This window comes from Panthera pardus, unplaced genomic scaffold (assembly GCF_024362965.1).
Source record: "Panthera pardus isolate Hobbes unplaced genomic scaffold, ASM2436296v1 HiC_scaffold_11, whole genome shotgun sequence".
Classification (NCBI taxonomy): domain Eukaryota; kingdom Metazoa; phylum Chordata; class Mammalia; order Carnivora; family Felidae; genus Panthera; species Panthera pardus.
Window position 1 is genome coordinate 6338339 of NW_026526666.1, and position 72089 is coordinate 6410427.

At 39.2% G+C, this 72089-nt stretch overlaps 1 protein-coding gene across 1 annotated transcript; it reads left to right on the forward strand.

Annotated features, from left to right (window-relative positions):
- The first annotated feature begins 336 nt into the window (after positions 1-336).
- On the forward strand, positions 337-58610 carry GDAP2 (ganglioside induced differentiation associated protein 2). The gene is made up of 13 exons (XM_019458003.2): positions 337-574; positions 1861-2000; positions 10319-10472; positions 10872-10960; positions 16584-16660; positions 18034-18193; positions 20252-20408; positions 30017-30093; positions 30819-30895; positions 34054-34193; positions 34876-34930; positions 45956-46099; positions 49987-58610. The coding sequence occupies exons 1-13, from the start codon at positions 399-401 to the stop codon at positions 50032-50034; spliced, it is 1494 nt and encodes a 497-aa protein (XP_019313548.1). The 5' UTR covers positions 337-398; the 3' UTR covers positions 50035-58610.
- Positions 58611-72089: the final 13479 nt, after the last annotated feature.

Here is a 72089-nt window from a genome sequence, read left to right on the forward strand (position 1 = left end):
AGCACCTAGTACCACCCCCGACCCCCATAGCAGACACTCAGTGAATGCTGAATGAATTGTCCTGTGTTTCTAGAAAGTAGAACTGGTGGATCATGTGATTATTTTAATGACTATAATTCTTTGAAAAGAATTTGTGCTTCAATAATCCCCCTTTCTTCTTTAGAGAAACTATAGCAATTCTTTGTTGTATATTGATTTTTATGGAGTGTTTAAGTGACTAATCACACAATGTACTATTAGAGCATTTCACAGTAGAGATTTGTTTTTTGATCTAATGGAAGTAAAGTAGTATCTGTACTTGTATTAAAATGGTTCTTTCTTTTCTTTTAAGCTGAAGTCTCCAGTGAATATTGAATTGCTGAGAAATTTGGGGAAAGAGCAGCTGAAGTTCCCATTCCATGGATCCCTTGGGTGCCCCTTCCCAGTTTGTGGATGTGGATACGCTACCCAGCTGGGGCGACTCATGTGAAGATGAATTAAATACTTCCGATACTGCAGCTGAAACATTGCAAGAAAATACTGTTAGATCACCTTTTCTTTACAACAAGGATATCAGCGGGAAAGTGATTCTTTGGTAATTCTTTGACTAAATCATATCAAAATATGATAATACTCTCATAATTTTTTTCTAAATTATTTTTTTCTCATTGTTTCTTCTAAACTCCTTTATTCTCATAACTTCTTCTAAACTTTTTTGTGAGCCCTAGCTCTGTTAACGTATCATTTTGCACATACTTACACAGTTTTATTGAGGTATAATTGACATACAATAAGCTGCGTATTCTTAAAGTGTACAGTTTGTACACTTTGACATGTGTATATCTGTGAGCCTGCTCTCCCGTTCCTATCACCACAGCCAACTTAATACATTTATCACCCCCAAAAGTGTATTTTGTGTCCTTGCATAATCCCTCCTTCATGCCCCTCCCTGACTCCACATCCCATTAATCTTTCTGTCACTATAGATCAATTTGCATTTTCCAAAGTTTTATGTAAATGGAATCACGTACTCTTTTTTTCATCCGGCCACCTTCGTTCAGCGTGATCATTTGAAAGTTCATCTATGTTGCGTCTGTTAGTAGTAGTGCCTTTCTTTTGTAAAAAAAAAAAAAAGCTTTATTGAGATATAATTCATATCTCATACAGTTTATCAGTTTAAATTGTAGAAGTCAGTGGTGCTTAGTGTATTCACAAAGTTGTGTAACCATCACCACAGTCAATTTAGAACATTTTCATCACCCCAAAGTCCTCTACCCGTTAGCAGTCATTCCCTGTCTCCCCATCTCTCAGCTGCAGCCAACCACTAATCTACTTTCTCTGTGTATAGATTTGTATACTGGGGACATCTCATGTAAATGGAGTCAGTTGTGACTTGGTATGTTTTAAAGATTCATCCATGTGGTAGTGCGAATCAGTACTTCATTCCTTTCTGTGGCCAGATAATATTCCACTGTATGGATATACCTATGTCATTTGTCGGTGTTATCAGTTCATTAGTTGTTAGACATTTGGGTTCTTTCTACTTTTTGCCTATTAGGAATAATGCTGCTGTGGTAAACTCTCGAAACCAACCACTTTCAGCTCTATAAGCACTCTGTTGCAATGAAAGCAATACGGAAGAAGGAAAGAAAGAACACGATTCTGTGGGTAGCGGCTTTGCAGCATTTGCATTGAAGATCTAAGATGCCAGATTAGTCTTCCTGAGTCCGGAACTCCTTTTCTACTGTTACTTAAGCTTGTGAGCTAGCAAAACCAGTGTTGTAAGGGGAGTGAGGATAGAACGTTTTGAAATAATTAGCAGTTAGCTTTTTTATCTCCCTCCTCTTCCCCACGTTTGTTCTTTGTTCATCGCTTCCTCAGGAAAGGAGACGTGGCATTACTGAACTGTACGGCCATTGTGAATACCAGCAATGAAAGTCTTACAGATAAGAACCCTGTGTCAGAGAGTATCTTCATGCTCGCAGGACCCGATTTGAAGGAGGACCTCCAGAAACTTAAGGGTGAGTGAGTTTTCCTAGGTGTGTTATTGTTAGGACACATTTTTGATATTTAAAGAAGCATGTTTTGCATTTAGTGAGAATACTAAGTAGATGCAGCTGTTTTGTTTTTGTTTAAACTACATAAAAACAGCTTTTGAAAGCCCCACATTGTGTTAGAAACTGAACACTGAGACTTTACTCTCAGTAAAACTCCTCTGTCATGTTCTTGAATTTAAAAATGCTAGTTACTATAGCCAGTTAAGTCTTTGGTAGTATTTTCTTGGCTGTACGTTTTCTTGCACAAATAAGCCTTGTAAAACAACTATCCTTTCTCTAAACTGAAAAATTCTATCATTATTTGATATTGATAGAGAATTTTTCATATACCTCAAGGAGAGTAAATGTTGCACTTTGGAAATGAAGTTGACTTAGTGATAAAACCAAAATGCATTGTAAGGACAAATATATTCTCGATTACCTTTGCACTTGCTTTTTTTTTTTTTATTTTTTTTAACCAGAACCTTCTTAGAATATTTCATTGGAAATGGAGACAGGGAAGAGTTCCATTAGTTCAGAATCTTGTTTACCTTATTTGCATTCATTTTCTTCAATTACCAACCTGGCAAGCCAAGTTACTATTATTTGAGCCCAAATAGAATATTGTGAAATTCAGTCAGCCCATTTTATAAAAGGTATTTAGGAAATACAGCAATGGTTCTTAAAATGTAAATAACAGATATCACCTGTATAAAATCTTGAGTTTTTTTTGATCTCTACCATTTATCAGTGAAAACGGTTTCTAACCTAATAAGAATATTAGAATTTGAAGAGGAATGCTTAATAATGCTGATTCCATGAAAGAGAGGATAGAGAAAGAAGAATTACATTATCTGATCAAGAAACTGAACTATATGATAGCTGAAGGAGGAAAAAAGCCCTCAGTTAAACTGAAAACATGATACCGGGAAGAACATGTAGAAATTAGAAAATGCAGTAGAGATAATACGAGTTCTTTGATAAAGGTAATAGAGAAGCTGGTCTGGAAAAATTCCTTACGGCCTGTGTGTGTGTGTGTGTGTGTGTTCTCACACCTTAGAGCTAGACGGAAGGGTAAGAGAAAGAAGGTAATCAAATTTAATGTAAGCATACAAATGAAACCTCAGTATTTGACAGCATGTGTCTGAGAGTCTCTAAGCAGGAGTTCATGTTGTAACTCTGCCCTTCACTAACTAGTGTAGTGTAAAACCGGTCACTTCACCGCTGAGCCTGAGTTTCCTACTCTATAAAGTGGCATGGTGATGATAGTCTCTACCTCAGTTCCTGACACATCACAAGAGCTCAGCGAGTATTTGGGGATAGAAACAGTATCATGAAAAGTAAATGAAAGTTCAAAGTACATTCTAGTGTTTAGTGTTACTGCTGCTGTTAGTTACAGGCCCCAATTGTTTGATGCGTCTCTGCAAACCTGAGGAAAGATTATTAATGATGCACTGCAGGCTGGATACTTAATCCTCTCCCCTTTTTACATTTTCAGTAACAGCTTCATAAATGATTGCAAAGCATGACTCCCCAAATTTGTAGATGATAGAAAGTTGAGAGAAGTTAATAGGAGGTGTTGGATGACCAAAGAGTTTTAAATATTCTGAGCCGACTGGAACCATGAGCCAAAAAATGAAAACACTGACAAGGGTGAATATAAACGTCTTGCAGTAAGTTTAAAACCTGAATTCTCCAAATTCAGGATGGGGAAGCCCAGTTTGACAACCCTTATTATATAAGAAAGTGTTTGCTATCAGTAAAATGGCATCGTCGTTCTCTCCCATTTTTCACTCAGAAAACTTTAGGGTTAACGCTTTCTCCTCATTATCCCCCACATAAAGGCTGTCATCAAGCCATAAATATATCTTGAGTCTCTTTATCACCACTGCCTCCAGCCTAGCCTGTCTTACCATCATTCCCTGACTGGAGCTTCCCTTTCAACTGGTCTCCCTACATTCATTCATTCTTTACCTAAATCTATTTGCCACATACAGTAAGCATTTGCTTTTTAAATTGTAAATCGCTTCTTACTGCTTCCCTGCTTTGAACCGTGTAGTGGCCTCCCGTGACATTTAAAACACAAACTCCTTGAGCTGGTGTCCAAGGACTTACAAGATCTCAGGCACTTGCCTCCGGGCTCCTTCCATGTCCCTTTCTCCCTCCCTTATCGTACTTGAACCAAACTGATCGTTTAGCTCTTGTTCAATTTTGCATGTACTTTGCTCTTTCAGTTCTTAATTCTTCTTAAGTCTTTGCTTATTGTCTTCCTCGCATTTACTTCAGAATTTGCCAATCTCCCCATGATATGTGCTCCCAGCCTGTGGTGCTTTTCTTTTGTGCTCTTATGACACTAGTAATTTCATAAATTGTTTATATGATGATGGGGTTCACATTAAACTTTGACCTCCATGAGGACAGGAACTGTATGTCTCCTTGGTCCCTGTGTCCCTGTACCCAGAGGAGTGGAGGCACCCTTTAAGTAGCAGATGAATGACTACAAACTCCCTGGGATGTTAAGTAACTAGACTCAGCAGTGATGATGTCTTATTTTTATTGAAAACACTAACAGTATCAGATTATGTCACCAGTAGCATCATAGAGGAGGGTAACTTGTTAACAGCTTAAAATAGACTGTTATATCTATAAGATGTTTTACGTAAGCCTCGTGATATTCATGAAGAAAAGAAACCTCTAATAGATACACAGAAGATAAAGAGAAAGGAATTAAAGCATACCAGTAAGAAAAATAAATCACAAAGCAAGACAGCAAGAGAGGAAAAAGAGGAACTTAAAAAAACCTCAGGAAACAATTAACAAAATGGCAATAGTAATTCCTTACCTAGCCGCAATTACTTTAAGCATAAAAGGACTAAGTTCTCCAATCAAAGGACACAGAGTGGTTGGTGGATAAAAAAACAAGACCCAGCAGTATAGTGTCTACAAGAGATTCACTTTAGCTTTAATGATACGTGTAGGCTGAAAGTGCAGGGATGGTAAAAGATACTCTGTGCAAATGGAAACCAAAAGAGAACAAGAGTGGCTGTACTTCTGCCAGATAAAATAGACTTCCAGTCAGAATTGGTCACAAGAGACCGAGAAGGTCACTGTATGATGAAAAAGGGGTCAGTTCATCAAAGGGATGTAGCAGTTGTAAATACGTATGCACCCAACGTAGAAGCTCTTAAATATTTAAGGCAAATATTAAAAGACCTAAATGGTTGGGGTGCCTGGGTGGCTCAGTCGGTTAAGCGTCCGACTTCGGCTCGGGTCATGATCTCACAGTCCGTGAGTTCAAGCCCCACATCGGGCTCTGTGCTGACAGCTCAGAGCCTGGAGCCTGCTTCGGATTCTGTGTCTCCCTCTCTCTCTGCCCCTCCCCCGTTCATGCTCTGTCTCTCTCTGTCTCAAAAATAAATACTAAAAAAAAAAAAAAAAAAAAATTTAAAAAAGAAAGATCTAAATGGAGAAATAGCCATACAGTAGCAGGGACCACAGTATACCACTTTCAACACTGGATGGATCATCCAGACAAAATTAGTAAGGAAACAGCGGGCCTGAATTACACTATGGGGTCAAATGAATGTAATAGGCATACCCAGAATAGTCCATCTAACAGCACCAGAGTGCAAATTTTTCTCAGGCACACACAGAACATTCTCCAGTGTAGAGCTTATGCGTCTCCATGTGCAAAAGAGAAGGAAAATACTTTCTCCTGCAATCAGGACCACTGTGTAGTTTTGCTACTTAAATGTTCTGTCACTTGGTACTTAATGTGCACATTTGCTAGGATGGGAGTACACGCACTGAGTTTTTTGATTGCTCTGTTCTCTTATGAATAGGAGTCTTTGCTATAAGGATTAAAACAACTTTTGTGTTTCTTACTGTGGATGTTAGCATTTGGAGAGAAGTAAGTGAAGTTGAAAAGTCCTAACTAATCTTTACTGCTCCGATATTCAAGTTATCGTACCAGCAGCGCTCCTTAGCGGAGGGGTAAAAGGCATGCTGGACAGAGTTTCAGCTAGAGTGAACTTGAACTTACTCAAGAAATTTGCATTTGTTCTGCAGGAATTAAAAATACTTTCAGGGTTGTGTTTTAACTGTTCATAATGATGTCAGGATTTAGGCTTTGGGTTAGAAGAAATCTGGGCTAGAAAGAACAAGTGGAAGGTTGGGAACGGTGTGCTTATTATTAGCATGAGTCTAGTCTCCAGAGTTCTGCATTTTGGTTAACAATTATTAAGGAAAAGGTGGGATTCCCAAAACCAGAGTATCCTGAACACTTAAAATTCTTTTCTGTGTCTGTAGTCTGTCTTCAGAGATCTTCAGGACTGATTCTGCCAACTGCCCCAATACATATTTCCTTACTTGCTTTTTTTTTTTTTAATATATATTACACCTTTCAAATAATTGCTTTCTAGTTACAGAAGCAGTAAATGTAAATTGTAGGAAGTATATGCACACAAGCTATGAAATAAATGAAAACTTAACATTTTCACCACACAGAGATCACCAGTACTCGTACTGTAGCGCATATTCTTCCGGATCTTTATGTGTATGTGGGCATACACATACATTCTTAAATATTTTGTTACCAAAATAATTATATGTATACAGTGCATATCTTAAGATAATTATACACATACTGTTCTGCAGTCTGCTTTCTTCAGCAAATGAATTCTACCTTTTGGCTGTTCATCTAATACCCAAACCATAGTTTTAACTTTCCAGTTGACCCAGAAATGCCCTTTGCAGCTAGTTTGTCCAAAGCAATATCCAATCTAGGGTCACACATTACATCTAATTGTTGTATCTTTAAAGATTTTGTTTTCATCCAACTCCATTCCCTTTTTATGACACTTGTTGAGTAAAGTAGGCCAACATGTCTTCCAAGATGTCTCACCTTCTGGGTTTATCTGCTTACCCTGAGGTACCGTTTGGTCTGTCGCTTTATCCCTTGTATTTCCTATAACCTGGAAGTTGTATCTAATTGAATCAGATTTGGCTAAAGGATTTCATAGGTGATGTTGTATTGTGTACTTAGTATATCATATTGGGAGACGTATAAAATCTGATTGACCTGTTAGTGGACCATTACTGACACTAAGATGGCTCTCTGGCTTAGAGTGATGACAGCTTGATTCTTCCGTTTGTACAGTTGTTTTACCCTCTGTAGTCAATATGGGGTTATTTAAGTTCTATGAATACCCAGGACCCTGTCATACGTTCACATAATGGTTTTAGCAACATTTATAGTCCTTATCTGAGTCAGTAATTTCATTAAGATTGTGAAGTTGTAGGGGCGCCTGGGTGGCCCAGTCGGTTGAGTGTCTGATTTCAGCTCAGGATGTGATCTTGCAGTTTGTGGGTTCAAGCCCCACATGGGGCTCGCTGCTGTCAGCCTGTCAACATAGAGCCCACTTCAGATCCTCTGTCCCTTTCTGTCCCCCTCTGCCTGCCCCTCCCCTGCTTGCACTCTCTCAAAAATTAATTAATTAGTTAATTTTAACAAAAGATTGTGAAGTTGTATTTTTCTAAAACCTATCATCATATCCTTGGTTACTAGCTCACATTCCTCTAAAGTAGAGCCTTTCCCCAATAACTGTCATGTGGTTACTCTGAATTAGTTTCTATTAGAGGGCAGCATAAATGCTTAATTCTTTTAATTACCATTTTTCAAACTAAGAATTGGTTATTAAACCAATTTGAGCTGCCTCAAATGGTGCCAAATGATGTTTTTTTCCCTTTCTCTTTTTTGAGTATCAGTTCGTGCTTACGGCTTTTCATTGATCAATGTATATGTGGTTTTAAAAGTCAAAGAATCTTACATCGAAATATATAAAGGAAAGCAACAGTTCTTTGCCTTTCCTTTCCCTTTCTTCAGGGGCATATACTTTCAAACCTTTAAATTCCTTATTTTACTGCTATTTCCAAATAATATGCTACAACTACTGTATTGATTTTTTTCATTCTCTCTTGACTTCCTATTGTGGAAATTAAAGATTAAACTCTTATCCACTCCCTGCTTTTAACTATACAAAAAAAAAATTCACATTTTCTTCCCCCTTCACCCACTTCCCCAATTGGTCTGTCAAATTTTTATTAAATCGACATTCAGCCTTAACATTGTGACTGTATAAATATTGCTTGCTGCTTATTACAAAACGGATTTGAATTCTTTTTGTATAGCTATTTTCCTCTGAGTTATTGATTTGATTATTTAATATTCTAACTATCACTGATTTAATCTCAAACTTTTAAATACGACTATAAACCTCTCAGTAAAGTCAAAAACTCTTGGTTATCTTTCAACTCCATTTTCTTCTTGACAAGGTGCCTCCTGAAATCCACCGTCCTCTTTCCTCTCTAGGTTGTTCTCTATGCCTGCTGTATAGTTATTATCCTAGGAAATCCTTTTTTCTATTCAGTGAATCCTCCCATTTTCTGGATCTCTCATGCCCTTCTCTTCTTTGATGTATTCCTTCATTTTTGTGGATAAATCTACCAGAGATTTCTGAGAAGGATGGGTGGGGGCAAAATTACTGAGACCTTCCACCTTCATACTTAATTGGAAGTTTGGCTGACAATGAAATTTTAAGCTAGTAATCCTCTTCCAGGTTTTGAAGGCATTGGTCCATTGTTTTCTGTTTTTATTATTGCTCTTGAAAACTCAGATGCTATTCTTGTTCTTGATTCTTTGTGTGATAGTGTTTTCTTCTCTGGAAACTATGATCTCATCTCTCTGGTATTCTCAGTTTCACAGTTTCTCCACCTTGATGTGGTTTGGGTATTCTGTGAGCTAGAAACTCTTATCTTTCGGTTCTGGAAAATTTGTTTTATTTCTTTCATAATTTCCTTCCCTCTGTATTCTCTGTTCTCTCTTTGAAGAAATTCTATTGGATTTTGTACCTCCTTGTTTAATCCTCCCAATTTTTCATGTCTTATTTTCTAGCTTTTTATTTTCCGGAAGCTTTCCTTAACTTTGGCTTTAATGTATCTGTTGTCATTCCCGATAACATGTTTTTCATTTGGCTGTAACAGTTATAGAAGTGCTTTGTTTCTTCCTCTTCTCTGAATATTTTTTTTTTATAACATCTTATAACATTCTGGTTTTGTTTCTGAGGTACCGTATCTTCTCTTACCTATCTGACAGTGGTTGCATTCTCTCTTGTTTGAGCATCGTTTTGACCCCCTTTGGTCAGAGGCTTGGCTCACTTCCTAGTGATCCTTGAGTGTCAGCTGTATTTATGATGGAGGAAGTGAGAAGGTGAAGGGAAGCTCTGTGTGCACGGGCAAGAGTTACTGCTTGGCGGGTCTAGCCGCAGGTGATGAGCAGGAGCCCTGTTGTTTGGTTGGGGAACTTCCCTTAGTTGTCACAGTCTGCGAGTCCTTTGGTTTGGGCCTCTTAGTTTCCTGGAAGGGGTGTAAGCGTGGGCATCTGTGTTTTGGACACCAGTTAGGAGCAGAGGGCTAAAGCTCTCAGTGTAGAGTGTAACACCTTAGCTACATCCCCTCTTCTCAGCTGCGCCTGGGGTTCTGCAGTCCAGACACTTCCCAGCGCAGCATCTCCAGAGAGTAAATGTTCCTGCTGCTGTGATGGTCAAGAAATCATCCCCTTGCTGTGCTGGCTGGGAAGGGGTTGTTGCAGATTTGACTCTTCTTATGCAAACTTAACTCCGCCTCCTCTTTTTAGTCCCACTTCACATCATAGCCTTTAGAAGTACATAGGCCTCCAAGTCTTGAGCCTTCCTAGTGTTCCGTAGTAACAAGAATGGTAGGTAACGCGTGTGTGTACTTTGCATGTATTAACTAATTTCATCCTGTGAAGTGAGTACCAGTAGTATTCCCACTAAACGGGAAATTGAGGCCTGGAGAGGCCAGGCAGCTGCCCAGGTAGCACAGAAGGAAAATGGTAAACCCGAGATTTGAAACCAGGCAGTCTGTCTTGAATCCAACACCGCCTTTCCATACGACCAGCTTGCTTCCAATCGGCGACCTCTTTTCTGCGAGCAGTTAGGTTTCTCTGCTTGCTGAATCAGTTATTTCCAGGCCTTCTGCCTTCCAGAATTTTGATGATGCTTATCTGCTTGATGTTCTCTCCCATTCTCTCTGTCTCTGTTTTTATACCTATTGTATTGCTTCACTGTCATTTTGACAACAGAGATCAGTGTTTGTGTTCAATCCATATTTTTAATTGAAATTTCTCAATGAAGTTCTTATTACTTCTCTGTTTTATGCCTTATTTTGTTGACTTTTTTTCTCCCCAACACCTCCATGACTTAAGCATGCTCCATTGTTCCCAGGTTGCCGGACAGGTGAAGCAAAATTGACGAAAGGATTTAATCTAGCTGCCCGGTTCATCATTCACACAGTGGGACCTAAGTACAAGAGCCGCTATCGCACCGCTGCTGAGAGCTCCCTGTACAGCTGCTACAGAAACGTGCTTCAGCTGGCAAAGTATGGCTTATTCACCTCCTGGATGCACCATGCCATACACTGTCAAAGGCCCCGGTTTCCAAATGAAACCTGGCTGTGGAAATCAAATTTTGAGGGATTTAAATCACGTAAGAGGATTCTGAAGACAAAATTAATTATCTTCGCAAATTTAGCAGGATAAGAGAAATGGATTTGGGTGACTTAAGAATTTAACCTGTTCCCATTTTACTCAATCTTTGCTTGAACTATATTCCCCCCTAGTGGTACAATTATAATATTAATATAAATATTAAATAGCGTAACTGGGTTGTTACACTAGATTTGTTGAGGAGGTAGGGAAGGAGAAGTTGAGCTGCATTTTTAAATTAATTACATATGTATGTGTTATGAATATTGGTGCTTTGTGTTTTCTGTCCGCAGAGAGCAGTCAATGTCATCTGTGGGATTCTGTGTCATCAATTCTGCAAAACGAGGTTATCCTTTAGAGGATGCAACACACATAGCGCTTCGTAAGTAACATTGGCGACGCTGTGCCTACATCGAGGACTTCATAAATAGGATTGGGTTGCAGCACATAAATTGAGCCTTACAGATTTTTCTGTTATCACTAGTTAAATAGTTACAGCCAAAGAAGATTTGTTGGTTAGCTAATCATGGCATCCTGGAGGGAACTTTGTATTGCTAAGTTGCTGAGCTCAATTTACTTTTCCAGGCTGACATTTTTCTCCGCTTGAATAAAGGCTTGCAGGCTTGCTTACGAAATTTGCAAATGATACCAAGCTGAGAAGTATGGTCAGCGGTCAGCGCATTGGGTTTTTGCATCATGATTCAGAATAATTGTAACATTGCAACAATGATGTCAAAACAGATTTCATGATACAGTGTTTATGTAGCACTTTGCAGTTGAAATAGCAGCTTTCACATGTGTCATTTGAGTATAAATCCTTGCATTGAGGTTTAAAAAAGACCAAGCTTGATCATTATGAGACAGAATGTCATATATGTGATATAAAAACAAGGTGTTCGGCTTGAGAGATTCCATGATCTCACTGTATTATATGCAGGTTCAGACCACATCTAGACGTTTGTATGTAGTTCTGGGTGTCCTATCTTATGAGACACTGACAAACTGGAGAGCCAACAGTTTGAAACAGGAGAAACAGGTGTTTCTCCTAAAGAAGATGATGCTTTTAGCATATATGGTGCCCATCTTTAACATCTGAAGGAGTCTCGTGAACTTATTCTGTGCTGCATTTTTAGAGCAGTGGTTCTGAGCCTCTTGGGGAGCCATCATAAACTACTCCAAGCATCTGATGGAAGAAAGCTGTGGACCCCTTTCCCCAGAGGACATACATACACAGGAAATTTGTGTACAATTTCAGGGAGTTCACAGATTTCTTGTAAGGCTTGTAGGTAAGACCTCCAGCAGTAGAGAACAGGTCCAAGACTGTGTCAGAAGGAAGGAGATTCGGTCCCACTTGAGATAGGACTCACTGTAATAGGCGGGTGTTTTAAGTGAACTTCTTGTCGCTGGGAATGTGCACGCAGAGGCTAAATGACCATTTGTTGCAGCTATTCCTCATTGAGGAGGAAAACTGTATAAGATGATCTTTAAGAACCCTTGTATCTCTAGAATTTAAAGACAAGGAGCTGAAAGTCTTCTCAACGATATACTAGAGATACTCAAATGTATAAAATTATTATTAGATAGCCTAGAATTTAGGGTGAGTACATAAGTAGTCTTATTTAACAATTAACTATTTTTAAAATGAAGATTGACTGCTCAAGGATTTTGTAGTAAATTTACATATTTTATACTTTATATATATTAGACTGAGTTTCTTGAGGAGCAGAGCTCTTATCTTTGCATCTTTGCATTTCTAATGCTTCCATAGGTCAAGATGGTTTACATATGGTACTTGCTTAAGAAATAGGTATTTTGGGGGAACCTGGGTGGCTCAGTCCGTTGAGCATCCAACTCTTGATTTCAGCTCAGGTCATGATCTCACGGTTTGTGAGTTTGAGCCCCACATTGGGCTCTGTCCTGACAGTGTGGAACCTGCTTCAGATTGTGTCTCCCTTTCCCTCTCTCTCAAATCTTTTTCTCTGTCTCCCTTTCTCTCTCTCTCTCTCAAATCTTTAAAGAACTTTTTAAAAAAGTATGTATTTTAAAAAGGGATATAGAAATTCCCTCAACAACCCTGTGTTTTAGGGAATATGGTGTCCTTTTTACAAATAAAGAGGCTCAGAAATTTATCATGTTCTTAAGGTTATGCATACTGATGACTCCCAAGTCCAGTAACCTGTTTATTATACTAAATAATTCAATTATGCTTGAGTTAGAACTGCTTCAGTGGGAAGCTCCTATGTTATCACTACTCTGCATGCATTCTGAATGGTGCCTTACCAAAGCAAAGTTCCTGCCTTTATGTAATTCTTCCTGGCTAAGCTTTTGGCAGGTCTTGACATTCTCTGATTCCTCTTAGTCCTTGCCTTATCATCCCATACCTTGAGCTATGACTTTTTATATGTCTCCGTTTCTTATTAAAGTAATCATATAGGTTAGAACTTATTTTTTTTAATGTTCATTTATTTTTGAGACAGAGTGCAAGCGGGGGAGGGACAGAGAGAGAGGGAGACACAGAATCTGAAGCAGGCTCCAGGCTCTGAGCTGTCAGCACAGAGTCCGATGTGGGGCTCAAACTCACAGACTGCAAGATCATGACCTGAGCCAAAGTTGGACGCTCAACCGAGTGAGCCACTCAGGCATTAGAATTTAAAAAGGCAGCAACATTTTGTAGAAAAGGCTCTGAAAAGGGAGTCAAGAAGACTGGCTTTTGATCCCAGTTCTACCAGTCTCACTGGCTCTGTGGCCCCAGAAAAACTGCTTGATAAATCACTTGGTACAGTACTCTAGAGGTGTCAACTTTGAGCAGGAATTGTAGTAAGAGCAGATGAAGGTCAATAGTTGGTTTAAGGGACTTCGATGAGGCAGTTTCTAAGAATTTACTTATTTAGCACAAAGGAAATGGAAAACTTAAAGATGGGCAAGTCAACTTTTACAAGGCCTGTTAGACTTACTGTACCTTAAATCTAATAGCAAAACTGTAGCATTTTATTAAAAAAAATACAGATGGACTTTCACAGCATGTACAGACCAAGAACAAATCTAATAATGTAACTCTAAGTCTTTAGTACCAAACTCTTTAAAATATTACGAAACTTTATTTCATTTGAAACCTAGGTAAATGTCCTCTTGATAGATGTATCAAGACTGTTTATCGTTTTTCCCTGGGTTCACGTGCAGTTCAGTTCTTCTGCATTAGAAGCCCAAAGAAACATCTGCATTAAAATCAATTCATCAGGTTATTTATTCATTCAACAAAACTTTGAGCGACTGCGTGCTAGGCCCTGTGCTATACAGGAGAGGATACAGTGGTGAGAAAAAAAAAGATGACGCTGTTTGTTCTTACTGTGTTTCCCTGTTGGGAATTTTAATGCCCCAGATGTCATTCTCACCAGTTAAAGGGTTTTCACTAAAAGTGAGGTGCATGACGTCCTGGTTGGCTGCAAAGAATAGTGCAGAGATGAAACTTGGAAGGAAACGGTTTGAATTGGCTGTTGGTACTAAATCCTTGTAGCCATGACATCACTCTTCTTTTTTTTTTTTTTTTAATTCTTTTTTGCAAAATTACTTTTCTTAATGAATTCTGCTGAGGGAGTTCAGTTTTAGTTACTATCTGGCATTGCATTTTGTCTTCTAGTGGAAATCCTACAGTTGTATGCTGGGAAACCACTATGTGTGAACATTAATTAAAACTTGGAGTCAAAGAGAAGAAAATCCCTTTCTGAAAGTTCATTTTAAAAAAATTGTTAAGGCAGAATAGAAAGAGAAATGAAAAATAAATTTATCACCTTATATAGGGAGAATAATGAATAGTCCTTCAGCAAATGGGTCTGCTGTTATGTTCTCAAGATACAGTAGCAAACAAGGCAGGCAATATGTAGATAACCAGAGCTATAAAATGTTAATTCAGGTGCTGGCTACTTTTGAATGATTGCTTGCCACATCTTTAAGATGTGCTAGGTTCTCGTAATATTAATGTAAGATATACTTGGCCTTCAGAAAGCTCACCATCCAGCCATAAAATGCTAGGAGAAGTTCACAAATGGAGGGTTATTCAGGTTGTAAGAGGAGCACAAGAAAGGATGGAGTTCTGTACAAACCAGATGGCTTTGGACAGGGTCTTGACAAATGGGTAGGAGTTCACTAAGAGAAGGCCATGGTGAATGAAGGATATCTAGTCAAAGGTAGCCATGGAGGCAGAGGCAGGGTCGCGTAAAAGTTAAGTGAAGCGTTCTGAGTACAGCAAAGAAGCCAATTTGCCCAAAACATAAGGTGTGTGGGAGGAATGATGGGAAACAGGACTAAAGCCAGGGGGTGAGGGAGTGGCCAGTTGAGATCCAAGTGTGAAGAACCATGCTGGGACTTGGATCCTAACCTATAAGCAGTGCAGAGCCCCAGGATTATTGAGTAAGGAGGGTGACAGGGTAAGGAAGATAACTCGGGCAGTGCTGAATATGTAGACCTGGAAAAGAGAAAAATAAGCACACAATTAAGAGCTTACTGCCAAAGGCTCGTAAGCATTAAGATCCTAAGAGCAGCTGGAAGAAAGAAGGAGTGGATGTTTGAAAATTTCTGTCAGCAGTAGAATTTAAAGGACATGATAACCCATTGAATGCAGGGTGAAGGAATGGGGTGCTGGGTGGCTCAGTCGGTTAAGCATCCGACTTGGGCTCAGGTCATGATCTCGCTGTCCTGGAGTTCAAGCATTGCATCAGTCTCTGTGCTGACAGCCTGGAGCCTGCTTCAGATTCTTCATCTGCCTCTCTCTCTGTCTGTCTCTCTGTTTCTCTCTCACTCTCTCAAAAGTAAATAAACATTTAAAAAAAATTTTTTTTAAAGAAAATGAAGGAAGGATTGGATGTTGCTATGGTATGGAATAAAGAATACAGGTAAAGGAACAGATTTGGGGGAAAGATGGAGGTCAAGTCTAGTCCTCCCCAGTTTGAGGTCTCTGGGTGATCTAAGCAGATAAGCTCTGTAGGCAGTAGGCAATTGAGCTCTTGCATTCAGAAAACAGTATATAAAGATCTGAGAGTCTGAGTATTTACATCAGTGCCTAGCCAGCAAATTGGTGAGGTAAGAGAATATATATATCAAGAAAATAAATATGGAGGTCAGAACCCTGGAGAATAGCATTTTTAAAAGGTAGAGCATGGGCATTTAAAACTAAAGCTAGAGAAATCTTTAGTGAGGTAAGGACTGAGAAAAAGGCCTTTAGGTTTCATTGATAGGAAATTGATAGAGAAGAATCAGAATAATGTAGAAACTAAGAAAAAAAATCACCTTTGGTTTAATGAGATTTTGATAGGGATGCAAGGCTGAGTAGGTCATTGAATACTGTAACTGAATGAATACAGAGATGCTTAGGCTAGATCATTCTAGGCAGAGAGTGAGAGGCCCCAGGGAGTAAAAATATACTGGATAAGGATGAATTGTCTGGAGTCAGCATCTTCTATGGCTGGGCACTGTTCTAGACATTGACAATAAAGCAGTAAATAAAATAAAGCTCTTGCTGTTGGGGTATTTTCATTCTAGCAGATGGGGCAGGGAGGACAGAGAAGATGTAAAATAAACAGATTCCACAAGATGTCTATAATATTTATTCTGGAGGAAAGTAAATCAGAGAAGGAATTTTATTTTTTTATTTTAGAGCACGTGTGAGCGGAGGAGAGGGAGAGAGAGAGAGAGAGAGAGAGAGAGAGAGAATATCTTAAGCGGGCTCCACGCCCAGTGTTGAGCCCAACGTGGGGCTTGATCCCATGACCCTGGGATCATGACCTGAGCCGAAATCAAGAGTCAGACGCTCAACTGACTGAGTCACCCAGGCGCCCCAGAGAAGGATTTTTAATTATAGTGGTCTGGGCAGGCGTCACTGATAAGGTGTCATTGAGCAGAGACCTACTGAAATGAGGAGTGATGTATTACAAAAATAAAACTTTGAAGAGTTTGTTTGAATTTTCTTCACACAAGTCATTATTTGTTGAATAATTTATTCTTTTCCTTAGGCACTGTAAGGAGATTCCTGGAGATTCATGGGGAGACCATTGAAAAAGTAGTATTTGCTGTCTCTGAACTTGAAGAGGTATCTTGCTAATTATGTTGCCTTGTTTAAATCTTACTTTTACTAGTGTTTGCCTTTGTGTCATCATTATCTATTTGCTGAATTGCTAGCAGGCAAATCCTAGGTATCAGTGTATGTGTTTGGTATCATTTGTTGAAAAAAATCCGTGTTAGAAACTAAAAATAAATCAGAAAGGAGCATTTGTTCATATTTTTCATTGCTAAGACTGTTTTCACTTAGTGAAGTCCCACAAGGTGGAGTTGTTCTGCTTTGCTCCCTGTATTAGCTCTTAAAATATCTTGAGGCATCACCTTATAACCCAAGTACTGGGTGCCTGGGCAGCGTAACTGGAAAACCGCTACTGTGCTGGAAAAGCTTTGATGTCTGCCTCACCTGGAAACAGGTGGCAGCCTAGCCTAGTGACTGGCATTGATTAAGTTGGAGGGTTATGTTTTGTTGTATGTAGTTGGGGTTAGTATGTTGCAGTCTAATTTGGAGCCGTTTTAGAAAATTAGGTCTTTGCTTTAACTCTTATTAAGTTTTATTTAGTTTTAGTGTGCTCTCCAATCCAGCTTATATTATTTTGCGGTTATGTGTCCTTGGGCAAGTTACTTAACCTCTCTGTTCTTTGATAAAATGGGAGTACTAATAGCAGTTATATCACAGAAGTTTTGTGGTGAATGAGTTAATTCCTGTGAAATACCCGCTGAAAGTGTTAATAGCTATATGCATGATATATAAATACTTTCGAATTTGCTAAAACGAGACACATTTGCTTGTTTGCTGTCTCTTATTTCACTTGGTTACCTATTCATTCGTTCTGTCAGTGATCTTTCATTGAGTGTCTGGCGTACAAGTTTATTACACTAGATGGGAATACACCAGTGAAGAAGTCGGGGTCGTTGTCCTCAAGCAGTCCGTTGTGTATTGGTGGGGACAGACAGTTCAGAGTTTTTGATCATTGTGATAAGTGCACTAATGGAAGTATGGAATGGACAGGAACACAGAACTCTAGCTTGCACAGGGTTAGGAAATACTTCCCATGGGAGGTGATAAAGCTGAAATTGTCGTTAAAGAAAAATACGATATTCCAAGGGAGGGGCAGATGACCGTAGGACAGGAGTGGCAGCGCTTCCGCATTCCAGGTTCAGTGACCTGAAGTTGCCAGGATGGGAGTCAGGCTTAACTTGACCATCTAACAATATCCTGACCTTTTACATAAGAACTGATGGAGGGTCCCAGACGGCTCTAGTCGAGCTTAGAAGTGGAAAGGCCTTTATTCTTGGTGGGAGCTGTCTTCACAGTGACTGGAACAGCACAATGCATTGCTGACGCCTGATGGCTGCTTCGTTACTTCGTTATTTTTCACAGAATGTCTTGCTTTTCTGACACAGGCTACTTACCAAAAGCTGCTACCTCTGTACTTCCCAAGGTCATTAAAGGAGGAATGTCGATCGTTGCCATACCTACCTGCAGATATTGGAAATGCAGAAGGGGAGCCTGTGGTACCTGAACGACAGATTAGAATAAGTGAAAAACCTGGTGCCCCGGAGGGTGAGTTCTGCCTTTCTTAATTTCCCTCTTCTGTCAGGGACTGATGAACACCACCAAGAAGGAGATGGTTTAGCCTGCCTTTGGGGGCTCTCTATGAGTGTCATTAAGATCAAGACCACCTTAAATGTTTTTAGAGTTTTATTCTTGTTAAAATTTACTTTTTTTTTTTTAAGTTTATTTATTTTGAGAGAGTGTGTGTGCATGCAAGCAGAGAAGAGGTGGAGAGGGAGAGAGGGAGAGAGGGAGAGAGAGAGAGAGAGAGAGAGAGAGAGAGAATGAACGAACCCCGAGCAGGCCCCATGCTGTCAGCATGGAGCCCAATGTGGACCTCAGTCTCAGGAACCGTGAGGTCACGACCTGAGCCCAAACCAAGATTCAGGCGCTTAACCTACTGAGCCGCCCACGCACCCCCAAGTGTAGTCTTTAACCTAAAAAAGAATGTATGTTTATACACACACACACACACACAAAACATCAAGTTTGTTAGGCAGTAGAGATCCAGAGTTGGGTATAACAACATTTTCACCTTCCTGAAGTACACAATCATCTGAAATTGTCAACAGCTTCAACAATATGTCCTCTAAAAGCCAGACCTAATATTAAATATTGAAACAAGAATGCTGTTATCACTCTTTTGGTTTCTTTAAGTTATATACTCATGTAGATTGGAGCAGTGGCAGAGCACGTGAACACTTGTAAATGAGCATCAAGGTAGAAATCTGTAGAAGGCTGCTCATCTCCTTTTTATCACCAGTACGCAGCCTTAACTCCAGTGGAGGAATTGTAAGTGGTTTACCACCAGGAAATGTCTGAACCAAGCTTTGCTGGAGGGCTGCCTGTGTACTTTAGGATACGCCCAGAGTTATTTGGAATTCTCATGCTTAGGACCACCACTAAAGAATATAGTTTTTCCTAAGTGGGTAAATACATTTTGTATGACAAGGAGTAATGAATAGCAAACCCAATTCGAGATCGTAATGCTGGGCAGCAGATTAGGCCAACTCATTAGGCAAAGGGTTCCTTGTGTCAGCCATTCACAAAGAGTGCTTGATTGCCTCAAAGATGTAGGTCTTAGTGCTCATAAATCTTTTCAATTAGAATGTTCAGTCTGTTAAAATAGATGTAAAATCAGCTTACTTGATTCATTCGTGGGTATTTGTTCATAAAAGCACACTGTCTGAGCTATTGACCTGTCACAATTTGAAGAGCAGTGAAGTAGAGGTAAGGAAGTCCCATTGAGGTGGCCCACCTGGCTGGGCTTCAAGTAGTGGCATCACCTTGGGAAGCTCCCCATGGTCCAAGGCATTTTTTTTTTTTCCTTTCTTTAAAGACATTTTTTTTTTTTTTTTTTTAATAAATCTGGGAAGGCAGTGAGGAGCACATTAAGAGATGATCCATTCCCGAAGTACTGACATCTAGCCAAACAAAATGATCATATGGGTAAATTGGAAAGTTAATTTATTAATTCGTAGTGAAAACTAGAACTCTGACAGGTCGGAATGATTACATAGGCATGACCAGTAGAGAAAACCAGGATGCTAAATTAGAATGAAACGTTATCCTAGTGAATGTGGGTCCTGCAGTCCCGCTCCAGCCGTCTGTCATTGGGGCTTATCGAACAAAAGGACTCCAGTTTCTGTGTCCGCTAACCATGTGCTCCCTCCTTAAGCAGTTCTGGATAAATGATCCCAAACATTTGTTCTTTTTTATTTGTTTTGTCAGATGTGGTGTGACAGTCCATCTTTCAACCTGCATTCTGTATAATTACTTCTTTTTGCTTATCATTAGGTTCTACTCTTTCCTTCCTGAAGTGACACCTAGGTCACCCTGGTATTCCTAAAACTTCTGTCACACAGGGACAGGGGGTTTCTTGCGTTATTTCAGTTCGTTAAATGCCTAAATCTGATTTCAGTTTGATTCTCAAGAAAAAAAAAAAAAATACCCTTAACCCCAGTGTTTTTGATTACCTCACAGTCCTCCCTCTTAGGCATTCACGGTCTGTAGCATTTATAGTTGGGTGTTGTCCTACGCTCTCTATTGATAGTATTTTTGTTACAGACAACCAAGAAGAGGAGGCTGAAGGCTTGGGAGTAGATCTCTCTTTCATCGGCTCTCATGCTTTTGCTCGAATGGAAGGAGATATTGATAAGCAGAGAAGACTGATCCTTCAGGGCCAGTTATCAGAGGCAGCCCTGCAGAAGCAGCATCAGAGAAAGTAAGGCGAACCCCTTTGGACTGATAGACATGGAAGGACTTGAGGAATAAGAAAGGACCTTACAGCTGCCAAGTGATCAACATATAATGTATTCTAGTCTATTTTTCATGACAATCCGGTGAGGAAGATGTTGTCCCTATATTTGGTAGATGCAGAAAATCAAAGTTAACTTCTCAGTGGTGACAGTTAAAATGTAGCGAAGCCAGTGTTCAGATGCACATCAGATTTCTGAGCCCCCACTCTTTCTACTATAGTTGTGGTGCCTCTGGGTGAAGTTCTAAAAGTAGCAACTAGGGGAAGGGAAAGGCAGAGTTAACAAAGATTTTACTTAACTTTGTTGTATTTATAACTAAAGTGTAATCTATAGTTTCGTTACATTTAAAAACACTTTATTTCTCCCTGATTTATCCCAGGGACCTTAAAAGCCATTCCATTTCTTTCAGGTGTCTTCTAAAGCAATTCTGAATAAGTCCTTTTTCAAGCATAAAGAAAAGCAGCTTATGTGCTTCTGGGTAAGCTTTTCCAAGGATTAACAGTCTTTGGAAAACTAGCTGCTTTTCAGGCACTTTTACAGGAAAGAAAAATGGTAAATTATAGTTCATATCAGCATTACCTTATAGGGTTGGTTGAGAGGTTAACATCTCATAGGATTGTTGTGAGCACCTGGTACTTAGCAAGCTCTTAAAATCTATCACTGTTGTTCTCTTCAGTACTGAGCAAATCCTGGTCTATTTTATCTTTTAGCTTTGGTACTTGCCATCCCTTTTGACCAGAATACTCTCATCCTTCAATTCCTGCCCATTCTCCAGGTTTCAGCTTAAAAGTTATTGCCTCTGGAAATTTATCTCCCTGGAGATAAGCCAGAATAGGTGGAAGGGAAGTCTGGAATAGATGGCCTCTCCTGTATGCTTTTTCACACCTGTACTTAAGCAAAATATAGCCTCTATCACGGTATCTTGTAGTGATGTGTGGTTGTTGTCAGTCTCCATCTGTAAGTGGGAGTGGACTGGATGACCTCTGGAGTCCCTTACAGAATTAGAACTTTGTATCTGGTGATTTTCTGGTCTTCATTTTATTCTGATTTTATTTTTAGAAACAAAGCAAATTTGCCACTAGGGGGCACCAATGAACAGCTTTTCCACAAGCAGCGGCCAGCAAATGATAGTTTCAGTGGTTTCTAAATTTGCATGTGTAAGAATCAACTGGCAAACATTTTTCTTTAAATACAGTGATGGGGTTGTCCCTCACATGACTGGGACTTTGGCATCTGTATATATTTTGAACTTTTTCACATGGTGATTCATGCACTACTAGATCTGGGTACCTTTTTTTGGTTGAAGGCAGTGTTTAAACTGTTTTGTCTTAGGTCCCCTTTGCACTCTTAAAAATTGTTAAGGACCCCAGAGAGCTTTTGTTTACGTGGTTTGTGTCTACCAGTATTTATCATATGAGAAATCATTAATTTATTTCAAAATAATCCATTGTGTTTTTATGAAAAATAACTAAAAAAAATAGAAGAAATGGCACTGTTTTACATTTTTGCAAATGTTTTAATGTTTGGCTTAATAGAAGACAGCTGGATTCTCATATCAGCATTCAGACTGTTGCAATAAGTTGTTTTGGGTGAAGTGTATGAAGAAAATCCAGCCCCACTCAGATACATAATTGGGAAGGAGAGGCGTATGTTAATAGCCTTTTCAAATAATTTATGGTATTTTCTGCTATTACAACATAACTCGATAAATGGTAGTTTCTTACAGTTTAGTGGTAATAGGGAATCTCAAAGCATATCCATGAATTTTTATATTCTGATATATTAAAATGTTTTGTTCTGTCCTCTTTGAATTGGTTTTATAATAGGAATTTATAGCATGAATGTATCACATTTTCTGTTGGAAAACACAATTCACTGAATTATTCGGATCTTCTAAATATTGACAGATTTCAGTACCCAATATGAAGAAATTATATTTGTTAATATTGCCACTGACCTCATCAGAAAAGTCTTTAAGTATTAGGAGCTCTAAGCTTCTGGTGATAGAGACGAATTTTCCAAAATTATATGTGCATTTTAAATCTCAAGTTTTATCATTGGCAAGAAATACCGTTGGTTGTTTTTCTGGAAACGACAGGGTCACTTTATTCATTTTTGAGAAAACATCTGCCAAATACTCATGTTGAATAACCACAGTTTGTCTGCCAGTCATTATTTGAAGAAAAACAGTGTTCCATGAAAAAAAAGCAACTAGTTCAGCTTCTAAGTCACACAGTGCTTTTCTTCAAGACAACCTCATACTTCGGTATGTAGAAGTGTTCTTCCCATTCTGTGCTACATTAAAATTAAAAAGATGTGTTCCCAAGGGTTGATTTAATAAAATAATAATTTTTACTTCCTCATCAAAGACATTCTTAAATAAAACTGGCTTTTTTCTTTTTCTTTTTTTTTGGTTCTCTGGGAATTTTGGCAATGGAAGAGCGTAGTGACTACTAGTACAATCTGGGGCCTCCGCCATGGTTCATCATAAGGCACCAGTAGTTTGACTTAACAGTTGTTTTTCCGCCATGGGTGCAAATGTGAACACAGTGAAAGAGGCAAATGATGTTTCAGTATGATGAGAACGGTTTTGACTTTGGAAACCCCCTGAAAAGCGTCAAGACTGTGGACCACACTTCAAGAACCACTGGTTTGTGGTTTCTCGTGAATGAATACCCGTAGTCAAAAGGAATGTTGGTAATCGTCTGATACAGTTTTCCAAAGTGGAACACATGGTCTGTAAGCATTATCATCACCCGGGCTGCTTGCTAAAAATGTGTATGCCCCACACCAAACTTCCTGCGTCGGAACCTCTGTGGAAAGTTTCTAAAGTTTCATAAGTGATTCTTCCGCGTCCTAAATCACTGATGTAGTCTGACCCCTTTCTAGAGGGTAAATGATCCCCAAGACTGGCTCGCCCAGAGTCACAGCTCACTGAGAAAGACCCTTTCGAGTGGCGAGTATGGCACATCTCCCTTCTCCGCCACCTTCTTCAGCCCACTTACGCAAACCAACTTCAGACACGTTGGCAAAGGACTAGAGATTTTTTGTATTCATATTCAAAGAACTGCATTGCAGCCACTTTTCTCAAATCAGTCAACCTGTTCTCTGTCTTTCTCTTCTACACACACGTGCACCCCTCATACCTTTTTCATTTCACCATGAGTAGTATAGATAATCTGGAAATTTTGAAGTTTGTGTTTGGACTGGATACTTGTCTGCATGTGTCTCTTTCTCTCTTTAATGAGATTTGTTTCACTTAATGATTAGTTCAGTGACTAGTTCAAGTCAGCATTAAAACCTCTTCACTCCTTTCTGGAAAGGAGTCCTCGGCAAAGGGATAGCTTCTCAGAAGGAATATGAATACAGCATGGAAAGCACTGTCCTTGTTGGTAGAGGGCCTTGATCTTGAGATTCACATTTGTTACACAGTTGATAGTTTCCATTCAGTTCAGAAAATGTTGAATATTTACACTGTACAAGATAACATTCTAGACATTGAAGTAGCCAGAGATAATTAAGGTAGTCCCTCTGTTTTAAAATTCATGAGTGAGCCACATGGTCTTCAGGTGTCGGGGTGTGTTCTGAGCAGCGGTCAGGCTGTGACCGTGTAGTCAACAAAACACAGCCTGTGGCTCCCAAAGCCTGCACTGAGAAACGGGAGAGGTGCCTCTGTCACACTGTGCTCTTGAGTGATAAGCTACGTCTGAATCAAAACGTTGTCAGATTTCCATTTAAGTGCCCAGCGTCTGTGATGATTACAAACGAGGTTGAGTCTCATAGCTATGCTGCAGGATACTTGGGAGTAATAACAGAGACCCAGAAGGGTGGGCAAGGAACCAGAGACCCTTTCAGGGAGCCCAAGAGACCAAAACCAGTTTTGTGATGCTACTCAGACTATTTGCCCTTGTCCTCCTCCTCCTCCCACCGTTCAGTGGAGTTTCCAGAGGCTACTTACTGTGTGACATTGCAGTAGATTAAATGCAGAAGCAGATGTGAGAATCCAGCAGAACCTAAAGAGATTTGCCAAAACGAGGAGTATTAACCCTTCTCCCAAAACATAGTTTTTGTCGTGTAAAGTCGCTTAATGTTCACGTAAAGGTTTTCATTGTTTTTAGATTTACAAATAATCACTTTTAACATTTCCGTTTTTATTTCTAACGTGGTAAATGTTGGTAGAGATAACTGACATAAACATCAAAGGGTCCTGAGACCAAAAGGTTTGAGATTTGATGACTCCTTGTCTACGAGTTCATAACATAACTGAGTGTTACTCTGCTACGTGCTGAATGTTTTAAGATTTCAGGCTGTGGTTTTTCTCAGTTTGTTTATTTCTCTTATTTTGTCTAAATAAGGCTTTATTTACACATAACAGGTCTGGTTTCTGTTCATTATGTGGGTTGATCGGGTTGATCGAGTGATTTTTTTTTTTTTTAATCTCTGAGGAAGTAGGTCTTTAGTTATCAATCTCTTTTTGAAAGCTTTCAATTCTTCCATCAGTAACAACACTAAGGTCCCATGGATTGTCTTTATAGAGTCAGATCATTGTTTGCCCAGCACTACCTCGCCACATCATTACCTCTGTGTGGTAATTCTTTTTAACATCTGAAAAAATTAGGCATGTTGCCTAATTCTTTACTAATATATCTAGGTCTTCTATCCAGTCGTGACAGTGATTTGGGTATATCGTAAGATAGAAGTTGGCTTACTTACAAAAATTAGGAAGCAACCTAGATATTCTTTTTCAAAAATACAGCTTTAAAACTCTTAAAATTATATTACAGTAACTTTTTCTTTTTCCGTTAGTGTTCCTCGCTTGGCTTAAGATCCAATTGCCAACAACTCTTAAGTCATTTTCCGGAATAAAAACTTCATCTCCTTCACTGTTAAGTATTTTCTGAGCCCTTACTAATGTGCTAGGTGTCATGCTGAAAACATAATAGTGACATGCGAGACAGATACAGTGGCAGCTTCATGGAGCTTCGGGTCTTGCAGAGGAGAGAAATGTTAAACTAAGTATTGTATGAACAATTTATTTAAACTACAGGGTCCAATGAGTATGTGACAGGGGTCCTAACCAAGTCCAGCGTGGGGCAGTTCCATCAGGTCAGGAAAGCTTATGTTGATTCCAAAGCCAACATTCTCCCTGGGCTATTGGTTACACACAAATATGTTAGCCATTAGTCTTTTAAGAATAATTTAGCGTATCTTTTCTTCATCATTCAACCTGTGGTTATGCACGTGGATGGTAATTGATTAACTGGAAGAAATTGCCTTCTGTTAGCTTTGTGAGGACGGCATCCAGCCTTAGTTGATTGCAGCCTGTTGAGAATCTGTCCACTCAGTATTTCTGCTTTCAGAGCGCTGTAGTGGCTCCCTTCGCTGCCATGTTGCCATATTTTGTGTGACTGTTTACCTGTGATTATTGCAATTTACCCAGCAGGTAATAGAAATCCGTTTACCTGGAATAAGCTCTAAGAAAACAAGAAACTGTTTTAAGTTGATACTTTCCTTTTAGCATTTGTTTTGATTATTGGATTGGGGTAAAAAATTGTATGTCTTTATTGAAAAAAAGTGCAGAAACTATAGCAAAAAATGAGGTGCAGTTTATAAGAGATATAATGGAAGTTTTAAAATTTTTTTGAAATTTTTTTAATGCTTATTTTTGAGAGACAGAGACAGCATGAGCAGGGGAGGGCCAGAGAAGAGAGAGAGGGAGACTTAGAATATGAAGCAGGCTTCAAGCTCCAAGCTGTCAGCGCAGAGCCCGACGCGGGGCTCCAACTCACCAGCGGCGAGATCATGACCTGAGCTGAAGTCAGACGCTCAACCTACTGAGCCACCCAGGCGCTCCTAAAATATTTTTTTAATAGTTGAGGGAAACAAACATGTTAGCTGAGGAGATAAAGCTAACATCTTTTGCTTTTATTCCCTTCTTCCAAATTCTTGTTTAAAGGAAAAGAAAGTTGACTAGATAATCAAATTAAACTTCTATGATCCGTAGTGGGAAGGGAGGAGACTTGATTAGAATAAAGAAGAAACCAGCTGAAGATTGCAGTCCTGAGTTGTTGCATTGGAATTCGTCTCAGGCTTAGAAACTAAACCTTTTTGAATCATAAAGCCTTCATAAAGAATCACATGTAAGCTATAAACCTTCTCCCCATGAATATGCTCGTATAGATTTTGCCAGCCAAAATCTATTCTAGGATCTCAAGCTGTTAATCACAGATCAAGGTTAACAACATTTTAGAGTTTATACCATATCAGGATTCACACCATGGACTAAAGTCAATTTTAGATGGATTGAGGACTTAAATTTTTTTTTTTTAATTAAAGCTCATGGAACAAGTTGTAGGATAGTGTCTTTTATACCTTGGAGAAAGGACAGGTTTCTTAGACAAGATATAAAAGGAATTGACTGTAAAAGAAAAAATAGTTTTGACTCTCTTAAAATTAAGAGTTCTGGCAGATGGAGCAGTGAATCTTAAAGTGAAAAACAAGTTACAGAATGGGAGTGTTCACGGTAAACATAACTGGCAAATGACTAGGATCAAGAATTATACAAAAAATTCCTACAGGTGAGTGAGAAAAGAACAAATAGCCCTCTAGAAAAACAATATGAACAGGCATCTCACAGAAGACATGTCCAATAAATACGAACAGGTTCTCAGCATCATTAGTGACCAGAGAAATGAGATACCCTTTCAAACCTGACTGGCAAACGTTAAAACATCTGCCAATACCACGTGCTGAGGACATGGGTTCCCAGGAAGTAGCACAAGTAGGTACAACCCTTTGGAAAAGGGGTCTGGTCTTACCTCCCAAAACTGAATATACCTGTAACCTAGCACTTCAACCCTTAAGTAGCCACCCAAGAGAAAGCATGCACACATATACCAGGAAACATGTAAAATAAGTTGATCGTAGCACTGTGCACAGGAGCACAAACCTGGGAACAGTCCGGGCACCCACCAGTAGGAGAGTAGATGAAAAAAAAGCGTCGTTTTCATGTAGTACAACTACAATTTACATGGTAATCAAGGTGAATGAAGAACAATCCCACCCAATGATACAGATGAATCTTAGCAGCCCAGTAGGTCAAACAAGACCCAAGAGACTACATACAGAATGGTAAGCTTTTTCCAAAAAACTTTTTAGGAATACATACAAATGAACAAAAAAAAGATATAAAAAGGAAAGCAAGAAAATGATGAACGTGTGATTCCAGACACTGGTTATGGGGGGGTGGGGGCTGGGGAGAGGGGGCAGGGGCCAGAATTGGAGGGGAGTGACCATGTGATTAGATATAGATTATTGTGAGAGTGCCTGCTTTTGTTTTGGCCAGGAGGTTTCAGAGTACTTATTACTTCATTAAACATAAGTAATTAGATAAGCAGTTTTTTAAAGAGAACCATGTGTGTACCCGTGATGAGAGTGATTTGAACCAAGGCTAATTAATTTTGTTTTGTGCACCTGAATTCCAATTCGAAAAAGATTTTTTTCAGAGTTCATTGAACACATCGTTACTCAGTATCAGGAGCTACCCTAGGGATTGGCTGGAAATACAGAGACAAATAAGCCATATTCTCTGTCATGTGGTCTGAGTAGAAGCAAGCACTGGCAGTAAGTGGGTGAAGCCTTGTACTAATCTTTGTGGTTCAAAGAAGAGAACAGTTAATTCTGCATGTCTGGATCTTGCCTCCACTCCACTCCCACTATCCGCATCCCCGCCAGTCCTCCTCTGAGCACACTTGATTGATAGAATTTTAGACGTCTGTTGGACTGCTTGTTTCGTTCCATCCTGTTACAAAGTTTATTCTTTGTAATGTGTGTCTATCTCATATATTCAGCTTTAAAATCTTTGAAACCAAGTGCCTTTTATTATCGTTCTCCAGTGCCCCCCCAAATATCTTGAATAATACTTATGTTTATTATTTCATTCAACAAAGCTTAGAGTCCCTACTATGATGCAGACATTTGCATGTATGCCCTGCACCTTTGAAAAATGAGCTAATGAATACATGAATGGAGTATAGAAATTAACAGACGTTTACTGAATTCCTGTTACATGTTTTATGCCAGGTCGGACCTGTGGAACTCATGAGACACTTAAGATCTGCTCTGTTCAGTCTTGCAGTGAGATGACTTAACCGTAAGACAGTTAGAAAACAGTACCTTTGCGGATTTCATGTGAATAACCAAGGAAATGACTCTAAAATTTTGGAACAGTACATAGGGATAAGGGAGAACGACCATAAACATAGTTCTTTTCTTGAGTTGCAAGTTACGTCTTAAGCCAGAGTTGAAAGCTATTTTGTCTTTCACTTTTCAATTTGCATAGGTGGGTAAGTTTGCAGATTTAAACTGTAGGATCTTGTGATACCAAGTATGTTTTTCACAGACAGTTCAATTTCTGTGATACTAGCAGACATATCACTTGTTGATTACAATCCATATGTAATAGTTTTCCTATTAAATACCCTTAGTTGTGTGAGTATACATTATAGCTGAAAGGTGTCCTCTGTAAACACCACTTTACGGATGAGGAAACAGGTCCATAGAGGTGAAGCAGCTTTATTTACTAAGGTTGCACAGAAAGCGATAGGATTAGAACCCAAGTCTCCCTCTCCTGGTTTAGTTTTCCTCATGTTGTGGGATGTTGCCCTATGTAACCTAGATTCTTCAGAGTTGCTTCTCATGATTTCAGTGCTGTGAAAGCTGTTTTTGCAAATAAGTGGCACTTTGAATTACAACAAAACAGTATGAAATAGTAGAAGAAGTACTGACCTTTCCAGAACTCTGGAGATATGAGTAAACTTCCAATTCAACTCTAGCAGTAATTGACTGGTGACTAAGACTAGCTCGACCTTGCAAGTCATTTCCCCGCTTTGAGATCTTTAACGTCTCTTCCAGCTTTCATGTCCTTTTAGCTAAAGCCAAGCTAAGCCAAGATCCCTGGGATCTGCTCTGTGGGTTCTCAGTGCAACTGGTTTGATTAACCAATCATTAAAATAAACCTGGACTTCCCACATAAAATTACCTAGTTCCTTTGTGGTCCCATGTAACATGTAAAAAAAACACTTACCTGTTTTTCTTCTGAAAAGTAAACTCGAGCACTGACAGTGTTTATTCACTGTAGCATTCTCAATACCTAGCGTTTTGTAAGCACTCGGTAAATCGTTGGATGAGTGAACATCTGTTTTGGATAACTGCTATTGCTTTAGGCCTTCTCTGCCATGTTGTTTAGGAAGGGAAAATAATAGTATTTGAAAACAGTGTTCATTTGAGTACTTGCTGTCTTTGTCATTTATATGAATAGTCTTCACTTGATCATAAAGGATTATTTTAAATCATGTAGTATGAACACATTTTCTCAGTGACTCATCTTTGTTTATTATATAATAAACATTGGTTTAACATTTTCTCAACATTGGTTGAGATTCTGCATAATATGCCCTCCTTAACTTCTTGCACATTATAATAAAACCTCATTCTTTAGGGAAAGAAACAGATTCCATTTGTAAATTTAATTTACAGGGGATTATTATAATAATTATATCCTTTATTTCTCTAGTTATAATCGCTGGTTGTGTCAAGCAAGATCTGAGGATCTATCTGATATTGCTTCTCTAAAAGCCTTATACCAAACAGGTGAGCGTAAGTAGCTTTTCTTTTCCTTTTTAAGGACCCCACCTAGCACGCTACTAGAAACTTCATTTTTCTCTGATTTTGTCCATTTTGCCTATGAAAAAAAATTTTTTATACTAATGAGGATAGTTTGGCTCATCATCAAGATCTTAAAAATAACATCTCAACCTATAAAATTTTCATCTTGTAGTTCTACGTTGATCCACTTCTTCTTAATGTCTCTTTTCTTACCTTTTAACATCTTTTCTGCTCTTAAAAATACCATTCACTTGCTATACAAAATTCAAACCTTGTCTAAATTATAATGGAGATGGGGAAAGTTCTCAAATTTCCACTCTTTCTCCATTAAATTCCTTTTTCAGGCAGTAATTGTTAATTTTCAGAATTGAGTTCCCATTAGTTTTTCCTGGATCACTAATGTTATTAAAACTTGAACAAAGCCTATTTATAAAAAGGCCTTGGCCCTGCAGCCTTTCCCTTGGCTATCCCTGATTTAAAACCTGCAGGAAGCCTTTATCTTAAAAATAAGTGCAGTCATCAGAACCTCATAAAGCTAAAATATATATATGTATTGTTTTCCACAAAGTGAAAGAAATCTGAGGATGAAATTTGAAAAACGTTAAGTTCCTGGTTTTCAGTCTTTTATATTTGTGTAGAATGTTTTTACAATGTCCGAGTCCAGCCTTGGAATAAAGTCTCTAGGCGCTGATCACATTTCCCATTCGCAGGTGTTGATAACTGTGGGCGCACAGTGATGGTGGTAGTTGGAAGAAACATTCCTGTCACATTAATAGATATGGACAAGGTAAGCCACAGCGAGGCTCTGTTTTACACATGATGTTGATTTTTACAATTAGTAGGATGTGAATTTGGAATCAGGACTGAGAATATGAGAGGGGGCGGAAATGTGTGTATCTGGGCAGAGGAGCAGCCCTGGGTCTGTAGGCTGGCATGCACCATTTCAGTACGTTAGGGGTTCGGTTTTGCTCTGTAGGAGAGCAAATTCTCGAAAATACGAGAATGCCATCATGTGATCTCCAAAAACGCAAGCTGCTCCGTTTCGGATGTGATGTAGCCGGAGAGTTTTGGGTTGGACTCACTCTAGGTTATAATTGTACTAACAATCAGATACTGCTTGTCTTGAAAAAAAGAAAAATTAACTCTTGAGTATCTATCTGAAGAGAAGAAGTCAGAGATGTAGTTACCCCAAGATGTCATAATTCCATAACCCCTTCATTTGGATGCAAAGGACAGATTCGTAAGAGAAAAAATGGTATTATTACTGGCAAATAAAAATAAGAAAATGATTATGCTTTTAAAAATGATTACTGGGGCGCCTGGGTGGCTCAGTTGGTTGAGCATCCGACTCCGGCTCAGGTCATGATCTCGCAGTTCGTGAGTTGGAGCCCCGCGTCGGGCTCTGTGCTGACAGCTCAGAGCCTGGAGCCTGCTTCAGATTCTGTGTCCCCCTCTCTCTCTGCCCCACCCCTGCCTGTGCCCTGTCTCTCTCTGTCTTTCAGAAATGAATAAACATTAAAAAAAATTTTATAAAGAAATGATTAGTAATCCAGGGCGCCTGGGTGGCTCAGTCGGTTGAGCATCCCCCTTTGACTCTGGTTATGATCTCATGGTTTGTGAGTTTGAGCCCCGGATGGGGCTCTGTGATGTTAGCGTGGAACCCACTTCAGAGCCTCTGTTCCCCCCCTCCCGCCCCTTCCCTGCATGCTTTCTCTCTCTCTCTCTCTCTCTCTCTCAAAAATAAATAAACTTAAAAAAATAAAATAAATAAAAAATAAAAATGATTAGTAATCCAAAAAAAAAGCGAATCAGAATGAGATATCTTTTTTCACTTTCAAAACTGGCCTGAACTTTTAAATAATAATCATTGTCATCAAAGATGAATTAAAATGATAAAGGTGGTCACATCCATTGACCCAGGAATCTGTTCCTCAGAATTTGTACTAAGGAAATAATCTGAGTATGGAAGTAGCTGTAGAGCCCGAAGCTGCCCAAATTGGAATACTTGGGCAAGAGACCATTGAATCCAAAAGATAAATACATAGGTCATCCAAGAACATCAGTGTATTAGAAACTGACTGCAAAAGAGGAAAACCACTTTAACAAATCATTCTTAACCATAGTAACAAATTTTGTACCTAAAAATATAAAAATTGCACACAATTTTGAGACAAAACACATTTGTACAAAAGCAGATCATTGCTTTCTGGCTAAGCCCTTAGGCTCCTGGTCACTGGTGTTTAGGTTAAAAAAAAAAAAAAAAAAAAAAAAAAATTATGGAAGCATTGGACCTGGCATGCTCCCATGGGCTGGTTTGTACCACAAAACTATGACTTAAAGTTCTAACAATTAGTTATGGCATATCCACAGATGGAGTATTTTGTGACCCTTAAAGGTTATGATTACAAAGGCAAATAAATACGGTACTATAGAGAAATATTTATAATGTAATATCAATAGAAAAGTGGTGCATTAATTGCCTATACCCTGACTTTAACTTGTTTTGTTTTAAGCATAAAGGTAAAAACTCAAAATGTAAATATTTCAAAATGGATGTCATGGTTTTGGGGAGAATTTGTTTTCTACATTTTTCTGTCATGTGGCTATACTTCCTTATAATGAAAAACATTTAAGTTAAAGATGGGGAATTTAAAGCTGAAAATGGGTATCTTAATTGCCCTGCAGGGGGTGGAGAGTGGATAGAAAGAGGGCCAAAAGCAGTCTGGTAAAAGCAGAAATAATAATAAAAATACACACACACAAATGCACAGGAAAAGCTCGACTAATGCAAATTATATCATTACTAAGTTTCTACTTGTAGCCATTTGTTTTGTGTCATTAACAACCAACATAACATTCATTCTGATCATTAATAATGTGATTGATAACCAATAAAAACATAAATCTCTGCATTTGATTTTGGCGTGCACTTGCTTGGTGTTCTGGATATCCATGATGTATCATTTCATGTAACATAATGAGATACATTGTGAGGTCCAAACCAGCAAAGTGGAAGGATCCTGTGTGTTGTTAGTGCCCTCCTCCTTCCTCTGCTCTGGTAGCAGTTGGATGCTAATCCATTTTAGTCTACACATGATAATGCCAAAGACTATCCTGAGGAGAATTGGGAAATCACCTGTTTGATAATCTTTCCGTGGTTAATTCTTAGCTTCCTCTATGTCATTGTTTATAGCTACACCACTGGGTTACCCTGGCCCTGCCCATATTGGAGCTCTGCTCCATGTTTAATGTTTCTCTTAAATTTCATCCTTCTTATAATGAAGTGTTTCTCTAATGTGATCTGGGTCACATTAAATTTGAGTCTTTCAGAGCTCTAGAAATGCTGCCTGGCTCATTGCCATCTACTGACTAAACCTGTTGTCCTTTTCCTCATTTCAGCTCAACATTAAAGATGCCAAGAAAATTAGTCCTCCAAGTGAGCCATGGGAGGGAGGCATCACTCAGAATGTCCTTCTGTAGTAATTCTTGGTTACGTGAGAGCCATAAGTCTGCATCCCAGTAGAGACTGCAAAGATTTTCATTGAGTTTCAGGCAGAAACTTCAAGAATGATCAGAAGTCTAGAAGTTGTACTTCTACAGTTCATTATCCTAGAGAGGGAAAACCTAGCAATTGACTGAAGAACTCTTTTGAGTATATGAAGAGTTATTTGAGCACATAGAGACTGATTGTTCTCCTCCAGCCCTTAGAACAAGGCAGAAAGGGATCCTACTGTAGCATTTCTGAGAACTGGTAAACACTGGCTAGGTTCACTTTCCTGAAGCTCTTTTTCAAAGAGAATTGATACTCATTAGTCTGAGATGTCCATCTGTAGTGCCTGGGGCATCAATTAGGTTCATCTTCTAAGTTTTGCCTCTCTCTTGGCTTCTGCGAAATTGACTACTTATGCAAGATGATCTTACGTTTACTTCTTTTTTTCCTTCTAGGCTCTCTTATACTTCATCCATGTAATGGATCACATTGCTGTGAAGGAATATGTATTAGTATATTTTCACACACTGACCAGTGAATACAATCACCTGGACTCTGACTTCCTGAAGAAACTCTACGATGTTGTTGATGTCAAGTTAGTTATTTTTGCAAATTATGAAGAGGGGAGATAGCTGCTTTCTTTCCTAATATTAATGAGTAGTAAACATTGCTGTGTATTCTGTGAAAAGATATTTCATGTAACAAAGATTTTTATCACACATAGATCAGATATTTTAATATCAGGAGGCCCTCCTTAACTCCAGTGTATTTTGCATTTAAGTAAATTCATATGTAAAATTTTTGCTGCTTTTAAACATCTTGCGAAAGGGTTGGGGTCGTTACCAATCTTTGTATATAAGATAACAAAAATACTACCTTCTGTTAATAAGGTGTGTTACTCTTCTCAAAATACATTTATAAATATTATTTCATTTGACCCAGTGACCCATGAGTTTTATAATTCATGATATGATCTCAGATATTCTAGTACAGTATAAAAAAAAGGCACATGATAACTTTTTGTTAGATATGAATTTACTTTGTTTTACCTGTAGTTGGCTCTGTCACAGCCAAGAGAAACAGTATCTTCTATAAAACGGATACTTTAAATAATGAAATGTCCCCTGAATTATTTTTTGACATTTCACTTAAAATTCAATATGTAAACTAGACCCATTTTAACTTTTTTTCCCCTTTGTGAATATATTTCTGTATTCTAGCAAAGAGTTAATTGTCTATAACATGACATACTGACCCATGTTTTTATTTCACATTAGATACAAGAGGAATTTGAAGGCTGTTTATTTTGTTCATCCAACATTTCGTTCAAAGGTACAGTGTGTTTCTCTTTAGCTAAATCTCACATTTAAGTGCACTGCATGCCAGCATTTTAAGATATATTTCAACGCCTTAATTCTCACTATCACCATTGTGATGGCCAATTTCTTTGTCTACTGTTCCTTTTCAGTGATTTTCAGTCGTGATCCTAATGCTTTGGTCCCACGTTAAGTCTAGTATCTTTGTAGGCAACGCATACAGGCTGTCCGCCTCTCAGTTCTTGCTTGCCTCTTCATGCTCTGTGTTCATTGGACTTCACTCACGCTCTTGATACGGAATGCGCTTTCCTTCCTCTGCTCATGCTAACTTCTGTTTGCCCCTCAGATCTCTGCTCAGTAGTTACTTTCCATAGAAAGCCTTCCCCGACCAGTTCTGCCAACGAGTAGGTACTCCTGCATTATACTCCCCCTTAAGATTTTAATGTTTAATTCCAATTAATTGTTTAATTTTCTACTTTATGCTAGCCTGCAGGATTTGTGAGAGCTAGATTACAGCTGTCTTGTTCACAATCACATCCCTAATATCTCTAATAACTAGTCCTGCATTTTGACTTCACCAACACATGCACTCCCTTGGTTCTTTTACTGTTTCTAAAAATACCTTTTTTTTTTTTTTTTTTTTTTTTTTTTTGGTCTTTATTTTCTTCCCTGTCCAGCCTGAAACCCATGCCCTGTCACTTTCACTGCTGTTAATGCCTACAATATCGTTCATCACACTTGCTCATCAAAACCTGGTCGTGAGACATTTCACCACTCTGCTTTCTTCACTCTCGTATCTGGGTTGCTGAACACAGATGGAGAAATCTTAGAGCCATGTGACTGGGGGCTTCTAAGCAGACACGGAGCTTTCACTGCTAAGGCCCCCCTGGTATTTCACTAGACAGTATGTCCCGGGAAGGACACATTCTCCTCAAGCAGCCCCTCATTCCAACAGTTGGCCCTGCCTTATTCTCGACCAAGAACATCAAAAGCATCAGTAAAAAGCTTTCTGTCCTCTCCCTCCCACCCCAAGCTTACCTGACATCTGTTCCTATCCTTAGCTCCTTTTCTGTCACAAAAAAGTGTGTTTCTTCTTAATGAAGGGCAGACCTTCTACCTGGTGGTCTGGATCCCCTAGTAATAAGAGCTGATGTTTTCTAAGCGCTTCCTGTGTGCCAGCTCTTCCCAGGCATTATCTTGTTAAAGTCTTGTATCTATGAAGTGGATAGTAGTTTATGCCCACTTTACAGGCAAGGAAATTGATGCTTTGAGAGAGTAAGTAACTTTTCTGAGGTAAGCACCTAGTAAGTAGTGGAGTTTGGATTTGGATCTAGACATTTTAATTGGAGAGCCTCCACTCGTCAACTACACAACACATTTCCGTTTCCTCAGGAATTCTCTTCAGCAGTTTTTGTCTTTGTCTTTCTCCTCCCATTTTTCTGGATCTAACTCATCAACTTTTAAACATGCTAAAGCCTCCACTTCTATTTCCTCCCCTTTACAACCAAAATTTTTTAGTGAGACCTACGTTCTGCACTCCATTTTTTATCCACCTTAATTTAGTCCAGTCTCATTCAGATGCGACTCTGGCAACTAAAGCAACTCACAGCAAAATCACTGGTCATCTGCATCCTACCTGTTTTCCCTGCAGCCTTAATCCCAGCCGGTCCCTTCTTCCTTGAAACACTTTGTCTTGGCTCCCTTGAAATGTAACCTTGCTGAGTTTTCTCGCACTTCGAGCTGCTCCTTCTCGGTCTCCTATGCTGTCCCCTCTCTCTGCTCCTGTTTATCCTTGGAATGTCAGTGTTCCCAAACCCTCATCCTTTTCTTTCATTCTGTACCTTGTTTCATTCCTGTGTCTTCAGCAACCCTCAAATATATATATGCGGTTCCCAAATACATACATGTCAGGGGAGGCAGTAAAGCCCAATGTTTAAAGCATAATCCAAGACTCAGGTTCTAATCCCAGCTCTGCCAACTACCAGTTTATCATCTCAGGCAAGTAATGGAACCTCTGTGCTTTAATTTCATCTTGTATAAAACGGAGATGATAATAACAGTGCTCACCTTGTAGGGTTATTGGAAGGATAACATTAGTTAATACCTGCAAAATGCTTAAAATTTTACCTGACCTATAATAAACGCTCAGGAAACGTTAACCACTATCATCATCGTCGTCATCGTCCTCGTCCTCCTCCTCGTCGTCATTCCTGTGCTTAGACGTGAATGTTGAACTGTTGATTAAGTATCTTCATTTAGATGTCTTACAGGCCCCTGAAGTTCAACATTTGAGAAACAGAATAACTCCTGTATTCCCCTACTCACTCCCAAACTGCTATTTATATTTCCTGTCCTAGTCAGTGGGACCACTGCCCTTCAGGTGCCCAAGCCAGGAGCCAGGAAAACATCCTATTACATCAGTTCTGTGTGCTCACTACTGTCCAAATCCATGCCTGTGCCATTAGTCCCACTGCCTCTACGTGAGCTCGTCCCGCCACCGTCTTGTATCTGAAAGGACACAGCTACCTCCTAGTCCATATGCATACTGTCCTGCCTCCAGTAGAGCACACCACTGTTCCTTCAGGCCTGCCTAATGATATTTTCTTAGAATGTTAGTGGAAGCCTAAAATATTTACAGTGAAGTCCTTTGCAAGTTGGCCAAACTCAGGCCCAGGCAAGGAAAAAAAAAAAAATTCTGACTATATCATTGGGGTTTGGAGAAAAGAGGACTTAGTTCAGCATAAAACCCAGGATTTACGTATTTAGTAAATGAAAGGACTGTGTCATTCATGACTTCTAGCCGTGGTCAGATAAAGGGGATCATGGACTAGGATATAAATCTGAGAGTCTCCATCAAGTAAATAGTGCTTTAACTCTTTAAATATGCTAATGAATAAAATCACACAGAAGACAGCTAAAGTTGACAGAGCTCTGGGATCAAGGAGGGCGACCAAGGAGAAGTAATGTGAAGATCTTCCAGAGAGCCGAGATTGACTAATGCTGTCGGAGCCAGTGGACAGGAAAAGCGTCAAAGACGGTAGAAGTAGTCATTATTTTAAAGCACTGTGGAGAAATTAAGATAAGTAGTGAAAAGTCCTCATTACCCTTCATAGTAAGAGATGAGTGAAGACTTCATTGAGAGAATGTTTTTCACTTTTCACTTTCTGATTGTTTACAGAATTGTTGAATTTCTCATCTTAAAATTTGCATGTAAGGGGCATCTGGGTGGCTCAGTCGGTAAAGCATCCGACTTTGGCTCGGGTCATGATCTCACGGTTCAGTTCATGAGTTCAAGCCCTGCGTGAGGCTCTGTGCTGACACTCAGAACCTGGAGCCTACTTCAGATTCTGCGTCTCCTTCTCTCCCTCCCTCCCTCCCTTTTTTTCTCTCTCTCTCTCTCCCTCCCTCCCTCCCTCCCCCTCCCCCACTTATGCTCTGTCTCAAAAAAATAAACATTTAAAAATTTGCATGAAATATTTTAAGTAATTCTTTTAAAAATTGCAAATTTTTTTTTTGGTTTCCTCAATGTTGGAATAGCATAGTAAGTGCTAATTAAGTGCTTATGAGAATGCTGTTTGGCCAGGCTGAAAGAAAGGAAAGAAAGAAAGAAAGAAAGAAAGAAAGAAAGAAAGAAAGAAAGAAAGAAAGAAAAGTACAGTGTTGGAACAATCAGTTAAATGAAAGGCTTTTCCTGCTCTTTGTTCAGTAAAGTTCTGATTACATAGTCTTATCAGATAACATCTGTTATATCAACGTTTCTACTATTTTGTTATGCTTAGTGGGTGGCTAATTTTTTTCTTTCTGTAGCACTTAAAGATATCACTTGACTATTTCCCCACATCTCATAATCCATTTATATTTTGTTCACCCAGTAGCTACTGAATATTTTTCTTTAATGGAGACAGGAGGATTAGGTTGGTTTTTAGCATGTCTGCTCTCCCCACTTTGATTCATTATTGTACCAGAGGTTCTAGCCAGTGTAATATGGCAAGAAAAAGAAACAGAATGCCTCTAGATGTAGAGAGGAGTAAATAATACTGTCTTTATTCACAGATGACATGAGCATCTATGTAGAAGACCCTGTGGTATCCTCAGAAAAACTAGTAGAATTAATAAGTAAGTTTTTATCAGGGCTTCAGGGTTTGAGATCAGTATTCAGAAGTCAGTTGTATATATTAGCAACAGGCAATGCAATTGAAATGTAAAAGATAATGTTATTTATATTAGCTTCAAAATCTATTAAGTGCTTATGGGTAAATAGGGCAAAAGATGTGAAAGACTCGTGCACTGTACAAGTTGTGTACATTGCAAAACATTTGTGAGAGAAAGGCACAAATAAAGGAAGACAGGCTATATTTGGGGGTTAGAAGACACTATTATTGTCAAATTCTCAGTGCTTGCTAAATGTGCAGATTCAATGCCAGTCAAAAGTTCAGCAAGCTTTTTTGTAGAAATTGACAAGCAAAAATGCAAAGAACCTAAAGAACCAAGGCGATTTTACTTATTTATTATTATTATTTTTTTTTTAATGTTTATTTATTTTTGAGAGAGACAGAGCATGAGTGGTAGAGGGGCAGAGAGAGAGAGACAGAAGAACACATAGAATCAGAAGCAGGCTCCAGGCTCTGAGCTGTCAGCACAGAGCCCGACATGGGGCTCAAACCCACAAACCGTGAGAACATGACCTGAAGTCGGACACTAAACTGACTGAGCCATCGAGGCACCCCCTCCCCACTTTTTTTTTTTTTTAATGGAGCCAAAACAATTTTAAAAGAAGACCAAAGTTGAGGACCAACACTCCCTGCTTTCAAAGCTTATTCTAAAACTGCAGTACTCCAGACAGCACAAGGTATTGGCATAAAGGTAGACTAGATCAGTGGAGCGGAATAGAGAACCCTGAAATGGATTCACGTGTATAGAGATAACTGGTTTTTGAGAAATGTGTGAAGTCAGATCAGTGGAAAAAGAACATTCTCTTCAACAAATGATACTGGAACAATTAGATATCCATATGCAAAACAACAACAACAACTTTGACCCATGTCTTGCATCACATACAAAAATTAGCTGGAAATGGGTCAAAGACCTAAATTGTAAAATGTTAAACTGTTAAACTTCTAAAAAGAAAATATAAGAGAAAAAGCTTTGTGACCTTGAGTAAAGCAAAGATTTCTTAGATACAACACCAAAACACAACCCATAAACGAAATTGGACTTCATCAAATTTGAAAACTTCTGCCTTTTTAAAGATGGTTAAGAGAGTGAAAAGATGAGGCTACAGCCTGAGAGAAGTCTTTGTAAATAAGCATTTATCTGAAAAAGGATTTCCCTTTAGAATAAAGGAATCCCAGAAATCACTAATAAGGAAAAACTCAGTTTAGAAACGGGCAAGAAATTTGTGCTAGCATTTCCCCAAAGAAAATATATAGATGGCAAATAAGCACACAAAAAGATGTTTAATATGATTGGTCATTGGGAAGGTGCAAATTAAAAATGAGGTATCATTGCACTCCTGTTAGAACGGCTAAAACTTAAAAGAGTGCCCATACCAAATGTTGGTGAGAATGTGGAAGAACTGGTATTCTGATGCAGTGCTGATCTGAATGTAAAATGTTACAGAAGCTTTGGAATGCAATCTGGCAGTTTATTTAAAGAGTTGAACGTACACCTACCATGTGATCTGGCCATTCCACTCCTAGTATTCACCTGAGACCAATGAAAATCTATCTATACAAAGACTTATACACAAACGTTCATGGAGGCTGTATTGTAGCCCCAAACTGGAAACGACCCCCCTATGCCCGTCACTGGGAGAACTGATAACCAAACTCGTATATCCATACAATAGAATACTACTCAGTAATGAAAAAGGATGAAGTGTTGATGCACATCACAACACGAATGGATTTCTAAGTAATTATGCTGAGTAAAAGAAGCCAGACAAGCGTGCACACCGTATGATCTCATTCGTATAAAATTCTAGGGCACACAAACGAATGTGTAATTACAGAAAGTAGAGCAGCGATTACCTGCAGACAGGGAGGAGGGTTGGGGGGGGGGGGTGGGAGGAGGGTGGGAGGGGAGAGTGGCAAAGGGCCCTGAGAACCTCCAGGACTGATGGCTATGTCCTTTTTCTTGATTATGGTGATGGTTTTATGGGTGTGTATATATATATATATATATATATATATATATGCTTAAAAAATTGTATACTTCAAATATGTGCAGTTTATTATATGTCAGTTATATTTTAAAAGATACGTTTTTTTAAACTGCAATGAAATACTGCTACACTGCCACCAGAATAGCTAAAATTTGGAAGACCGGCAGTACCAAATACTGACAGTGATGTGAAGTGACAGGAATTCTCCTACATCATAAGAGGGAGTTGGAAATCAGGCAACTACTTTGAAAAGAGTTAACGAAAATTTCTTATAAACTAAATATATACCTAGCCTGTGACCTATCAGTGCCACTAAGTATTTACCCAAATGAAATGAAAACTATGTGCCAAAAAAGACTTCTATGAGAACGTGCATAGCAGCTTTAGTCATAGCAGCCAAAGACTGGAAGCAGCCAGGCACTCATCAATAGGATTATGAATAATTAAGTTCTAGTATATTCTCATAATGCAGTATTTCTTGGCAGTGAAAGAGAACACACTACTGATAGACAGAACCACATGCTAGAATCTTAAAAACATTAAGCTGGGTAGGAGAACCCTTACATAAAAATTATACTGTATGAATCCATTTATATGAAATTCTAGAGCAGACCAGACTAATCCATGGTAGAAAAAAAATCAAAACATTGTTTGCCTCCGTGGAGAGGGCCATAAGGGAAGAGGAGTATGAGGGAACATTCTGGGGTGATGAAAATGTTTTCTAACTTAATAGGAGTTTTTGCTTCTCCAGTGTGTGCATTTGGCAAAACAGTAAAAGTACACGCAAAATCTGTGCACTTCATCGAATGTAAATTTTATAGCAAAGAAACGGAGTGAACGTTGAACTCTAGTTAGAGATATGAATGCTGTATTTGGGGACAGCTTCTTGATGTCTGCAGTTTACTTGGAAATGCAAAAACGTAAGATCCACAGATGGATAGACGGATGGATAAATATGTGATAGAGAAAACATAAGGAAAGTGTTAATGATTGAGTGGTGGCTATGCTGGTATTCACTGTAAAATCCTTCCAACTTTAGTGACTATTTGAACATTTTCATAATTTTCTTTTGTTACAAATTCAGACTTAACAGAATAGTGTTCCTTTGTACCAGACTTATAAAAATGTGTAGCCACTGTTTGCTAAGATATGGCTTTAGTCCCTCCTCCTCCACACAGAAAGTCTATAAATAGCTATCCGTCCTGTGACTTTGATGGAAACACATTACCAGAGATTTCAGAGTTAGAGCCACTAGCCTTGGCTGTCCCACGTTGGAACTGTTTCAGATAGGAGTCAGTGGCAGGCTGGGCAGAGGCTGAAGACCAGATGAATAAAGTGAAAACTGTTATATTACCTCTTCATAACATTTTGGGATGGGGAAAATTAGGATTGAGAGAATAAAACCCATGTGTAATGAAATCCACCATTATTTTATACTAAGTCAAGAACTCTAAATGGGGTGTTTGTAATTATAAAATAATGAGATGAAATCAAGGGCTAATAAAACAATCGAATCACATTGTTCTGATTTTGTTACTCTTCAGATCTTTTCCAGGCCACTCCACCCAAAGTGGTAATAAATTGACTGCTCATATAAATCACTACTCTTTTTCTCCTTAGAAGTTTACTAATACAAGGCAAAGTAACAGAATTTAAACCTACCATTGATTCTGGCTCCAACTGATTAGTGCATACGTGTGTAAACAATCTTCTAGTTTATATTGTTTTGTGATTCTGTGTTCTTGGCTTTGCGTATGTGAATAATTGGGTGAAAGAATTTATGGCATTCACAAAATATCAAAGCAGTCCTTTTTCAAGTTTTACATTTTTTTCAGTTTGTTAAAATAGTAGATAATAAGTAATACAAATTTACCTATGTAAATGTATATGACTTATAAATAATTGAAAATTAAAAGTTAAGCTATATAAAAGTTAAAATTTTAAAAAGTGAAGACAGTGCTCTTGAGTTTTCTGCTCAGGTTGCTGAGCAGAAGTTAACTGAGTTTCTACTTCTATCTACTTTGAGTAATTTTCTCTTGCAATACGTGGAGGATGTGAAGAAGGTAATGGCAGAAAGTGCGACAGAGAAATGTGTTTCTTTCACAGATCGCTGCCTCAACTTCCCCAATCCAACCATCTCTTTGAGTTTACCACCGCCGCCCCCCTGTTGGTCTGGTGTGGCATATGCAGGAGTGCTTTCGTAGAACTGCACAATTAAGAGGGACCTTAAAGATCATTTAAGTCTAATTTGCTGATTTTATAGATGAAGAAACTGAGGCACCGATTGAAGGGCAATATATTTTTATTGTAGAATGAAGAAACATTAAACCAGCCCTAAACAGTATTAAAGTAATAAGCTCAGAAACTCTTATTGCTCCATTTGTTAATTCTTCCAAAACATATTGAATTCCTTACTTTTTTGGTTGGGCATTAATTGGATGCTATGAATATGGTATTGAATAAGACATTCCCCACATTAGGGAGTTTACAGTCTATTTAGAGAATCAGATAATATAATACTATTGCTAGCTTTGCAGTAACATGAGTAAACAAAGTGTTGTTGGAACATTTAGAAGGAGGCTCCTTTTCCACTTTGGGTGGAGGGTGGTAAAAGAAAGCCTCCTCATTGGGGTGAATTTTGATCTGAGCTCTGAAGAACACTTAGGCAAAGAATTGAGGGAAAGGGTGTCAGGACTATAAAAGCAGCATGTAAAAGGGTTTTGAGGCAAGAGAACAATGGCACAAAAGTCTTCTGCATAGGCCCTTATAGCTCTGTATGTTTCTCCCTTTTTCCAAGTGGCTGGGGCTCCTTGCATACATAGGTAGTCACGTGTCTCTGTGGGCCATTCATTACAGTCAGTACATTTTGCCTTAGCTAGTTGTTAGTCTCATGCTTATAATCTGGCTCCTCTACTAGGCTCTAAGCTCCCTTTGGAGGAGCGGCTCTATCATTGTTTTCCTGTTTGACGTACAACTCAATGCTTAGGACACAGATGACCAGCAGATGTTTATGCCTTGCATAAATGTTTATTGTCTTAACACAGCCTTCTGGTTCTTCTCTGTCCAGACTCTACAATCTTCTAATTTTCTTAAGCTCCTTCTGGAATCTGTAACATGTCTGTGACCTCTTACTGGTTTATTAGCTACCTCTGTGGCCAGTCTGAGAGCTTCTTCTAATCTGCAAGTTTCACTAACCTAGTTTGCAGAAGTTTACATTCGTGAGGTATATAACAGCATGTGCTTTAAAGGAACTGATGTCAAAAACTGATTGGGGGTATATAATTGAGTGACTATTCAATTTGATTTAAATTAACTCACCTAGTTCTAGCAAGGCCAAATGCCTCCCCTCCCCTCCAACATCCCCCTTTAAATAAACTTGGTAATACTGGGGCAGGGGGAGAGGGTAGCGGAGAGGCTAATGTTAATACTTTTGAGGCCTTATGCCAGTCATTGGTAGTGTAGCCAAAATAGAATAGTGACTCAAGCTATAAAAATCATTGTAAAGTAAGTCCTATCTTTATTTATTCTTTCTTTATCAAATATTTTGAGAATGCTGGTTCTGTCTGTGTCTCGCAAAACATTAGGCTATTATTCTATGATTGTCTGCCAAGTACTAGGGAAATTATAGAAATGGACGAAAGAAACTGAAATCCTAGGAAGCAGGAATAAGTGCTCTAAATGCAATGTAAATTTCTGGTATTAAGAACTCAATAGAAGGGGTAATCTGGAGCTGGAAGGGAGAAATAATGATTGAAAATGAGTCTCTACCAAGTTCTGCAAATCTGGACAGGATCCTGATAAGTCAGCGCAGTGTTGTCTCTCTTCTTTCATGCCTTTTCTTGTAAGAAAGCGTGAAGGAGAAGGAGGTATGTCATATTAGGGGCCTAGAATATGTGAAAGGTTTGGACAGCCAGTGGAAAATGTGGTAAGACTATACAAAAGAAATTAACAAAATGACTGGCATCGGTGGCAGATATCCAAAGTGTCCTGTATTTGCAACGTGCCCAGTTGTACATTTGTAGCGCACTGTCCCAGGGCACACGTTCGTATGCACATTTGCTTCTGTAAATAAAATGGGGATAGCGACAATATTGCACCTACTGCTCAGAGCCGTTGTGTAAGCCATTGATAAACATGACTGATTAGATCAGCAATTGAGAGCAATGAACAATAATTTGTGTTGCCTAGTTTATGTCACTATCGTTTGCTGTTAATAATTTTTTTCTTTTTTGCAACAAATTTTGCAGACTGGCTCTTACAGAGGGTTTGCATGTTGTAAACTGAAATGAGTAAAGGTGGCTTCACGTTCACAGAAGATTCACTTTGACTAAGAAAGACTGCATGCCAAATGTGAAATGAAAAATAAATGTATCACATTTCGGCACAAATTTTCTTCGCAGTCTCATTTGGAAAAACGACGAGTTTCTGAGATTTGGAAATGTTAACCATTTTCAGAGTACCACTGAATCCATCATTCTACCAAATAATGCGGGGTCTTTTTGCCCACAACCCACAGTAAAAAGCATATATTACATGACAACACACTGCACATGGAAGCATACAGACACCTCACAGAAGCGAAAGCTTCATGAAACACTTTGCTCGCCCCTTATCACCTTCCCTAGTAATTGTTGCTCTAGCGTGTTTCCTTTTTATTGTGGTTGTTTTTAATTCTGTCCATAATCCACTAAACTAATTGCATAATTCACTGATGAGCTACCACCTGCACTTTGACAAATACGGCTCATTATAAGCTTTTTCTGACATCAGTTTCAACTTTGAAATAATAGTTTCTATCTAGTATAAATTTTCAGAATCACGTTTTGCATTTCTAACCCTGGCCCCTGGCTTAAATTGTGTTTCTCTTCTATTGATTAGGTATCAACATGGTTTTTTACCACCTTTTCTGTCTCAGGACTGAAGGACAAAATCCACCATGTGGACAGCCTCCACCAGCTATTTTCTGCCATATCACCAGAACAGATTGATTTTCCACCTTTTGTCCTTGAATATGATGCCAGGGTAAGAAGTTCCAGGAGTTCTCCCTCACCCGGTGTAGTATCTTAACTGCTCTATGGGGCACTGCTTAGGCGCACAGCATCCTTTTATTATAAGATGGTATTAATGCAATTCATGTGTTTTAGTAAACTTGACAGTATCATTCAACATTCTCTTCCTGCAGTAACTAGGAAAACGCTTTGTCCTAAGAGAGCTTTTTCCTCAGTTAACTTTTCAAGGGGAGATTTTTCTGCTGGTTTGAAGCCAACCCTTGCTTATATGGTCAGTTTCTGCCACCTCTGCCGAATGTCCTTAAGATTGAATCGCTTTTTATCTACATAAGTAAGGTCAGAAGAATCTCTTGGTGTCTGACATTTTCAGCATTAATTCAAACAAGGTAGCCTATCTTAGTAGCCTTTACCCTGCTGCAAGTTTCATTTTGTTGAAAGTTTATCTAATGTTTTTAAGAACAAGCAACACTAGTATTATTATTACTTCTAGATGAATTTGTGAATATATCAAACACTAGTAAAGGGCTACTCTTGAGTTTCATTAAAGCTCTGTCCATCGCATTGTGTTTATTCTCACTACCGCTTTAGTAGTTAAAAACAAAACAAAAGTAAGTAATATGCTTGGCCAAAACATCATCAGTCTCCTTATTTAACTGTTGCTGATTACATAACATTATGCATGGATCAGGGAATATATTTGAAGGTTATATTAAGCTTCAAATGGATTGTTCTTCCCCAATTATTGTACAGCATGTATGCACCAAAATAAATATTCTACAAGACATTTTCTCTCCACCATTTCTTTAACTTCAGCTATAATTCCTGTGTTCCTTTATGTGAAGAGCAAAGTATTTAATGTGTTCTAATGACTAATAAAATTTCGTATTTGGCTTTTGTGCAGAGAGGATTTGTAATTGGAGTAGCTGGATCATAGAAAGATTGTTGAATATGTGGAAGGGGGGGGAAGAATACCAATTTGTGTTGATGCAGATTGCTGGAGTAGAAAATAACTTTATTATTATTCTTTTGAACTATATATCACTCTTCTTAATAATTAAAAAAAATGGATAGCGGGAAATAAAAGGAAAGATACTAAAAGACATTTTGAGATCAAAAATTTGGAATGACTATTCAAAGCTAGTGTCTGGATTTATAATTTGTTTTCTGGGGTAGAACATACAAGTTGGATTGCATTGGTTAGAAAACCCAAACGACTGTTTTTTAAGCCAACACTTTCTATAATCTTAGGGGCCCATAAAACAGACTTTCGTTAAATATCAACACCACACTCTAGCTTGGTTTTGTTTGTCTGTTTTGTTTGTGTGCTTGTTTTAGGTTTTTCTTCTATTTTGTATATCAAATGCAGGCCTAATTAATGATGTGATTAATTACATTTTAATAAAACAACCTATAATGTAACACTTGGGTCATTGGATCATCTCTCTGTGCCTGTACTAGAGCTTTCTAAAATTGAGATATCAGGCCATCTATATATAAAGGCCAAAGAGAAGGACAAAAAAAGGGGAGAAACTAAAGGTGTCAGGAGACAATGTGGAAAGGGCTGGCAGAGGGCAGGTCACTAGATACTAGAGCTTTACATGTTACCTGCAGCACTTTGGCTCTGTGGTCAGTGGGGAGTGTTCTACAAGGGAGAACTGCCATTATATTTCTGTTTAGAACCATGGCAAAAGCAACAGTGCAGAACGTGACTGGAGAAGGATAACACTAGAGGCAGGGAGACAAGGAAGAGGCGAGTAGAGGATCGGAGGAGAAAGGAGACTAGAGCTGGGGCAGCAGCAGTGCTCATGGCAAGGGCTTGAAGATCTTAGATTTAGAAGTAGACATTTTAGGAAATGAAACCCACAGCATTTGGTGGCTGAGGAAGCCATTCAGGAAGATGAAAGGGCAAAGATGCCTAAAGTGACTACCAGAGCTTCCGCCGTGGGAGACTTGGTAGATGGCGTGGCCGCCACCCCAGAGGGGCATTTTGGAGGAAGAGCATGGGGGGCAGGGGCAGTGTTGGAGTGGGAGAGAAGAGACAGGCGGTGTGTTTGTTCAATTTGTGGCACTGCGTTTGAGGTGGCCCGTGGAACACTGAGGTGGAGATCCAATAGGTGGTTGATTATTGCCTTGTAAGGAAACATTTTCTCTTGCTAGGAAGAATTGAAAGTATGATTAGAGAAAAGGAAGTAAGTATGGAGTTGGTTAATTTACTGGCATGTTCAGTCATGCCTTGCACATAGTAGGTGTGATGTGGCGTTTGTTGTTGGCAGGTCTCAGCGGGCTTCTATTTTCTGGGTCTTGTGTGACTTAGAATAGTGACATAAGTTTTATGGGAATGAAAGGAACCTTTGAAGGTAGTTAGAAGGTAATTTTTATCTATCTGTATCAAAATGGTACGGAGACGATTTCAGACAGGGAGCTAGCCAGTCAGCACTCTTATAAATGTAGTCGAAGAAGAGTATACAAGTTTACCTGGCGACAGTTCTTCAAAGTTCTTTGACTGTTTCCAGAAATAGAGAAAATAGATTGCACGGCAGTCTCTTGCACAGTGTGAGACTAATGTAAAAAGCTCTATTTCATAGCATTAAGAATTAGATTTGCCCTTCCTACTTTATCACAATTTAATGCGGATGTAAGAAACCTAAAACAATATGGTAGTCGAATGGAACGGAGAAATCTTAAAGACAGACAGTGAACCATTTCTTTTCAGATGAACTTCAAAGTTGATTTATTTGTTGAGGCATGTTTCATAAGCATAGCTTCCATGCGTGTTGCAGATATAGGATTGGTTAGTATGAAAGATCTTGATGGGCAATTCTGAAATACAAAACAAAAACAAAAAGGCTTTCCTTAACTTTTTTTCAAATAACATGAAAGGCAGCCAATCCTAGGATTTGTTTCTACCTAATTTCTAGAAATGTTTTTAATATCTGGTCAGATTTGTAATCAGAAAGTAAGTTTTCCTAGATATTCTCTTGTTTTCCGGGCTAAGGTCCCAAGATCAATTCTTGCCCTAGAGCATCTGCTCTGAAGAATATTAGAGCTTTTGATTCCCTTAGATAACATTTAGCCACCTACTGGGTTCAAAACCAGATACATTTAATGCTCTGTCATAACCAGTAATGTAAATGTACTGTGAAGCAATGCTATTTTCATCTGTCCGCCATTCTGCTTTCCTAATTATTATCTACACTGGTGCTAAACAATTCTGTTTATGATTTACTGACAAACAAGTTTTTTGTCAAATACTTTCCTTAGATATGAGAAATGAATCCTAAGTCCAATAAGTATAATCAGAGGTCCATCTACCATAAAGTGAACTGTCTTCATTTTTTTATTAAGATAAAGTTAGCCAAAATGAAGTCAGGAAATTTGCCCTTACTCTTGTTTTCCATCATTCTATATTAATTTAAGATGCAGCATACAGTAAGACAATACAGTCTAAAAAAGTAATCTGGGCGTTAGATTTGAATAGACGAGGATTTAAATTCAGACTCTTCTGGTTACCGCTGGCTGGCCTTAGGTGAGTTCTGCAAGCTGTGTGATCCTTGGTGTCTTGTTCCGTAAAAAGAGGATGTTATCTACTTCATGGCATTATGTGAGAATATGAAGGGATAATGAAAGGAAAGTGCCGATAAAGGGTCTGGTACATAGAATTAAGTATTAAGTAACAAGGTTATTTAAAAATATTACCACCCTGATTACCTCTGCCTACTCTACACCAGCTCTGACTGACTCCAGCGGACCTGGTTTGATGGCTGAGGGCCTTGCTCAGGGCCACGCATGTGCTAGACATTTTACAGAGGCCATATCGCCGACTGTAAATCCCGTTCTTTCACATTCCCATTTGAATTGGTTTGATTACTTAATGTTCTTGTCTTTTTTTTTCTTCCACAGGAAAATGGGCCTTACTATACATCTTATCCCCCATCACCAGATTTGTGACCTGCCATCTTTTAGCGCTACTGGTTTCCAGGGACGTCACTTGCTCCACGAATTGCTACCTATTGAAGTGATATTCATTTTTGCTCTTCAGATCCAGAGAGCCTTTTGTCCCCACCTCTCTGGTATTTTTTTATTGACTGTATATTTTCTGGCACATAAGCAATCTGAAAATGGTAGGCCATTCCGAACTGCACACTTATTTTAAATTTGTATATTTGTATCAAATGAAAATGTTCATTTTTAGAGGGTTGTTAATAGAAATCGGGGAGCAACTTTTGAGTATCTTCAGTTTCCTGAGAGGGCACTGGATTCTCCGTTAGACCAGCCACCGATGTTGTCCATGCCATCTCTCTAACATTGCACGCTTCCTTTGTGTACTTCACTGTTTCTCAAAATATATAGAACCAGTGTGTGCTGACCATAGATGCATTGTTTGCTTCAGATCCTGGCACTACATTTTATGCAGATAATTTGGTTATGATGAAGGAGAATTGTCTGGGATCAAGGATGTGGAAATGTATCTGATCAAAATACCAAAATCATTAGCAAAATATAGGTCTTGGAATCTTACTGCGCTAGTTAAGACGAAGATTTAAGGACGAAAGTTCCTTGGATTTATGATTTGTTAAGATTGCCACCGTTCTGGTCTCAGTAGTGGAGGACAATAAGACCATATCTTCCGCCTTTTTCCTATAATCATGGGTGATTTGGTTGCCTTATTTTAGAGGACTTCACTTATTAGTACTCTTAAGTGAAAGGTATCTCTTAGACTCCATCAGTGACCCTTTCGAGAGCGTGGTCTTCCCAGAGGTGTGATTTTGTTTGGCTCTTAAAGCTACTCCCTCTAAGGACATTTCCTCGCAGTGTCTCTTGAGTTGCCTACATCAATATGGAGGAAGTTTGTTGCAGCAAACGAAATTCCAGATCGCATTTGCCACTCAGACTCTATTTGTGCCTTAGCTTGTTTATGAATAAGAACCAGAATTACGATACCTACCTCACAGAGGTATCCTAAGAGCATTTAGAAAGGGCTTTTGATGCCTTTGGGTGCAAAATGCCAGCAGAGCTTATGTAGGGTGTCGTTTCGGTCAGTCTTTAAATGATAATAAATAGACTTGAGGGTACTACCAGGCACTCCTCTTCTCCTTGGCACCTTCTGAGTCATTTTTCTTTTCGTGGGACAAGAGCTGCTAGTGAGAAATCCCAACCGTGAGGACCTCCTTCCTACTTTGTCCAGAATTTCTTCTGGCCTGCTCCTCCCCCAGTGCCACACTTTAACAAGAGGCATGTGTTAGCCATTTTAAACATTTCTTCTTGAATTAAGGTCAAACCACTGTCATTTCCGTCTGGTTGTCTTCATATTCCTTTTGATTCCTATGCCACGCCCCTCCCTCAGTCCATCCTGTACATTGGCGGTTCAGGGAAGAAAAAGTAGAACCCTTCTGTTCCAGTGTGTTCAGGATCAGTGCTTCCAAAGGTCCCATACATCTGTGCCCAAGTTAATCGTTCAGTGGCGTTAAAGGAAACCTCCTCCTTTTATGACAGAGAAATTCCCCTATAGTTGTATTAGCCCCATTCAAGTAACAGGGGGCTTTACATTTCTTCGATAAACCCTCTTCTCTTTTGTATGTACTGGACACATTTGCTTTGCATCAGATATCAAAGCCACTTAGCTCCTTATATGTGCTTATTTGGTAAGAGTTTCCTGTTATGTTCCCTAGGTCATCAGGTCCAGACAGCCAGTCAGTTGGCTGGTATTAGGCTTCCTCCTTCCTCTCTGATAGCACTGCTTTAAATCCCTTAAGCTTTGAGCTTTAAAAATCTGAAAAATTATCTTCATCTTCTCCAGGCTATTATTAGATCAGAGTTGGGGTCACTGGGAGCGGTCATTAAAAATATACCACCTTTTCTTTTTTGAAAGTGGACTGGGCTACCTCCAGTTGGCTTCTGGCCTGAATCATTTCCTCTGTAGATAATAGAGGCTGCAAACTACTTTGCCGTTCAAAAGGAACTAAAATTATTGGAAAGAATAATTTGGAAAGAATGTCCCTCTGCTATATTCATATGAGTATATTAATGTCTAGTAACACAAGCAAGATTCTACATATAGTGAAATTCTGGTTCAATTGATATCCTAGGGTATAAAGGTAATATGAAAGTATATACATATCAGCCCCATTTCACAATTTAATGGTGTCCAAAGATAAGGGCTGTACTTTTCAGTGAAACTAAATTTGGTATGGGACCAAGCTCATGCTTTTATAGCTGCCTAGAGTGTTATATAATGAAGTTGTTTCAGCGCATTAAGTCCTATGAGGGGAACATAGTGACCTTATGGTGAAATGATCATGTAAAGTTCAGTATGTATCTGCCTTTGTCAACAGGTTGCGTTGTCTGGATAACATGCCATTTTCCAGGGACACATTAGAGGATAAAAGGGTGACTGGGTGGAGATGAGCACTAGCATCTGATGTTAATTCAAAGCCCCACCAAGTCTTTGATTTAATCCAACTTCAGTCATGCCAGATGCTAGTCGAATTGAGGAAGAAACAACTTCTAAAATTTTAATTTAATTCATTAATTCATCCAAGGCATAATAGGATTTTTTAAACAAGTACATTTCTTCAGCATATATTTGGGTTCTTCTTAACTCCTCTATATCCAAGTTTCTTGCTAGCGAAAATAATGTCTGGGAAAAAAACTATCTTTATTAGACTCCTAAAGCTTAGAGATCAAGTGGTTTCAAGATTTTCTTTTCTTTACTATACATCTTATTTCACTGGCTGGTGCTCTGTTCTATTTATTTTTTCAAAGGAATCCAAGTAGTTTGAGACCAAACAACAGGATTTTTAATTTTGATAGGAAAAATGGATACAGGTTTTTGATCACATATCTGAAATCTGAAAGGATTAAAATATCTTGCATTTCTAGAGAGGGATGAGAGTAACCACTCCAGTAGAAGAACAGGGCCTGACTATTTCTCCCTGTTCTCCATTTGCTTAGATATTGTTTAATGAATTCATACTGTAGGTAATGGTTTCTTTTCTTTGCAGTAGTTAATAAGAAAATGATAAAATGTGGTTTCGGTATAAGCTACAAATCGCTCTTTGTGTTTCCCCGATTGTGTATGTATATATAGAGAGAGTTTATGTTGATTAATATATGAATAGAAATTATTAGAATTTGAAGTACTAGAAGGAGGACTGTATTTTAAGACCAGTGGATTGATTGTATTAATGACCCAGAGGACTATAAGGTAGCAGCATATACACCTCTAAAATTGGAGATGGCCAGTGAGTTTCAGATGGTAGTTCTCTTAAGTTATGGTCATCATAGTCCATATGCACTAGAATGTTTTACCTACACTGGCACTGATATACCTCATGGTACGTGATTGACTCTGGTTCAGGATTGCCTGAAACCATGAAAGATTAAAGGAGGACTCTACCTGTGATCTAGGTCATATCAGAAACCCAGAGATTATAAGGATTACCCAGTAGGCCAAACCCTATATATATATACATATACATATACATATACATATACATATACATATACATATCCTATATACATCTACCTTCATACATATGTATGTGAATATATATGTGTGTACACACACACACATACACACCCAGTAATCCACTTTGCATCACATTCTTTGAATGTGGTTTCTATGGCCCATATGTAGATAACACAGAGCAATAAATAACATAGTTCAAGCTTTGATTCTATCAGAATAGCCCTTAAGCAGATGATATCAAGGTCACTTTGTATATTAGTGGCTCTTTTGGATATTAGTTAATTTTGTTTTCGTTGCTTCCAGGAATAGTATCTAATCTTTTTACATGAAACAAGCATGAAATGTATAGGGTCACTGAGTTCAAGAAGAAAAACAGATATTCTATAGGTGAATTACACTAACAAAATCGTAACTGCTGAATGATCTAATATTTTTGTTGAACGGTTAAAATTAATACATTTTGTATATACAATCATACTTTTCCTTTGCGATGTGTTTTGTTAGTGTAAGCGCACAGTCATCATAAACTGAGCCAGCACTTTGTTAGACCAATTCTTGTGGGCCAAAATATTTAAATAAGAGTTTAACATATGTAAATGATTTTAATTGCTGTTGGGCACAGAAGACCCAAAAATGTTTTCTTGACATGATCTTAAAATGTGTTTATTCAGAATTCAGAATGCTTTTATGAATATTTTATTTTACTTTTTTTTTTTTTAATGTTTTTTTTGAGAGAGAGAGATACAAAGCGTGAGCAGGGGGAGGGGCAGAGAGAGAGAGAGGGAGACACAGAATCCAAAGCAGGCTCCAGGCTCTGAGCTGTCAGCACAGAGCCAGACGCAGGGCTCGAACTCAAAGACTGCGAGATCATGACCTGAGCCAAAGTCGGAGTTTTAAGCAACTGAGCCACCCAGGTGCCCCTGAATATTTTACATTTAAAAATATATTTTGGTCTTTCCGAAGTTGAAGTTAGATCCCATTACTCTGTAAATATAGCTGATGAAGAGCCAGTAGTAAAATGGTAGTGTTTATATTGAACCATAGGGTGGGATAGTTTGTTTTGGTCATTTACACCTGGATTTTCTATAATCACCAAAGTTAACCTATGGAGTTAAATGCAGTGAATTTTACTGTCAACCTTCTCTATGGGGACTTGGACTAGTGTTTCTCAAACTTTAATGCGCATACAATAAATCATCTGGCAATATGTCAAAATCCAGATTCTGATCCAGTAGCTCTGGTGTGGGGCCTGGGATTCTCAGTTTCTAACAAGCTCAGGTGATTATCAATACTCCTGGTCCCAAGACCACAAGGAAAAGAGCCAAGACTATATTCAGCTTCCATATTTTCCCTGTTTCGAGGAAAGGAGACATAACTATCGCAATCCTTTCTGTGGGCCAGGCACTCCGATTCATTATCTCATTTAATCCTCCTACAAATCCTGTGAGGTCGATGGTGATAGAGAGGTTAAATGACCTGCTGAAGCCCACGCACACAAGCAGTGCATGACAGAGGCGTGTTTCTCAAACTTGAATAATGCACATCCCCTTTTAGTAAGGAGAGGTTGTCTTAGTTCCTCAGTGTTTACTCCATTATTTATTATGTTATCTCAGTATATATAAAGCTATGTATAATGCTTTACGCTTATAGTTCTTGCACAATTATAAAACCAGAAGAAGTTTATAGATTAGATACAAGCAAAACTATAAAACTAATACAACTTAAAGTAACCTTAACGAAATAGGATGGACAACGATATTTTGCCCAAACAGAACTGTCACCCGTAATGTGATGATGGTACTGAGCCGTGTAGCACAGGTTCCTTCAGGCTCAGCACACACCCGCCCTCTGCTGTGTGTGCTGCGTAGCGACTCAGCTGTCTCCCCTGTGTGTCTCAGTTCAGACTGTTCCTTTCATTTGTTTAGCACATAGTGGTATCACTTGGCCTTCATCTAGCTTGAATGTATCGTTCCCCTATTAAGTCAGCCGCTGTTCTCCATAAGCCTTCCGCAGCCAAAGCAGAACCCAGCTTTAGTGTGCAAATAAACATAAATACGAACGTAGGCACTTAAAACATCCTGGCAAAATTGGGTTTTAAAGCAGTTTATGTTAGTAAACTAATATCCGGAACATGAATATTAATTATTTTGAAGTTTTTCATCAGCATGAAAAGTGTCTAATTCTCACAGTAAACTCATGGATTCCCCCAACCAAACACACACACACACACCCACACACTCACATTCCCCCCCACCGTTCCCCCCACCCCCTGACCCAAGAATTTTTAAGGATGGTTAGTTAATATTGGTGCTTTGGCCCCTAACACACCTGGGTTCAGACCTCGGGCATGGTTCTCCACCTGTCTGAACCTCAGTGTTTCCATGTGTTCAACAGGGATAATAATACTCATTGGATAATTAGAAAGAAATGCAATAATGCTCATAAAGCATGGATGGTTAAGTGTTTACAGAAGGTAGCTACCATTGCTTTGATTAGAAATAATAATAACTGGGGCACCTAGGTGGCTCAGTTGCTTAAGTGTCCAACTCTTGATTTCGGCCGAGGTCATGATCTCACAGTCATGAGATTGAGCCCCGTGTCAGGCTTCGCGCTGGGTGTGGAGCCTGCTTGGGATTCTCTCTCTCCCCCTCTCTCTGCCCCTCCCCCACCTCAGAATAAATAAATACTGAAAAAAAAAAAGAACAACTAACATTTGAGGACTTAGTATGTGCCTTCTACATTGCCAAGCTCTTTATATATGTTACCTTCTACATTGAGAGAGAGAATCAGGATTCAAATCAAAGTCTGATTTCAAAACTCATACTCTTAAGTAATAATACAAAGCATCGATATAAGTTGCTTATTTAACAAGCTTATTTAATTTTAATTTGTATTTTCTCAAAAATACTATAAAACTAATGATGTTTCTCTGGATGGGATGTGGCTAAGGTTTTTTTAAACAATTGTGTAATGTGCTAAGAAATTGACACAATAAATATGAATTGTTTTTCAAGGCTATCATGCTAGGTTGTGGTCCAGTAAAAGTGTATTAGGACCGTTAGGCTCAACTTGTACATTAATGTTCTCTTGCACATTTAACATCTGTAACTAATGATAACATGAGATTCTTCCTGACTCTCGATATAGCTTTTTTGCAGAAAAAAAAGAATTCCTCCCCCTCACCACTATTACATTCTTTGATAGTTCTGAGAAATAGTCTGCAGACATCTTAATTTTCACCTGTGAGGCATATGTTTAAAAATTGCCCTGTCCTTTAAAATAGTTTCAAGTAAGTTTTTTACCTTCTCCTAGTTTTCTAAAATAAATTCTGGAGTTCTGAAAAGAACTCCAGATATGAACAAGCATATCTATAGGCTGGGTTTTTACTTACTGTTTTGTGGTTTTTTTCTAATTGGGTGCTGGGAGAAAATACCAGGAGAGAGTTGTAAGAGGAACTCATTTATTAACAAAGATAGTATGTATCAAAATCAAGTTCTTTCCCTACTTCCTAAAACATACTTGCACAAATTATTAAGGCAGTGGAGATACATGAAACATGAGGCTGCCACTGAATTTTGTAAGGTCTGGTTTTAAAAATATATATATTTTCTTTATGACATCCTATATAAAAGCATAATAATAATCTATGTCGTGGAAATTATTGTTTCTGATCCAGCCTCTTTTCTCCATCTGCAAGATCTTTAAGTTCAATGAATGTATGGCTCTCCATCAAGATAGAAAAGGTGTCCTCTCTGCCTTATCCTGTAGCCCAGCATTGGAAAATTGTTCTGGCTTCACATTACAGATAAGGCCCAGTTTTACCTGCTTTTCTCCAGTTTTAGCAGCCTGTTACTTGATTTGGGTTGTAAGCCCTACTTCAAGTTATTTTTCCTCTTTCTCTTATTAAAGGCAAATAAGATCAATTCATTATAAGTTTGGATGGAATGGCCTCTCGTCTTTGAATTTTAAAAAAAATCCAAATTTATTTTTTTATAAGGAGGTATCCAAAGCATTTGACCATTTCATTATGTCTTCTAGTTGAGATGTGTCTGACATTTTCATTTTGAAATGCTTATTGTAAATGATAACATTGGTTATTTAACACATTGTCTTAGGTGGGTTGTTATCTGTGAATTTTATTTCTAATAACAAAGTAAGTGTTAAAACTTACTATGAAAGGGGCATAGGTTCTCAAACAGATGAGGAAGTAGAGGGCCAGGCAGGTTAAGGCAGCAACGTTGCGCTCACAGCCAGATCATGGCGATAGTAGGTAGTTTCAGGATGACCTTGCCATCTATAGCTGGAGCCCTTTGGTTTAACTATGTTTGCATGGCCCCTTGCCTTTGACATTCCCTCTGAGACCTCTAAACAAGTTTTGTTTTGTTTTTTTTAATTTATTATTTATCATTTATTTTTTTATCTAAGTTGCATTTGCTCAGCCAAGTTCCCTGGGAGGACCAGAGTTCAAGAATTAGCAGCAGAGTTATCAGTCAACTTAAAGTTAGGTAAGTGAATGCACAGTTCACAGTTCACAGCGGACATGCTGCACAGTTGTTTTCTTTGTAAAACACTTAGTACAAGACCAGAACTATGAGGTGCTATCATTTCCTTGTTGAATCCATCCTGTTGCTATGGAAAATGTCTTAGTAAAGTCGGTTTGGAGCCTCAGGTACCCCCATGGGAGTTACACAAGGAGTGAGAAAAAGGCAAGAACCCCATTTTTTTTTTTTTTTTTTTTTTTTTTTTTTTTTTTTTTAGTTTTTAGTGGAGTGGCATAGGGTAAGATTACTCTGCATCTGGGGCTTTTTGTTTGTCTTGTTTTTATGTTTATATAATTTATTGTGACATGTATCAAAATCAAGTTGTAAATATAATACCATCCTATATTATATTCTTATGGATATAAAAGCTCTCGTGACTATACCTATTTCTATTCAAATTTTATGGAGTATATCCTTTATTGGTATATGCATTTTTTTTATTTTCTCTTTACGTTTTTTGGCATCTTTATTGAAATGTAATTCACATATCATAAAGTTTATCCATTTAAAATGTATACTTCCGTGGTTGTTAGTATGCTCAGTGTTATACAGCCATCACCACCATCTACTTTTAGAACATTTTAACACCCTAAATGGAAGCCCCATACCCATTAAGAGTCATTCTCCATTCCCACTCCCCTCCACCCTTCCTCCTGCGTTGTTTGGACTTTACTCCTCCCTCTAAGACACAACTCCATGTTGCACGATTGGTAGAACAGTGTCTCAATAAGTATCTATTGAATGAATTAATACCCACATAGGTCCCTAGCTATAGCAACTGAGGAGTAATTGAAAGGGCAGTGGAATCAGTGTCAAAAGACTAGATTCCAATCCTGACTGATGCTTACCAGCAGTGCTGTTGTGGCTGTGGAGTCACTTAGCCGTACTAAGCCTCAGTTTTCATACCTATAAAACATTGATAGCAGTGTCTACTTCACAAGATGGTTGTGAGAATCACCCGAGAAAATATGGTCACAACACTTGGCGCAGTGCCTGACCCACACTAAGAAAGTCACTGACATTTGTTCTTGGTAAAAGAGAAACCCCTAGGTTGGTGACCGGGGGAAATGCCAGCTACCAGATTGGACATGAGAGAAATCTGGCAGCAGGCATTTGCCCTGGTCGCCAACCTAGGGGTTCCAAGTAGTGGCATAGCTCCTTCTTATTGCCATTCTTCCCAGTTTCCTTCCTCACGAGAGAGAATTCTAAAGTACAACTTCCAACTGTTCACTCTCCCTTGACCTCCCAACTGCTGCCTCTCCCATTTCCTCTCCAGCACGATCGCTGCGTCCTCCTCACGTGTGGTGTTGATTCTCACATAGTAGCTACTCCATAAGCTACTTTGTACAGAAGCGAGCGTGTCCAATGTCAATGCCTAATTTAGGCAACTGACAGCCTGGGACTGATTGCCAGGCCTTTCAGGGACAAGGGGACGTATTTAACTCCACTTTTCTCTCATAGCCACCACCTCCCCCTGCCTCTAGAGTTGCCTTAGCAGATTTCCTATACATGCATCTTACAAAAACATCCCTACACAGTAGTAATGAAATAATAGCAGCTGTCATTTACAGGATACCAGACATTGCAAATATATTATCCCTAACTCTTAAAATAAACTTGCAGGTTAGATTATTTCCCCCCATTTTACAGAAGAAAAAAAAGAGAAGAAACTGGGAGCAGTAAAGAAACTACCCATCAGGTAATTTTAGGGAATACGTTTTGGAAAGGCAGAGAAGATTGGGTAAATCTATCTATACAGAGTGTCTTCCTTAAGCTATCAGGCTGTCCATTGTATGGCATTTGTCTGGTATATAGCAGCATAGACCTCAATTCAAATCCCAGCTCAGCCGTTTTCTGGCTGTGTGACCCAGACACGTCTCCCAACCTCTTTGAATTTCAGCCCTCTTATATGTAAAGAGTACTTACCTCTTAGAGTTATTCTGAGGATCAAATGACTTAATACTTCCAAAAGTCTCATAAACACTAGCTGGTGTCTCATTTAAGTATTCTAATTGCTGTGATCAAAAATGTCTCACTTTCCAGACTTAATCTTGGCTCTTTAATCTTAAATTATGTCACATTCCCAGTTCAGAAGATGATGATGTATTTGGTATGTCTTTCCTTCAAGAGAAAATGACATTTTAAGTCAGGAGTTGGCAAACTTTTTTGGTCAAGGGCCATATCATAAATATTTTAGGCTTTTCAGGCCATGTGGTCTCTGTCACAACCATTCAGCTCTGCCATTATAGCATGAAAGCAGCCACGGACAGTACTTGAGCAAATGGGTGTGCCTGTGTTCAATAAGACTTTATTTATGGAGACTGGAATGTAAAGTTCAACTAACTTTTCAAGTATAACAAAATAATATTTTTCTTTGTTTTCAACCGTGTAAAACTATAAAAGTACGCTCAGCTTGAGGGCCATGTGAAAATAGGCAGCGGGCCACCGTTTGCCAACCCCCGTTTTAAATAATTCAGTGTTTCTCTAAAACTGATGAATCCAGTAGAGGCCCAATTAAGAAAAAGCAATTTGGAGAAAGAAAAAATCAAGAGCCAGTCAGTGTATCAACTAGCTAGCGCAGATCAGAGCTATGTATTGATCACTCCCTTGCCTAACACAATTCATGCAACCCCTTTGAGCTTAACCTTTGTATCTACGAAAATGAAGATAGCGCTACCTCTGACCTACGCCTACTTCCTCTGGGCGATGGGAGTTTTATAATAATTATTATTTATTGTATTTATACCTTTGTACTAGATATTTGACTCATTTTTGTTCTTATCCTCTTATTCCTACTTTACAGATGAAGCAGGGAGGCTCAGAGAAGCAAAAAACTTGCCCAGGGTTCTCAACCCCATAAGCCTGCCCAACCCACTCAGTAGAATACAGACTGCATGGGAAGAGGGAGCTCATTGGACTCATTACGTGCTATATGCCCAGTGCCTAGCCTAGTACCTGGTATATAACGGACATTGCATAAATGCTTGTGCAATGAATGAATGAACGAACAGATGAATGAATGAATGAATTTTCCCTTATGCCAGTGGTTCTTCATCTTTTCTTAGGTCAGGGACACCTCTGAGAAACTATTTTAAAGGTCTGGATCATCTCTCCAGATAAATATCAAACTAAGAAACCTTACATTAAGTATTTGGCCAACTATTGAAAGAAGATGCTGTTTATGTGTTCTGAATAATGTTGATCAGAGTTCTTTTCATAAGCATGGAAACAGGATTGGGAGATGTCTTATTTCTTTCCTTTTCTTGAAATAATTCTATCAAGGGCACTAAACATTAAGGCCTAACATGTTTTCTGTAGTCACTCATGGCTCCCAGGCATATTTCTCAAAACTTGATTCCCTTAAAAGTCACTTTCTCAAAAATTACCACTTAAAAAATGACATTTATTGGTCCCAAGTGCTTCAACAGGAAAAGTGAGAAACCACAGCCTGTTAGGACTAACATGCAGTTTTTTGCCTTCAGAAATACAGTTGTGAGGGTAACATTCAACAGCTCACTGCTCAGAAGCCACCTGGATCTGCGTCCAGCGTGTTACTCAGGATTGGCCTTCTGCTGCTTCTCCTTCTTGTCATTTACTTACCACATCGCATTCCATACCATGGTCTCCTGTTAAGGAGAAAGAGGGTTATTAATATTCAGACATTAAATTCAGATGTTACTGATTTTTATTTTCTCCTCTAAAGCATCTGCCGTTTACATACTCATCATTTACATCAGAACCTTTAGGTCATGACTCATTTCAGGTAAACTGTGAGATTAAGGGTATTTTGTTTTCACAGAGTGCTATAAAAACAAAGTCTGTTGCTGTCGGAGACTTAAAAAAGAACATTCAGGTACTGCATTCACTTGCTCCTCCCTTTGCACTCCCATTACTGCACCCCCCCACCACCACCACCAGCCCTTGACCCCCGCGAAAGAAGTTGCTTTCTAAAACATGAGTGTTACCGTGTTTCTGGGATAAGTCACTCTATTCACGCTTTGGTCATGTCGTGCCATTTAATATTCCCCATGGCAGTTACCGCCAGGGCTCATATTCAACCACATCAATTGTTAAAAGTACCAAAATAGCTGCCATCCTGAGCCCTGCAGGTGCCCTTTACTACCCCCATCCTTCCCCCAGGTTCCCTGGATCTCCACACAATCCTAGCAACTAAAGGGTTAATACCACCTGCCCTTCCAGAACCCTATGCCAAGACTATGGCTAGCACCTCTTCTGATTGGTCAGTGCCACATTTATTAAATATTACATTTATTGCCATATTCATATGTATATATATGTATATATACATATGAATATATAGGTCATATATATATGAATAGATATATATGTGTGTATATATATATATATATATATGAATAACTAGGGACATAGACTTTGTTTTGTTCATTGCAGTATTCTCAGTATCTCCTTGAACAGTCGCTGACATGTAGTAGGTTTTTAAATAATTGCTGAAAGAAAAATGTATTTATGCTTATGGTATCCAAGAAGTAAGATCTGAAGCAGGAGAATCACTTGGTCAATCAGGATTTGGGAACTACTTGATGAGTCCTAGGAACAGGAAAGGCATAAGAATTAAGAGGATCCCCATATAATACATTTTTATGGATAGCCAAATTTTCTTTCCTTTGGTTAGCAACTTTGCTTCACAACATTAACTCTCAATAATTTGCTTCCCCCCACCCCAGGGAAGGGCTGTTAGGTGAGGATTGGGTTTCAGGTCCCAAATTGCCTCATTAATAACCAAATACTAGACCTGGAGGTAGAATCTGATTTTCTACCAAGCCAACAAGATGTGGAAACCTGTGGGAAGGCTCTGAGGTGATGAGACAGCCTTGCAGAGGAGTTTTGTGCAGTCTTCTAGGATGGTGGAGACTGAGTCACCCATAAAATGAGCCAGAAAGCCCAAGTGGCCAGAGCCGTTTCTGTCCTTCCCGACAGCTGGGCCTTCACACACACACACACATGCACAGAGAGAGTGGGCACTGATGAATGCTTAATACCTACCCCTGGAGCTACCCTCAGGTAAAGTTACCCCACACAAATCTGGGCACCGTCGTCAGCATGCCTCTCTTGCCAGGCTAGGAGACGGACAACAGATGCTCGTGTCACATCACCTCGGCAGAGTCCAAACAATTCGGTGTGGTGCATTCTTAAGAATTCCCTAACACTTCCTGCCTTTCCTTAATATCCACCTGTGAATGTCTCTGAACTTCGGAAGCTATTCCAAGCCTATGCCATCCATTATTTTTTTATTTTTACTCTGTGAGATACAGTCTTCCACGTGTTCCAGATTTGTCTTTTTCAGTGTTCAAGGACTACCTGCTAAACCTGGCATTTTATAACTTGGTGATTATTTAGTTCCGCGCTCACCTCCCTAATGCCTCCTGTCTTCATGTAATCATCCCCAGATGAATGTAGCTCTTCAAGAGGCCCCGTGTGCTTGGGGGACCTGCCAGGCACCCGGATGCTAACCGTAAACTACCTCTTGGGTCCATTACTCTTCTCCATCACACCGAAGAGGTTCTCTATTTTCTCCCTCATGACAGCAAAATGATTGAGGTGGAACCAGATGGCACTCTGCCTCCTCGTTTCAGCTCCCAGGCCATAAACAAGTCTCCTGGTTTTGGTTCATTTAGTGCCAGGTGTTTTGCATTTTTGTTGTCTGTTGATTTCTCTGTTTAAAATGGCTCCCAGTGCAGCACTCGAGTGCTGTCTGGTATTCCTAAATGCAGGAAGGCTGTGATGTTCCTTAGGGAAGAAATAAATGGGCTAGATGAGCTCCGTTCAGGCATGAGTTGTACGGTGCTGTTGGCCACAAGTGTTAGTGAGTCAACCGTATAAGGGATCTTTAAACAGGAACATACTGGGGTGCCTGGGTGGCTTGGTCGGTTAAGCGTCTGACTTCGGCTCAGGTCATGATCTCTCGGTCCGTGAGTTCGAGCCCCGCGTCGGGCTCTGTGCTGACAGCTCAGAGCCTGGAGCCTGCTTCCGATTCTGTGTCTCCCTCTCTCTCTGACCCTCCCCCATTCACTCTCTGTCTCCAAAATAAATAAACGTTAAAAAAAAAAACAAAAAAAAAAAACAGGAACATACAGAAAACAAAGTTACGGATTGATTGGTTGGTGAAAAATGTTTTGACCAGAGGCTCAGGGAGTGGAACCTCGTATTTCTCCTAGCAGCAGTGTTTCAGGATTCACTGATTTAGTGTCCCAGCACCTTTATAAAACGTATCTACCACAAACAATAAGAATCAGTTGCAGTTGTGAGCAACTGAATCCACTATATTTGTTCTACTAAACAGTTACTAGACACAAGTTTACTTACTACCTATTCAGAAAATCCTTGTTAAGCAGCTACCATGCACTGGGCTGTAGGAACACAGGCTTGCACAAGAGGGTCAGAGTCCTTAACTTCATGCATCTTCTAGCCTGATGGGGACATTTATAAACATGCAAGACAAGTGTGAATCTGATGTTAACGACCAGTTCTGTCACAACAAGGGATAGACAGAATCCTTGGCCAGGAGGGACTAGGCAGATGTCTGTTCGTCAGTTCTTGCCCACCTATCCTGTCAGTCCTCCTATCTGTACTAAAATGTACTCACCTACCTGAAAGTTCCTTTTCACTCACTCCAGCATCCAGGGAGAACCTTGATAGGCAACAGGTTAATAGGTCCTTCCCCACTTACAAGAGAGCTCTGGGGAAAGCCTAGTCCAAGTGTTGCAAAAAGGTTATGTTTGGACATTAACTGATCACAGATGCTTGCATCACTGTAATGAGAATGACCAGGGCGCCCTCCTAGGCTGAGCAGGGAAAAGTTCTGGAATCTAATAGTAATAACTGGTGTATTTTGTATTTGCCTAACTCCCCATGGCTGCCCTATATCTGATGTTGGAATGTCTGGAAGCACACAGAGTCATTGATCCACTTATTGTAATAAATACACAGACTTTCTGCTTAATCAGGGCTAGACTGTGATTCTAAACCCTCTTGCTGTGCACTTCATGGTTTTCCATATGATTCTAAGAATCTGCCTCATCCAAAATGTCCTGGGTCACACTCCACAGTCTCTCTTTAAATACTGACATCTGCCCTTTGAACTTGTCTGGGGACCACGTGCCCATTCTCAGAAAGGGAGCCACCAACTCCCTGCTTGTATTTGTGATGGCTCAGTCCCTGCCAGCCTCTCCTTCTTCCAGCAGAATGTCATCAGGAGGCTAATACATGATTTATGAGAGCCTCATGCTCATCTAGATCCTTTCTCAGCATGCCGGTCTGTATCAGCCGTCTGCTTGTGTGATCCAGGATCGTGTGGGACCCCTCCAGTCCGCTAGAGACAGGTGACCTTATTGCCCAGCAACAAATTTCAGAGACTTATTTGTCACTGAGTAGTTGCTCTGATTTCAAGTTTTAACATTCAGAATCTTCAAAAAAGATGCAGAATCTTCAGCTATATTTCTATTGCTACAGACATTTCTCTCCCTATTTGCTCCTTGGGAAATCCTTGCAGTAATCAGATTGCCCAATGTTAGACAATTCTTCAAACATGGCTTTGGATGCAGCCTGCTGTGTAATACTCCCTTTGCATTTTTGCAGTGAGAAAAGGAGTTTTATTAACCCTCCAGGTAGGTTTTGGTGAAAGACAGAAACTTTGCATCTAGAGGGTGCACTGTGCAGTGTCTGTTTTGAACACCACACTAGTCACAGTGCTGAGCACGATACCTGTACTATTTATTTTTAATAAATATTTGGGCTAACTGCTGTCTTGGATTCTCACATTAATTGGAAGCCCTGCCCTTTATAGTTACTTCTGAACATGACATTATAAATATGTACTTCTTGACTACACTACATTTTAAAAATAGCTTACTTACTGCTGAGCTATGAGCAGTATTTAACTGACCCCCATTTTTATGTTTTTTGCTTGTTTTTGTTGTTTTTTACTTTATATTGTAATATTACTATGAAAAACAAGTAGGCATGTATCTATAAAGCCATGCATTACAACCAGGGGGTAGAGAAGGTAGGAAGAAGAGGCAGGAAAATCAGCCTTGCCTTGTTTACATATCTAAATAGCTAAATGACTTTCGGTGTAGAATGAGTTATTTGCAAAGAAGGTATAAAAGATGGATATATGTTCATCAAAAATGCATTCTTTAGCAAAGGAGAGTGTCTGTTCCATTGTAGAGAGAAAGGCTTAATAGTGTGCTGTGTTTTAAGGGTTGAAGATTCTTTTTCCTGCTTTCCTTGTTCATTGCACTTAACTTGTTAGAGTGTTGGCAGAAAGAACATAGGGCTCTGGAATTACAAGACCTGTGTTTGAAACTTAGCTTCTCCATTTTCTTACCTACCTGGCCTTTATCTCTAGTCCTTATTCTTGCCTTATAATTATACTGCATCACCTCAAAACGTAACTGAAGGTAAATTAGAAACTAGAAAGCGCAATATCCGACTAGAAAAGTAGCATCGTCACATCCTTTGTAAATCAAGATCAACCCCCTGACTCTGGATATTGTCAGAATTCACCAGAATTACATCTTTTATGAAAGGCTTCTGCTCACCCAAGTCTAATGTAATAAATGCAAGGACTTTGCCAAGGCAAATTCCTGAAAAGAACACAGTGCAACAGAAGCAGTTCACAAAGTCCTGTGAGTTTTGGTCAATGATTACATCCTGTTGCAGTGTTAGCAAGGGTTGGCAACCAACCTGGAGATAGAGAAAAGAAGTGACGAAAATGTCAAGATTCCTCAAGCAGATATGTCACGGATGAATTAGAGTAGACTAGGACATTGTGTTCAGCGATAAGGGCCAGGAGGTTTGGCCATGTCCATACCAAATTATTACTGTCCTGTTTGAAGAATCTCACTTTGCTGTGAAGTGTTGAAAACAAATGCATTCCAGCAGAGAGTTGTCAGTCCTGCCCTTTATTCTGGATGACCTACGGACAGGAATAGCATACTGTACTTTCTTGTCTTATAGCTTTAACACTTCCTATTTTTCAAACAAACATTTAGGACTCGTGGTACGACAGTTGCAAAGTGATCGTTTGAGGGGACGAGCTTTATTTGAATTTGCAGCTATTCCAGAGAGACTGCACGGTAATCGTGTCCTTGTTCGGTCGTGGTTTCAGTGAAGTGTGACCTTGTAGAGATTTTCCAGAGGGAATCAGATCTGAGAGTATGTTGAACTCAACCGAATTTTGCAACACGTCTAAGAACATTCCTTTGGGCACTCCTGAGTTGGATTTTTAACTCCCTTAGCTTCAGGTGTGAGGAAGGCACACAGGAATAGAAAAGGTATGTTCTCCCTGTTTTCCCCAGGAAATTTGTTTGCCGGAGGTCTCCTGAGTCCAGCCCACTAACTCCATGGTTCCCCAAGCACGTTCTCCCACTGGGTGAACCAAGAGGCTCCGTACTCTTCTCTCAACCTCTTACTAGAGAAACTGATCTTCTGACCCAGGTTGTCAGGCTTTGACCTTTGGCACGTTTGTCCTGGTGTCCTTATGCAGATAAGCACACTTGGGCTAGGTGAGAAAGAAAAGAAGGTGAGAAAAAAAGGTGAGAAAATGGGCTAGGTGAGAAAGAAAAGAAAAACTGGTACCAATGAAGCTACCAAAGGAAAAATGGGAAAGGAGCTACCAGGAAATTGAAGAAGGGAAATGGAAATGGATAATGAGGTGGTGGGGGGAAGAGTTTTCTTGAAGAACATGCTGTACCAGAGGGTCACTATGACCACCTCAAAGAAAAAATTCTGACAGAACTTCTCTCTTTCTTCCCAGGGGTCTCTGATCATAGATCACACACCAGTGAGTCTGGGAGAAGAAATGGAGGTGAAAGGTCAGATTTCTGAGCATCCTAAATTCTGCTTCACAGTCCTCTATGGAAACTATGTTCCTGCCTTGCTTATTTAAAACCATCAGTAGGCAGTGATAACCTCGGAGAGAGGCTGAAATAGTGTGGAGGTAAATTGGAATAACTAGTATTTACAATCCTTTACCACAGGCCAGGCAGTATTCTAAATATATGAACACATTTGATTCTCCCAACAATCCTGGGAGGCTAGAACCTTTGTTATCCCCACTCTACAGATGAGGAAACTGAGGCACAAAGAGAATTAAGGCCTGAGTCCTGTTAGTGGCAGGGCCAGGATTTGAACCTGGTGTTAAAGTATCCAGGCCTCCAGTTTGCCAACTAATAGTGGCAGGCAGTTACTTTCTTAAGGATACCTGTGAATTGGTGGTGGGATCAATGGGAATTCAGACTCTTAGGCTCCCCACACAGCTCTGTGAACCTCACAACTGGCACCAGTGTTAAAGGCTGTTAAACACTGTTGAAGTATTTAATGTTGAGCTTTATACAAAGTAACCAAGAATGTGCTAGCAACTAAAGGAGAATATATATTTGATCTTAGAACTGAGTATTTTGTCCTGTCATTTAACGTTTATTTGCCCTTTGTATGACAAGATTTGTCTTGGCAACCACCCATATAACTGCATGTCCCAGTATGAAACAAGAAATGGCCATTCTCCTGTGGTAACTTGGAACAGAATGTTCCTGATACGGAGAGACTAGGTTCCAGGGTTAAATGTATAGTTACAGTCAGAAAAAAAACAGATATTTGGTACACCAGGACTCTAGGGTTACTCATTTGTTCTCTCTGGACAACTTCCAGATGTGCTTTGGCCAAATTAATCAGAAAGATGATTTTCTCTTCATCTCTGCCCCGTTCCCTGTATTAGAGACCGGAACCTTAGCTACACAAATTCATGTTGGACGTAGGACTCAAGCTGAGCTGCAAAACATAACTTGTTTCCATTGTTTCCACTGTCTTTAGTTTTTTCAGCATGAATTTCCATGCCGCATGTAAAGAACAAGCCTTTCATTCAGACCTCAAGGTTCCAACAATAGGGCCCCAGCCCGTTTTTACAGCCTCGTCTTTTTCCCACTACTTTCCTTCACCTCCAACACATTGGGCTGACTCCTGGCAGAGTTTCTACAGCTCTGAACTTCTACTGTTCCTCTGAGTATCCTTTAAGCCCTGTCATAAACCCTATCCTCCAGGAAACCTCCACCAGTTCTCCTAACTTCATTGATCTCCCCCACCCTGAACTTGATCCCTATTTGAAGGCCCTTACTGTTAACCTCCCTGGTAAAAGGATCCTTCGTGCTCCTGTCCTGTGCCCCATGTTCCTCCGGTGGAGGAGTGTGTGGCTTACACCTTTCTTAAACAGCCTCGCTCTGCTTTGTGCCTTGCCTGATGTGTATGTACATTGTGAGGGGACATGTCATCGATATCCAATGTTAACCAGAGAAGGAATCTTAGGGATTCACTTGTATCACCTTTTCATTTTATAGATGAGAAAAAGAGGTGTGCAAAGGTCAACCACCCAAGGTCATTGGTGACATGGTGGCAGAGCCAGGCCTCTTGGCTCCCTGTACATTACGATCCTTCTAAAATGTGGAGGGTCACATGATGTCAAGGGAGAATATTTGGGGGGTTGTGAAATTGTATGGACTGTTTATATCCTTATGGGAATAATAGAGCAGAGAGGGGAAATTGATGATAAAATTATTGCAGGGGGAGATTGTTGAGTATGTGAGAGGGGATAGAATCTGGTGCAGGACTTCGAAAATATCCCGGACACTTTACCCATTGCAACAGTAGGGGACACTGAGTATGTGGGTGTAGTTGTAGGTATATTGGTAGATAATCAAGAGAATGTGGACATTTTTTCTTGAACTCTCCTGTTTTTTTTTTTCTTTTGATTAAGAGATAGGGTTTTTAGCTGAAAATGAGGAGGAGGGAAAAGGTTTTAGAAGTTTGAAGTGAGAAGAAAGAAAAGTCTGGGGAGTGGAAAAAGGAATCGATGAAGGAATTCTAGCATGATTGTGGTCAGCACTTACCACTTGAGGTTTGTGGTCAAGCAGTGTTTTCCAGGCTTTTGGCCCTCTGGACATTTAGCATCTCCGGCCCTTAGTAATACCCCTCACTGATTGTGATGATCAAAAGAACTCCCGGTCACATTTCCAAATGCCCCCTAGGGGACTGATCCATTCCTAATTGAGAAAAACTAGGACACCAGTCACAAAGAAGCATGCTTTTCTGTAGTCACATTCACCTGCCCACAGGAAGTAGGCAACAATCTGAATTTAGGACTCTTGGGGTTTGACAGTCAAGAACATGGGCAGGAGAGAGGGGGAGGGGGATTGAGGGTATATGTAATGGAGTGATTGTAACAGATTTTCTAAGCGACAGAATGCCCGCAGCTGGCTCAAAGCAACTCAGGAACACCCCAGTGGTGGAGGATTTCTGGCGACCATTCAGGGGCTTTTGGATATGTGTCCAATTTCTGGCTATTACAAATAAAGTGTTATGAACATTCTGGTACATATGTTTGGGTGGACGTATACATTCATTTCTCTTGGGAATATAGCCAGAGTGGACTTGATGGGTCATAGAGAACATGTTCATTTAGCTCTATAAAAAACTGCTGCTCATCTGTTTAAAGGTTACATGTACCCCTACCTATGATTCAGTCATTCCATTTATCCAAGAGAAAACAAGGCATATGTCCACACAAAGACCTGTACATTAGTGTTCAGGGCTGCTTTATTTGTAATAGTAAAGAACTGGAAACAGCACAGCTGTTCATCTACAGGTGCATAGATCAACAAATGGGGTACAGCTGTATAATGGAATACTACTCAGCAATAAAAAACAATAGCTAAGTCAACATGGATGAATTCTAAAATAAATATGTGAGTAAAAGAACTGGGTACAAAAATACCTACTTTGTGATTCCATGAATATAAAATCCTAGAGAAGACAAACTGATCTATAGCGGTAGAAAGCAGATCAGCGGTTGCCTAAGTATCAAGTGGTGGGGAATAGAGAGAAGGAATGGGTTCCAAAAAGTACTAGGAAATTTCTGGGGGTGGTGGACATGTTTATTTTCTTGACTGTGGCAATTGCTTCACGGGTACATACATATGTAAAACTCACCAAGTTATACACGACAAAAATATGCATTTTATTGTATATGAATTACACCTCAGAGCTACTAAAAAAAAAATTAACCTACCGAATGGTTTTCCAAAGCGGTTGAACCAATCTGTACTCCATCAGCAACGTGTGAGAATTCTAGTTGTCTTCCACATTGTTGCCAACATTTGGTTCTAATCAGTCCTTTTAATTTTGGTGGTAGTGTGGTGGTATCACATTTTTGGTTTTCATTTGCATTTTCCTGATCAAATGACATTGAGCACCTTTTCATATGCACATGGGTCATTTGAATATCCTCTTCTGTTAAATGCCAACTTCAAGTGTTTTCCCATTTGTCTGTTGCATTCTTAATCTTTTGATTTGTAGGTCTTTGTGTATTTGGATGAGGCCCTTGTCATGACAGGGAGGGAGGGAGTTCTCAGTCTGTCACCTCCCTTTTCACTCTCTGAATGTTGTCTTTTGATGAAGAGTTCTTAATTTTAATGGAATCCAATTTATTAAATTTTTCTCGTTTAGTGGTTTTTACATCTTGTTTTAAAAATGTTTGCCTACCTAAAGTTGTAGAGATACCGTCTGTGGTTTGGTTTGGTTTTGTTTTGTTTTGTTTTGTTTTGTTTTGTTTTGTTTCTGGTAGCATATTGCTTTAACAATCATATATACACCTCTATGTTTTACAAAAAAATTTTTTTTTGGTATACTGTGAAATAGAGTGTGAAATAAAGGATCAATGAACCTTTTACTTTAAGGGATTTCAGTTGACCCAACATTATTTATTGAAAAGACCATCCTTTCCTGTACTGAATTGCAATGACATCTTTGTCACAAACCAAGCAGCCATATGAAAACCATTTCTTATGCCTTATTTGTAGTTTTCTTCTGCTGCGTTTACAGGCTTTGTATCAAAGCTATGCTTTGAACACATAGGTGTTCTTTATACCTTTTTTTTTCTTTTTTACAATTTTTGTTGTAAG

Coding starts and splice junctions, on each gene's coding strand:
- GDAP2 (XM_019458003.2), top strand. CDS start 399: ATGGATCCCTTGGGTGCCCCTTCCCAGTTTGTGGATGTGGATACGCTA. Junction 16,661..18,033: donor CTGTCTCTGAACTTGAAGAG/GTATCTTGCTAA, acceptor TTTCTGACACAG/GCTACTTACCAAAAGCTGCT. Junction 34,194..34,875: donor TACGATGTTGTTGATGTCAA/GTTAGTTATTTT, acceptor ATTTCACATTAG/ATACAAGAGGAATTTGAAGG.